At 55.9% G+C, this 69,256-nt stretch overlaps 1 protein-coding gene across 5 annotated transcripts; it reads right to left on the reverse strand.

The window, feature by feature from the left end:
- Positions 1-2,550: 2,550 nt before the first annotated feature.
- ELN (elastin) lies at positions 2,551-33,982 on the reverse strand. 5 transcript variants are annotated; one of them, XM_037054750.1, is made up of 34 exons: positions 33,796-33,982; positions 27,626-27,802; positions 26,118-26,150; positions 23,946-23,975; positions 22,595-22,630; positions 21,997-22,095; positions 21,683-21,763; positions 21,538-21,600; positions 20,794-20,841; positions 19,772-19,843; positions 19,407-19,436; positions 18,875-18,946; positions 18,257-18,298; positions 17,800-17,859; positions 17,471-17,524; positions 16,023-16,124; positions 15,887-15,934; positions 15,340-15,402; positions 14,124-14,177; positions 13,322-13,504; positions 13,059-13,097; positions 12,433-12,519; positions 11,404-11,469; positions 10,226-10,339; positions 10,082-10,141; positions 9,397-9,522; positions 8,668-8,706; positions 7,114-7,227; positions 6,970-7,029; positions 6,596-6,703; positions 5,913-5,951; positions 5,645-5,698; positions 5,248-5,286; positions 2,551-3,577 (listed from the first exon to the last, which is right to left on the reverse strand). In XM_037054750.1, the coding sequence occupies exons 1-34, from the start codon at positions 33,875-33,877 to the stop codon at positions 3,534-3,536; spliced, it is 2,418 nt and encodes an 805-aa protein (XP_036910645.1). In that variant the 5' UTR covers positions 33,878-33,982; the 3' UTR covers positions 2,551-3,533. The 5 variants fall into 5 exon arrangements, 4 of the variants coding, with proteins under 4 accessions (XP_036910645.1, XP_036910647.1, XP_036910644.1 ...); XM_037054752.1 differs by lacking the exon at positions 23,946-23,975 and having other exon boundaries at positions 15,175-15,402; positions 16,023-16,121; positions 33,796-33,981; XM_037054749.1 differs by lacking the exon at positions 23,946-23,975 and having other exon boundaries at positions 15,175-15,402; positions 33,796-33,981.
- Positions 33,983-69,256: the final 35,274 nt, after the last annotated feature.

The raw sequence follows: 69,256 nt of genomic DNA on the forward strand, positions 1-69,256 counted from the left end.
CTCTATCCGAGTGTCCAACTAATGAAAGTGGGGACTTTATCTATTTTGTTCTTAAAGCAGTGTCTATCCTCAGGGGTTTACATTTTGGTACGTAGAGTCAGATGATAAAAAAAAGAAGGAAGTCTACTTGGTCACACAGGTGCTCTGGAGGAAGAAAAGGCAGGGGCGTATGAGACACTGCTGCACGGGGAAGGGTACAGTTTGCTATTTTAGAAAGGCAAGAGGGAAGGACCTCCTGAGAGGGTGACGTTTGAGTCAAGATGCGAAGGAAATGAGGGAGCCAAGCACGTTGACAGCTGAGGAAAGCATCCCGGGCAGGAGAGACAGCTGTCGCCGTGGCCTGCAGTGGGCGGCCTGCAGCCTACAGAGTGAATGGTGGGGTCTGTGTAACCACACGGCCTGCTGGAGGGCTGAATGGCAGGAGGTGACGTCAGGGCAGCTGGTGCACCTCAGGTAGGGGCTTCTAGCCATTGAAAAACTGCTGGCTTTGTGCCTGAGCAAGACGAGAGCCACTGCAGGATTTTGAGCAGACACATGACCTGAACTGACTCAATTTTGGGAGGATTGCTTTGGCTACTCTGTGGAGAGAAGGCCTCTTGGAGAGCCAGGGCAGAATCAGGGAGCCCACTTAGGAAGCTGTGTCAGTAAGTCAGGTACTAGCTGCTGGCGGACCAGAGCACGACCCCTGGGGGGTGTGAGAAGTGGCCAGACTCCGGATATCTCCTGAAAGCAGATTTGTCGCAGGGTTTGCTGGTCAGTCTGCCACGGGGAGTGGACGAGAGGACTCAGACGGCTCCGAGCTGCCGGCCTATCCAGCTGCTCATTTACTGAGCTGGGGATGTCTGGGGCTGGGGCTGAGGGTAGAAGTGGGGACCGTGCTATGCAGGGATGAGACTTCCAGGTAGAGATATTAGGAACTGGCCCCTTGTGGGCAAGTCTGCAGCTCAGGGTAGAGGTTTATGCCTTGAGGTGTCAGTTTGGGAGTTGCCAGTTCATAGACAGTATTTGAAGCCATGAATCATAAGCAACCAAAGCAGGGATGCCCCCACCTGGAATTGGCCACATTTTGGAGGCCAGAGAACTTAAGAGGGATCAGAAAGGGATATTTTTGTTGAAGGAATAAACGAATGAATCTCCTTTGCTACTACTCGGGCAAGCTGTCCCTTCTCACGGATTATCACAGCAGCCCCCTGTGGGTCTTTATGAATCCATCCCCTACCAACTTCAGATCCTTCCTCCATCTTTCGGGTCCCACTAGGGCATTCTTGCCGTCCTGACCTCTAGGCCTTCACACAGCCTGCTCTCCCTGCCAGAAAGGCATGACCCTCCTCCCTACTTTATTCTTAGTGTGATAAATTGTTCCCTGTACTCTATTACTCTCTAGGAAGCTACCTCTGAGCATCATCCCGTCCCTTTTCTCTTTTTGGCCCAACTCCCTCTGGGACTCTGAGGGCCCTAAGAACAAATGCAAGATAGTTCGGTCTGCCGACTCCACCCGCACCCCCGACAAATAGCTCCTGAGCCACCCTTCTGGCTTAGGAGTGTGTCACTGGCCACGGGGTCCGCCCTCAGGAGGCCACATGTGGCAAGAGACCATGTGGTTCCTGCAAGTGAATTTGGTGGTTTGGGGAAGGAATTCCAGAACCTGGTATCCGGAATAATCTAGGAGGGAGTTGCAGGCACGTCCTCGGGCCCCACGGATCTCTGGCCCCAAAGGAAGGGGGATGTCCCTGGGGACCGGTACACCTGAGAGTGGTCCTGGGTCTCCCAGTGCCACCTGCAGAGTGCCATTTGTTCCGCTTTATAAAGCAGCGAAATGGTTCCTTACGTGACCGTGTGTGGGAGTGGATGTTTCAGAGGAAAACGAGTCTTCTGGTTTTCTTAGGTGGGACCATTTTCTCCTCCCCGTACCGCTGTTCACCAAGGCCAAGGGTCTGGTCTGGATAGGGGGGTCCGTTTTGATCACTCCACCCCTCCAGCCACACCCTTAGTGCTTGGAGGCCGCCCCACCGGGCCCTGGGGGGCGAGGGCTGGGGAAGGTGGGGCTGGGCAGGCAAGACCACCTCTGGAGGAGACCCACTGCGGGCGGGTGTGTGTGGGACCGGCGGCCCAGCCCCCCCTCTGGAGGGGCTTTAATTGTTCGAGGACAGTCTGAACTTGGAGGAGGACCATACACTGGAAGCCGCCGGCAGGGGATTCTGGTAAGCAGACCCGGCAAATACACCTTGAACAGTGGAGGTTCCCCAAGGCCAAGTCCTGTTTCCCTGACTGGGCCAGGAGTTGCCAGCAGATGAGGGGTTACAAAGGAGGCCAAGACACAGTTTCCTTTATAATGTTTTCATTTATTAGTCTTTTTTGAAGCAGTTAATTCTCTTTTCTTATTTAAAAAAAAATGTGTGTTTCATCCAGAGTTATACCAAAGTGATTAAAATGAATTTTCTTCTGGGGTTATAGCTCCCCAGATCAGAAAAAATATATAGATTTTTTTCAATTAACCACAAAAGTAAAACCAAGAGAAAAACATCAACAATCAAAAATAATCCCCAAATATCCAGGACAAAAAATAAAATATTTATTGATCTATCACAGCGAGACACAAAGAGATGGGCGGGGCAGGGTGGGAGGTGCTGTGAAATACAGTGGCTCGAGGGAGGGATGGGGGATACAGTACTGCGTGGGGGAAACCCAGGCTCGGGAGGGGGTTCCTGCGCCCCAGCCGGCACAAGCCCCCATGCCCCGGGCCCCTTCGTAGGGGTGTGTGGAGTGGGGCGAAGGCAGGGCACAGGCTGCCACGACAGGTTAACCAGGTGGATGGTGGGGTGCCCCGCCAGCTTGTGGTGCCCGGCGGTCAACTGGGGACAAGGAGGATGGATGGATGGATGGATGGATGGATGGACGGACAGATGGGCGGATGAATTCCACAAGAGAAAGAGGGCTATTTGCTTTGGGTTCTTCTGATCCGAAGGTGCCTGGGGTATGGGGAATAGCGATTGGCCGGGGAAAGGGGCATTAAAGGGGCCAAGAGATGGTGTGACCGAATGCAGCCTGAGGTTTTCGATGATTGGGTACCAAATGGACCGCAGCCAGGGGTGGGTCCTGGTGGGCAGGGGGAGGTAGGACTGCCCACAGAGTGTCTGCACCATTTTCAGGGGAGCCCCAGGGAGGAGGCTTCCTGGGGGGGGCTTCCCTTCCCTCCCCCCTCCCCCAGGAAGATGAAGCACCAGCACTTAGCACCAAGTTCCCCTGGAGATGGAGAGTTTGTAGAGGGAGCACCTTGGTGGGAAGGGGGTGGGGGCAGGGGGCCAAGCCCACCCACCCCTTGCCTCTGAAGTAGGGAGCTTCCCAGGGCCCACTTGGCCACTGTTCTCTTGTTTCCTTGTCCTGTGGATTTCCAAGTCCGCCCGGCCAGCCCTGTCCCCTCCAAAGGTGGGGACTTAGGAGGGGGTGTGGGGGGTGGGTCACAAGGGTTTACATTCTCCACCAAGCAGTAGCACCAACGTTGATGAGGTCGTGAGTCGGGGGTCCTGGGAAGCTCACTTTCTCTTCCGGCCACAGGATTTCCCAAGGCAGGCCCCACCTGGGTCGGGGAGGCATACGTGACACTTAGCCCAGGCCCTCCTCATCGCTGCTCAAGCCACTGCCTGCTGACCAGGATCATCGCAGTGGGGAACAGGGGCTCCAGGAAGCCCCCAGAAGCCTGGACTGCACCACACTCATTGTACAAACTCCCACTAGACAGGTGGGCGGGACCAGGGCTCAAGATGTGAGCCCCCGTTTCATCTCACCTTGATGAAACCAAGGTGCAGAGAAGGGAAAAGGCCAGGGGGCCTGCGGCCAGGTCCCGAAAGGAATGGGCCTGGACAAGCTCATTCCTCACAGCATGGAACTCCATGCTGTGAGTTCAACACATCTGGGAAGCCTTTAGCGAGTGACTCAGGGCCGCCCCCCCAAGGGAAACCGTGTGATAGAGAAACACGAGAGTGCCTCAGACAGGTGAACGGAGTCTCACTCATCCAGTCAGTGGCTGACCTGGGACAGGAACCCAGAACGCCTGCCCTCTCCTGGGGAGGGTCTGATTGGTAAACCTTGTTTCTAATCTAGGCAACATTCTCTGGTAGTAGGGCCCCGCCCCCCCCCGCCCCCCCGCCCCTCCCCAGTAGGTCCTATCCCTTTGGGAGATAGGCATGGCTTGTTACCGCCACCTGGTGGCAGTAAGAAACCAAGTGGGGCAGGGACGGGCATCTGGGTGAAGCTCATCCAGGGTGTTTGGGAAAGCAATGGGATAGGGCCACAGGCATCACTAGGCACCCGGGAAGGGTCAGGCTGCTCTTGCCTCTGCGCTCCCAGCCCCGGCCTTGCCTCGGCTGCCTCATCTGTGTAGCGGGAAGCAGGTGGGGGTGGCAGGGATGCATAGTCTGAGTGACCACAGGGGTGGAACTGGGGCTTTTCTGGGTCTCCTTCGGGTGTTGCTGGGCGGAACTCCGCAGTTGGTGATCAGGACCCAGCCCACACACTTCCAGAGGCACGTGTGCATTTTTGAGCAAGGGCGTGGCTCGGTGCCAGGTAGTGGCCTCTGCCTCCTCTGCCCAGCCTGGGCAGCCTGGGTCCCCCTACCACCCTTCAGACCCCCTAACTCTAGGGCTCCGGTTGTCTCATCCATTCTCTCTCTGTCTCTGCTCCTTTGAGCTCTTTCCTTCTCCTCCTCCTCCCTTCTCTTTCCCTTGGCTCCTTCCTGTAGGACATGAGTGGCAGCAGGGAGGCGGGGACTGCTCTGCCTGGCCCGCCTGGTGAGCATGAAGGGCCCTGGGCTACTCCCACATCTGATCATCTGTGCCGGAGGCAGAAGGAATGGGTGAGGTGTCTAGCTCCTCCAAGCTCCCCACTCCCTGCCAGGCCTAGCCCGCTGAGCCCTCCTGGCAGCATGGGCCCGAGGGGGGCCAAACTCTGTGCTTAGGTGCTCAGAGCCCTGGCTCTGCCTCAGTCACTGCGTGACCTTGGGTGAGCCCCTGGTGCTCGATGAACCTCAGTTTACCCCATCTAGAACATGGTGTTCTAGAAAAGCTGCTGCTCCCTAGCCTTGCAGGGGAGGAAGCAAAGAATCAGGGGGAGACCAGCCTGGTGTAACTGAGGTCATGGGGTTCGTCCTGGGGCTTGGCTCAGGCCTCCCGAGCAGGAGATGCAGCAGGGGAGGGGAAGGATGGAGCCAGAGCTGCAGCACAGGGCCTGCGGCGGGAAGCGAGGGCTTACCTGGGAAAATAGGAGATAATCCGAAGCCAGGTCTTGCTCCTGTAGGAGGGACTTGTGGTTAGCAGGCGTCAGGTCCCGCCTTTAACTAGTCCTCTCTTCTTCTCTGCCCAGCACCACCTCCCCATCCTCCATAGCCAGAGTGGCTTTCTCCACAAACCTTGTCCCTGCCTGGCATCCTGGTGCGGGGCCCCATAGCCTCAGCTTGTCAGCCTGGCACCTGAGGCCCATGGTGCACCCCTGACCGCCTTGCCCAGGATGTTTCCTCTCCTTGACTGCCCCCTCTACCCTCTTGCTCGTGTCCTTGCTAGCTGCAGCTCTAGGATTTCCCCTGCCAGCGTGACAGGCCTTCTCTGCACCCGGGCAGAGCTGACGATTTCACAGCAGAGATGGCCCCTACCTGCACCTGGGAATGCCCTGGCACCTCCTAGGACTCCTCCAAAGCCAGCAGCACCTGAGAAGAGGGCAGATGGGGTTTGGGACAAGGCACAGTTGAAGGGGCCCTGGGCACCCCCTTTGGGTTCTGGGGTTGAGAAAATCCTGGACAGGCTGTCATGGGGGCTTCAAGCAGGATTGAGGCCTGAGGTAGGTGAGACGGGGCAGTCAGGGTGGGGAGTATTAGTGGCCTTCAGGCCTGGGCAGGAGGAGGGCAGCAGGGAGCGACTCACCATATTTAGCTGCTTTAGCAGCTGCAGCTGGGGACACACCTGGGGAGATGGGGCACATGAGGGCTCAGGAACACCCCTTCCCTCCCAGTCATGTTCCTCTTCTGTTCTGCTCCCCATTTTACCACCAGCCCACCGAAAGTCTTTGTCCTTCCACCCCTCCTTCATCCATCTTTCCGAAAGTCTTTATAGAGTTCCCACTGTGTGTCCAGTCTCGTGGTGCACACAGGAAGAGACTTCAGGCAGGTTTGTGTAAGGAGATACAATAATGCCCCAAGAGAGAGTGAGATGTTGGCACGAGGCCTGCCAGGATGGCAGAGGCTTTGGAAAAGCGATTCTCTCCGTGCTCTGGTTTTCTTCTCTAGAAAACGGGCATAACCACCATTATCCTAACGAACTCCCACTGGAAGTGGTCATGTGAGCTGAAGGAAAGAGGAGAGGGAGAAGGCGGGATCCCAGCTGCAAGAAGCAGCCTGGCTTCTGCTTGCTCAAGGCCCCCTCTGCATGCCGTGGGAGCCCAGGCATGGGGCCTGCCCACCACACACTCGAGTGGTGGGTGAAGTGGGGTTGGGGTGGGGTCAGAGAAGACGGCTTGAGCAAAATGCGGTAAGGTAGGAAGGAAAGTCTCTGTCTCTCTCTCTCACACACACAGCATACATTCCACTGATTATTGTATAGCCCCTTACCTCCAAGGCCCCCAACCCCTGGGACAACTCCACCAGGCCCAAGCCCTCCAATTCCCAGTCCTCCGACTCCAAGCCCGCCAGGTCCGAGCCCACCGGCTCCCCCCAGGCCTGTGGAAAGAGCTGTGTGTTAAAACCCAACCAGTGGGACCCTGCTGCTCATCTGTGGAGTTTTCATCCCAGGACCAGGTGGAGCCTGAGCTTCCAGGGCCTTTGTGGGTGCTGTGGGGCCAGGAGATGGGCTGGACCTTGGGGAGACGATGCCCCTGAGGGCCTTAGGGGCAGGTCAGGGAATAGGGCTGCGCAGTGAACGGTCGGTCGGAGGCTCCTCAGACCCTGGGACCTGGTGACAGTGCCCACCTCCACATAGTGCTCACCAAATTGGGCAGCTTTGGCAGCAGCCTTGGTGGCAGCAGCCGCGGCAGCTGGTCCAACTCCTGGGGACACAGAGAGAGCTCAGAAGGCCATGCTTCATGGATCAGTCTCCCTCCCTGCCCAGCCGTCCTGGGGTTTCAACTCACCAGGGACACCTACTCCACCAAGGGCTCCAGGCACTCCCAGCCCCCCAGGCACTCCGAGGGCTCCGGGCACTCCCAGTGCCCCAGGCACCCCAAGCGCCCCAGGCACGCCTGCTCCTGAGGAGAGGGGGCAGAGGGTCAGTCTCCTCATTTCTGAAGGGTAGAGTCTTCCCAACCTAGGGACATTATTAGTCAAGCAGACAAGTGGTCAAGGTCATGTGACCAGTGGAAGGAGCACTAGGCAGAAGGCCATTCCCAGGTGCCTGGGCTGGTGTCCCTGACCAATCAGGCAAGAGGAGATCCCCTGGAGCCTTGGCTTGCACATGGTTTTCTCCATCCCCCTGGGCCAGCACTAGAGCCGCAGGTGGTCACAAGTGATAGCCACACACTGCCAAGGGGAGAAGGCTGCTCTCGGGCTCTGACAGCCCTGAGTTCAAATCCTGGTTTCTCCACGTATTAGAGCTTTCACCTCTCTGAGCTCCAGAGCCGCGCCTCCCTAGAGGAGGTGAGGATCCTCAGCCGGCTCACCCTGCAGGTGTTTGGAGAGGAAAAGAGTACGACATCTGTAAACCTACTCTGAGTTTTGAAGCACTGTCTGGGGCAGGGCTGCTGGGAATAGCAGCGGCAAGAATTCCACCATTCTCAGCGTTTCTCGCAGTTAGCACGCGTATCCTTCAGTGTAACAGGGGAGGTGGGTACTAATATCATCCCCATTTTGCAGGTGAGAAAACTGAAGCACAGCAGAGGTGAAGCAGTATGCTCAAGGTCCCACAGGCAGGAAATGGCTCTGGAGCCTGTGCCCTTAACTGCTTTGTTTCCCTGGCAATGTCTGCTAGACTCAGGCTGGCAGAGCAGCCAGCAAGGAACAGGAGAAGGGCCTGTGGGTCACCCGGCCCGCCAGGGGTGGGGGCTGAGGAAGCCAGGATTTTCCGAGGTGGAAACTGGCCCCAAGTGGACTGGCTGGGGACTGGTTGGTGTTTCCCTAGCAGAGGCTCTGGCCCGGCTCCCAGGAGGCCAGGAATTCGGGGGCCACAGACAGTGTGGGTCTGGCCAGCCAGGGCTGCTGCGCGCCAAGTGGAGGGGCAGGCATGTCTGCCACGTCCTCGTGGCTCGTGGCAGGCACAGTATGCTGACAGGGAGGTGGTGGGGGACTGGGGCCTTTGCTGGCTAGGAGGCAGAAGCCGCCTAGCTGGCAGCAACCCTGGCCCCTCTGTGACCCGGAGGCCCACAAAACTGTGATGACCAGAGGTGCCTTAGGGACCGTGGTCGTTACCAAGGTAGAACTGCCCCCAGGAAGGTTGAAATGTGGGGGGTCTGTCTGGTTGCCCCAGGGCTGGAGGCTCCACAGGCATGTGGTTGTCAGGAGCCAGGTCTGCTAAGCTGTCCTGAACGTGTCCTAGAAACTGTCTTTTTCCATCCTGACCATCCCAGCCCTGTGCTGCAGGCTCTAGGCATGGGGCCCTGGGCTGGGGGAGGGGAGATGGGTAACCAGGTGCTGCCAGGGATGATGGGGAACCAGTGGAACCAACCATGGTGGTCAGTGTGGGGAGTACTCACCATATTTGGCTGCTTTAGCAGCAGCCAGAGATCCAGGTACTATAGAAAAAGGAAAAAAGAAACATGGGGTGGTCAGTAGCTAAGCTCTGTGCTTAAGGGCTCTGCTTCCTCCTGAAAGCCCTCCTTGCCTTCCCTGGCCTTCTTTGCTTCTCTCAAAGCCCTGGAGCTGAGGCTCCCCAGCCAGGAGCTCGCCCTGCCGGGTAGATCTCCAGTGTCTAACCATGCCTCTGCCAGTCTGGTCCAGGGGCGCTTGAGGGCTGAACTGTGCCTCTTCCTCCCATCTGCCCCTCCCATCCCCATCAGGTCCGGTGTGGTTCGCCTGAGGCTGCACACAGAGCAGGGTCAGTAACCACCAGGCGAAGAAGTGGACTCTCCCAGTGGCCCTCGCCGTGGCGTACCACTGAAGGGGAGCCAGCCTGGCCCACCTATGGCCACGGAGTCCAGGGACCTCCAGCTTCCTTCCCTGGATGATGGGATCCTTTCCAGTTTGGAGGCCTGTGACCCCTTCCCTGGGGAGGTAGTGACTGTGACATGTCAGCCAGGACATCCTTGCCCAGCCTGTCCCGCATCTGCTACTCTAGGCATCTCTGACTGCTCCGGGAGAGCCTAGTGGGGAATTCACTATGAGCCCAGGGAATTTACTTGGTGCTGGGGGTTGTGCTGGGAAGGGAGAGGTCTCCCTCCTCTGAGCTCAGGGGTCACTTCCGCCCAGCCTAGAAGGCCCCTTACCTGCCCCAAAGCCAGGAACACCAGCACCAGGCCCAAATCCGGGAACGCCAGCACCAGGCCCAAATCCAGGAACGCCAGCACCAGGTCCAAATCCAGGAACACCAGCAGGAAGGCCAGCTGCAGCCCCTGGGAAAGATCAGTAGTGGGGTGGCCACAGCAGGCATGGAACATGCTCCCTTGGGGGTGTCCTGCCCAGGGAGCTGAGTCAGGCCCCAAGGGAAGGGGACCAGGCCCCCTTAATCCACTCTCTAGGCTGCCACCAGAATGGCCTTCCTAAAACTCCCACTGAACACCAAGTCCGGCCCCTCCCCCAGCCGGCATTCGGGGCTGTACGCTCACTACACCACTTTCTTTTCCAGGCTGACCTCCCACTCTTCCCTCTTGGATGAGCTCCTCTAATGCTCCCAACAGCCTTCTGCAGTGGATGCCATCGGCGCTCCCTTCCTGTGCACGAGGACAGGAAGCTCAGAGGCCAGGCACTCAGTGTGAGGCCTTGGATTTGAACCTGGGCCTCCCATACCCTAAATCTGCTTTTCCAACCCCTCCACTTGCTCCCTTGGGGGTCCCCCAGTCTGTAAAGTAGGCCTGAGAAGTTGCATATTGTAGGGCACAGCTCCTGCTTGGGTTGTGCTGGGCTGGCCTGGGCTCAGTGGGGTGAGGAGGGAAAGCCAGGCAGGGCACTCACGGAGCTGGGCTTTGGCGGCCACCTTAGCAGCCGATTTGGCTGCACCTGGCACCCCTGCTCCTGGAAAGAGAGGGAAGGGGCATCAGGGGTGTCACCCATGGAGGATTCCGAGGCTCCTCAGGCCCACTTTCTCACACAGCTCACCTGCAACACCACCGGGACCAATGCCAATGCCAGGAACTACACCAGCACCAGGAACCACGCCAGCGCCAGGAACCACGCCAGCACCAGGAACCACGCCAGCACCAGGGCCTAACCCTACAAGAGTGAGAAGAACTGATCCTTAACCCGGTCCCAACCAAGATGGACAGAAGCTAATGGAAGGAACAGCAAGCTAGGAGTCAGGAGCCTTGGGTTTCCATCCCATGCGGGGCACAGAACCGCTGTGTGATCTTGGAAAGATTATTTTCCCTTGATGTGTCTCAGCTTCCTCACCCCTAATGTGAGGCATGTGTAGGATCAGGAGTTCTTAACCTCTGGAGGGGCGAGGACCTGTTGGAGACTTCTGAGGGTAATGGAGGCAGAGTTATGTAGTAAAGGGTGCTCTGTAAGATAGACAGATGTGGGTTCACAGCTCAGCTCAGCCACCATTTAGCCGTGTGACAATGGGCAAGTTATTTAAGCTCTCAGAACCTCAGTTGCCATGTCTGCAAAATGGAGACAATGGTACCAAGTTCATAAACTTGCTGTAAAGATTGCCTCAGCAAATGGCAGCTTTACAAAAAAGGAGTCATTTGTCATATGTGAGTTTGGAGGTCAGTGGACCTAAAATTAAGATTTCTGTGGCCTAGACAGCCCTAGGTTTTCGGATCTGAATCTCGCTGCCCACAGGTCCCTAAAGCCAAGGTGTGCAGATGCCCTGGTGCAGGCCTGGCAGAAGGCTGGGCTCTCAGCTGGGGCTACTGCCGTTCTCTGTATTCAGGGAGGTGGAGGCGGCTGGGGCTGCCCGGGTGGCCCTCCGATGCACTGAGAGTTGGAGAACCTTGTCAGGGAACAAGAAATACTGCTACCAAGAGGGTAGGAACCAGAGGAGCCCAACTTGAGGCCTGGAAGTGGGGTGAGCCCCAGCTAGACTCAGGGGCAGTGGGGGCTTTGGGAAGAGTGCAGAGGTTGGTACTGGGGTGGGGGCTCCCCAGGGCCTGTTCTCACTTTGCTTTCCTAATCAGAGACTTTACCCATACCCTGAAAGTGGACAGATGGGTCAGAAGGCCCACAGTGAGGATGTGACAGCTTCAGGGGGCTCCCAGACCCCAGAACAGGGGACGTGAGAGAGCAGTGCTATAGGAAAAGCACTGGAAGCAGAACTGGGGTGGGACACTCACCATATTGTGCAGCTTTAGCGGCTGCTGCAGCGGCTGCGGCTGCTGCAGCTGCTGGGGTCCCAACACCTGGAAGGGTGAAGAGAGGGGATTGGGGAGGGGGTCTTTTGTACCCCTCCTCACTTTCCCCCATCCCCATTTTGGAAAGACCTCCCAGAGTCTGCCTCTAGGGAACTATCCCCTCTCCCAGAAGGCCCTGTCTGGGGCTGCCTCTCCACACCAGACACAGAGAGAGAAGCGGAGCCCAGCAGAGCCCAGCCTGAGTCGGGCTGCCAGGCTCCAGGCCTGCTCTGAGGGTGGCCCACCAGCTGCCCTGGGCACACCCCTTCCTTGAAAATAGCCCACGGACTGCAACAGTCTAGCTTGGACTGTGGTGGTGGCAGCCCAAGTCTGTGACTGGCGGAGGCCTAGGTCCTTTCCAAACCTTTGCCTCAAATATTTGTGAAGCGTTCTGCTAAAGATGATGTTAATTTAAAAAAAATCTTCATTGTGCCTGTATCCAAAACTATTAGAGGAAATATCTCATTTTGGAGGGAAACTCAAAAGGGGAATTTTGTCCCAGAAAGAAGAAGGAATCTAGAGAGAAATCTTCTGGTAGGAAAAAACCACCAAGGAAGGCTGTGACTTCATTTCAGTATATCTCCTAATTTCTTCCCTCTGGCCTGTGACTGGCAGAGGATAAAGAGTGCAGGGGAACCGAAGGGGGACACATGCCCTTCCAGCTGGTCAGTGACAGAAAGGACCTTAAAGTAAGTGGGGCCACCCCACTCGGACAGAGCAGAGCTCTGCTGCTCAGCTGGCTGACGTCTGGACGTCCTAGGCATCCCTGAGGGAGGGACTTGCCAGGTTCGTTCTACAGACTGGAATCGCATAAGGGGTCTTTCCCCCAAAGTAAGGGATATTGCTTCTCCTCCTCCCCATCTCTGGGCTCAGTCTTGCCATCTTTAAAATGGTGCACTTGACCTGGGTCACCTCCAGGGCCCCTTCCATGAGACAAACCAAGCCTGACTCTGGGTTGGGGACACAGCTCACCTGGCACCCCTCCAACGCCTGGCACACCTGGTACTAAACCTCCGACACCTGGCACCAGCCCTCCCACGGCTCCTGCTCCTCCAGCACCTAGAGGAGTAAAGAAAGAACGTCTAGCTGTGCCCCTTGAAGCTCCTCATCCTTGAGGGAGCAGAGGGGCAGGAGTGGGGAGGGGGCCAGAGTGGCTTCAGTGAGCACCTTTAACTCCCTGGTTTGGGGTGGGGTGATACGCTGGGCACCAATAATCCTAATGATGGGAAATTGAAAAGGGCAGAAAAGTTCAGTGCAGCTTTGGAAGATGGAGTCAGGGGCTTCCTTCCAATCTTAGCCCAAGCCATTTCAGCCCTGGAGGCCTCAGTGTGAGCTTGCTCTGTCCTGATGCTGGCAAATTGCTCTGAGCTCAGAGCCTGGGCCCCAGGGCAGAGCAGGGTTGGGGTGGAGAGGAGGGGAGGGCACGCTCCCCAGGAGAGAAGAATGTTGCTCTGGGCATGCCCTGGGCATGGAGGTGTGTTGGGGCGGGGGGGGGGCGGGGGGGGGGNCACGCTCCCCAGGAGAGAAGAATGTTGCTCTGGGCATGCCCTGGGCATGGAGGTGTGTTGGGGCGGGGGTGGGGGGTGGGGGGGACATACCAAACTTGGCTGCCTTAGCGGCTGCTGCCCGGGCCGCAGCTACAAGAAAATGAAAGACACCCTTAGAAACCTCACTGGACCCCAGTGGGGCTGTGTTGATTGCTCTCCTGCCCAGAGAGGCACTTCAGGCCCCCCTGCGCTCTCCCCAGCTTCCCCCTGAGCATGGTGAAGCCCAGTCCACACTTTCCCACTCCCCCTAGAACCCTACAGAAGAGAAGCCCCCATGCCTTCTCCTGGTTTCCCCAGATGGAACTAGGACTCACGGGAAATGCCAGGGACAACTCCAGGGACAGCTCCAGGGATGGCTCCAGGAATGGCTCCAGGGATGGCTCCAGGGATGGCTCCAGGGACAACTCCAGGGACGGCTCCAGGGATGGCTCCAGGAATGCCTCCAGGGATGGCTCCAGGGATGGCTCCAGGGACACCTCCAGGGACAGCTCCAAGACCTGAAAAGCCCCCAGCACCAACCCTGTGAGTGGGAATACCTCCAACTCCCACTCTGGTTCTGCCCCTTTGGGAGGAGGAGAATTGAATAGAAAAGGAGCTCAGTGAGAGAGACTGAAAGGGTCCCGGGGGATGCTGGTGGGCTGGGGAAGTGGGTGCAATCTTCACCCAAATCTGGTCCTTGAAGGACAGTAAACCACAGAATGCCTGGGCCCCCACCAGCCTTTTTCAGGAAGACTTTATTGACAACCAGCCCCTACCCTGCCCCCAGCATTTCCCCAACCCCTCTCTTCTCTGATTGGGACAGGGCCCCTTTGGTGGCTGTGGGGAAGCTGTGGGCAGGTCCCATTTCCCCAGCCAGACTCAGGCTCCATGGAGAGGGGCCCTGGCTGGGGCAGGGAAGGTCAGAGACATGGTCCCCAATGGGAATGTCATAGAGGACTCTCCCATCACTCAGCTCCATGGCCTCATGGTGGGAGTCCACTGGGGAGACATCATCCTGGAACCCAACAGGTCCAACTTCCCAGCTCTGACAGTGACTTGCTGGGTAACTCTGGCCAAGCCATGCCCTTTCTCTGGCTAGAACAGGGTAGGATGAAGCACAGCTATCAGCACACTCACCATATTTTGCTGCTTTGGAGGCCGCTTTAGCAGCTGCAGCTGGTGACACAGCCCCTGGAGAGACCCAAGTGGACCCAAGTGATTAGGAGAGCATGGATGCTCAATATGCATTAACTTTTCACTCATCTGTCCAGTCTGTTTCCATCAAGACAATCCAATGGATGTCTATCTATTCACCCACTCACATCTCCATCTATTCATCTGTGTACTTAGCCACCTATTCATCCACCCACTTACCTACCCATTGTGCCTGTCCATTTGTTTGTCTATCCTTAGACTTCAACCACTCAACCACTTATCTTTCTGTCCATTCATGCACCCATCTATCCAACCATTTATTCGTTCATCTGCCCATTCATCAAGCTGTCTATCCAACCATTTGTTTCACACTTTCCCCCTACCCACCTCCTCCTCCTCCAATCATGTGCTCACCTATCCATCCATCCATCCATCCATCCACCCATCCATCCACCCACCATCTATCTATCTACTCCTCCACCCATCATTCTAATGACTTATCTAGTCCCTAACCTGCTTTTCCACCTGTATTTCCATCTGTCTTTCCATCTATCCATTCATCTCCCCATCCACCATTTTCCTCATGTATCTGTTCATTCATGTACTTATCTATCCTTGTATCTGCCCAATTCATCCTCTTATCTATCAACTACTCTACTCATCCACATGGGCATTCACCCACATACCCAGCTGCCCATCTGCCCATCTATCCATCGGTCCACCTACCCACCCATTTACCCACCAGTTACTAGGCAACTATTTAGCTAAGGGCTGAGAACACAGAGATAACAAAGACATGCTTTCTTCCCCCAGGGTCACACAGACAGCCAGAGGTGAGTTGGAGAAGACAATGCTGGCAGTAACTAGTTAGGATCTTGTTATAACCCAAGGGAGAGAAGATGAGTTATGGCCAAGGGTATGGGAGAAGATGACAGATGAGTGAAGGGTTAGGGAGAATCTAAAAGTCTTGGCAATAGTTTTGATATTTCTCTTATATACACAGAGTCCAGTTCACCTGGTCTACCCACAATACCTGGGACTCCAACACCTGGGACTCCAACACCTGGGACCCCAACACCTGGAACCCCAACACCAGGAACTCCAACACCAGGGACTCCAACACCAGGGACTCCAACACCAGGAACTCCAACACCTGGGACCCCAACACCTGGGACCCCAACACCAGGAACTCCAACACCTGGGACTCCAACACCTGGGACTCCAACTCCTGGGACACCAGGCACTAAGCCTCCAGCAGCTCCTGTGGGAGGAAAGGATTGTTCTGGCCTGAACCCCATGGGAACCTCAGAAGGCCTCCAAGGGCTCTGGAGAGCTGCGGGAGTGGCAGGTCCTGAGTGCAAAATCCCAGGTGGGCTGGCATTGCCTACAGAGCTCTGAAGGTTTGGGTCTGTGGATGGGGAGAACATGGTCTATGTCTCAAACAAATTCAGAGCATACCACTAGCACAGGCAGTTGAAGCGGCAATTATGGGTTGGCCTTGGGAGTAGGGTGGAAGGAGCCAGGTGCTCCACAGTGGTCGCCCCACTGCTAGGCCAATCAGTGGAGAACAACAGAGAGGGCCTGGCAGAATGGCTAGAATGGGTAAAGCCATGCTTGGGGAGGTGGAAGTGAAGTTTCCACAGATGTATGAAAGCAAAGTCCATCCAGCCTTGGAGGACTGAACAGGCCCCAAGGGTCTGAGGGCAGGCTGCAGCCTCAGGCCTACCTCCCCTGGGGGCACTCACCATATTTAGCTGCCTTAGCAGCCGCAGCAGCAGCTGGAATCCCAGCCCCTGCAGAGACAAGACAGCCACAGAGGGTGAGGTCTTTCCCCAGGGGACCTTCTCAAGGACACCCCGCCCCTGCTGGAACAGACCCTACCTGCAATGCCTCCAATCCCAGGAATTGCGCCAGCCCCTCCAATCCCAGGAATTGCACCGACTCCTCCAATCCCAGGGAGAACTCCGGCTCCTCCAGCACCTGCTGGGATGGGGACAGAGCAGACATAGCTCCTGGGGCCCCTCCTGAGGCCAGGAAGAAAGGCCACGCAGATGCTGGCGTTTAAACTAGCGTGATCTCCTCTGGGAATGCGGCCCAGGCATCTCTGGCTCAGCCTGCTTGAGAAGGCCCCCACCCCACTGTTCATTGACTCACCCCCAAAGTGTCCGTTTCAACACGCTCATTAAGGGACTTGTATGTTTTCAGACAAATCCCATTCTAATCACTGCCACATACTGAGAAACCACAAGCGGCCGCTCCCCGGGCCAGAGAGGCCCCTGTAGGAATGTTCAAGGCTTCCTCTCCCTGTGTTCCGAAGACTCGGCCAAGTTGTAATCCAAGTGCCTGGCTGCCTGAGTCTGGCAGCCCCTTGCTGCCCTGCTCTCCTGCTCCCACATTCCAGCCTTAGGGGCCTGGAGGGAGGGTCCATGGGGCCTCCTTGGGGCAGGCCTCCAGCCTAGTCCTTCACTCCATATCCTCCTCCCCTTGGCTGATGGGCAGATGTTTTCTGTCCCTTCTGTAAGGGCTTCTCTGGCCCTGGAGGGGTTGGAGGGGAAGGTGAAGACCTTGGCCCCAGTGATCTGACTCTGAACTGGGACTACCTGGGGCAGGGGACAGATGCCCACTCTCCTCACCTCAGGGGTACAGGGAAGGACATGCCGTGTCTGCCAGCCAAGGCATCATGAGTTTGAGGAGCTAGTTAAAAATTTTATAGTACACACTAAATTGGTACTGAACTATTAAATTTTTAAAATGCTCATATAGGTCCCACTTAAAATAATCTCTATAACCACTGTAGTACCCATTCCCTCTGCAAGAGCTCCTTCTTCCTGTTTTAACCACATGACAAACTCCACCTATATTTTAGGGCCTCAATCAGTATCATTTCCTCTGAGAAGACTTCCTGATTTTCTTTTCCCGGTAGAAACAATATCCCCTCTCCTTGACTCCCACACCAGCGCCTACTGTCTCCAGCAAAGCTCTCACCTGCCCCTGGTCTGTAAAATGGAGGGAGGGAGGGAGGGATAAGTAGTTGGGTGAGTGGGTGGATGGATGGATGAAAGAACGGAGAGAGGGAGGAATAAAGGGATGGAGAGATGAAGGGTGAATAAAGGGATGGATAGAGGAATGGATGGATGGATGGATGGGTGGATGATGGAGAGAGGGATAAGGGAAGAGCGAATGAAAGGATGGAGGGAAAGAGGGAGGAATGGGGTAGGCTGGGGAGGAGCTGCCTTGTTTAGTTTTCTGTGAGGCAGGCTCTCAGTGGTGACAGGGATGGAGATGTGGGGGGCTGGGGGCTAGGGCTTAGGGACCCCAGAAGTACTCACCGTATTTTGCTGCTTTAGCTGCTGCTGCTGCTGCTGCAGCCTGGGGGCCAACCCCTGGGGGAGGGGAAAGACAGAGACTGAAAAATTGCCCCTGAATCTCCAGAGCCCTCCTGTTCCAGCCCTAAGAGAACCGGTGGGTGTAGGTGGGGCGGGGGGGCTTTGTAGGCAGCAGAGACTGAGGGAGCTGCCCCACCCGGGATCTTTCTCCCAGCAAAGACTGGGGTCTGAATGCATGGTGTGCTAGCCTGATTTCTGGAGAGACCCTGGCCAGCTCTGGAGCCTGGGTGATCACGACCCTTTGGCTGGCAGTGGGGTGAGGCTTTCCTTACCTGTCCCTGTTGGGTACCCGGCCTTGGCCGCTGCACCAGCAGCTCCTCCAGGCCCATAGCCTGTAAAACAGAGAGGTTCACTGGGCATTTATGCAGATCTCATCATAGCTGCCCCCTGCCACGCCCTTCAGGGCTGGGCTGCCAGAATCTCCACTCTGGCCCCCCAAGTCAGGGTTAAGACAAATTCAAATGTGTGTGAGGGATGGTTACTCCCACGGTATAGGCTAGGACACCAAGACTCAGAGGAGAAGCTGGGTCTCCCAAGGCCTGGTGATAAGCGTGAGGGCCAGGACTGAGAACCAAGCTGTCTGAGTCCAGGTTCCACATTCCTTCCGTAGGGGATTCCCTTCCCACCCCTGACCCTCAGCTGGTGCTCCTCTAGCTCAGGGCTGGGGCTGCAGCTTCCTTGCCAGGACCCTGCATCTGGAAAGAGCTGGTCCAGCAGGGCCTCACTCACCATAGGGCAGTTTCCCAGTGCTGTAGGGTAGTCCATAGCCACCTGAGGAGAGGGTAGGGCTCAGGCACTGCCACACAGCAGCCCCATGCCTTGCTGGGCTCCGCTGCCTTGGAGGACAGATCTAGTCCCACAGTTGCAGAGGCCTGAGACCCTCCTGAGGGTCATGAGCAGCTCACAGAGGCTCTCAAGAGAGAAGAGCCCCTGAGTGGGAGAGGGAGATGGGGTGCCCTGCCAGGCCCCTAGTTTCTGAGTAGCTTCCTTACTCTCCTCCCCAATAAGAAACATCTCATCGTGTGAGCTGATGGAGGGGTGTGGATGTCAGAGGGGTCTTTCCAATGAACAGTGTTTCTTTCCATCAACACAGGTCGTTTCCTGTCAAGGCTGTGGGTCTCTGTGCTGTGCGTGCATGTGTGCATGTGTGCACGAGAGTGAGACCAGCCCCTGCAGGATGGCTGCCCCAGGTTTTCCTCTTCTGGCAATCAGAAGTGAGGTTTGGTACCCAGGTTTCCTGATGGCCCCTGCAAGAGACACTGGTAGCCCTAACAGTGCCCCCACAAGCTGCTCTCTCAGCAGTAAGACCTGGTGAGTAGTGCCCCTTGAATCTTCCGTCTGACTTACCTGGCAGCTTGGGTGCCTTGATGGGGTACCCCAGTGGGACACCAGGCTGCTGGCCCCCAAATGGTCCAACTCCTGTGGGAACAAGGAGAGCAAAGTCAGGTCCTAGCAACCTGAGCCAGCAGCTCCTACTGAGCCCCCAGCCTCACTCTCCACTTTCCACTCAGACAGAACGAGCTTCCACTGCATCCAGAAACCATCCTGCTAGTGGGTATTTCTGCCTTCCTGTCACCCATCAGCTGAGCCCTGCCAATGGGAGGCCATTTCCCACAGAAAGCTGCAGAATCCACTCTGCTCCACAGCATTTAGCATAGACTGGCAGGTCTTCTGGGCCCGTGTGGGCTGCTACTCACGAGGGGCTGGGACTGCGGAAGCAGACCTGTGCTGCAGCCAGTCCAAGGCCTAGAGCAGTAGGCATGAGGGAAACTGGACAGGCCTGATGGGATTCTGAATGCTCAGCCCCTCCCAAGGCAAGAGCCCCTGCCTGGCTGGCCACCCTTCTGGCCTGTCCACTCATTGGGGATTCTTGCCTCACCTGGGATTCCAGCAAAAGCTCCGGCTCCACCTGCAATGATGAGGAGACGTCACTGTAGCCTTTCCACCATGGGCGCAGGGTAGAGGCACCAATGGCTGGTGCCAGGCAGCACAGAGAGGTGGGCTGGCCCAAGTAATGGCCAGTTCTGCCCAGATCTCCCGGCTTATGCTGCCCTCATGTATACTTGGGATTTCGGAGAGGTGTTCTGTCCCTCTCTGCCAGCTGTACCAGGGCTGGAGCACAAGGGGTGCCCACCCACAGGGCACTGAGCCCAGGGCCCCAGGCCCACTCCCGCTCTCCCTCCTATAGGGCCTGAGAGTGGGTGCAGATTTCCACCATGGGTCCCCAGCCCACTGTTCACGTACCTGGGGCCTTGGGCTTGACTCCTGTTCCAGTGGGAACCCCAGGGAGCACCCCAACACCTGGGAACCGACCTCCTGAGGGGGGAAAGTAGGGATCTGGCAGTGAGGGTGGGAAGGCAGGCCTCAAAGGCCCACCAGCCTGGCACCCTCACCACCCCTTGGGTCACACAATTGACCTCCTTCTGCACTGACATCAGTGACAAACACCGCTCATGTGGGATGGGAGCTGTTTAATGGTGACGTTTCTTCCGTTTCTGACAGAAGAACTGAATTTTAATCCCATTTCCTAGCTATGTGATTTTGGGCCTCAGTTGGCCTCGTCTCAGCCGGAATGAATTTCCAGCCCCCTGTCCACCCTTACCAGAAAAGACAGACAGGAAAAGCTGGCACAAGGTGGGAGCCTGTGCCCTTTCAGGGCCCTTGCTTGACATGCATTCACAACTGAACACACACAGCCATCTGCTGTAGCTGGAAACTGCGTTTGCCAGTGTCTGGCGCTCCCACCTCTCCTGCCTCCCTTGGGACTGGGCCCACCTCAGCCAGAGGGACAGAGGAAGGGACAGTGTCAGCAAATCTTGCAAAACAGCCTAAGTCTGGGCTTTTGGGGGAATTCAGGAGATCACATGTTGGGTGGGATGGCCAGACCCTAGCAGGGAGTGAAGGGTGAGAGGGCAACTCCAAGGGTCTCTTGTAGGGCGGATGCTCTGGGCTGGCTCCCTGGTGACTCATGGCTTTTGGGAATTAGCTGGCTACACTGGGGACTTGGTGTGTCCTCGGGGGCCCTCCTCAGGCTGCATCGATGATCTGGGTCTGGGCCTGGGGTCAGGGCTTGGGTGGGACAAGGAGAAGCTGACTGGCCTTCATGGGGAAAGATGACAGGGGCCCTGTGTCATAAAAAGCTCAGGCTTTGATGTTTAGGGACTGAAGGCTTCTGGTGGCCTCGGCTTGCAGAGGGGTGAGCAGCCTTCCAGGAGGCCACCAGATGGTCTCCTTGAAATAGGGTACTTTCTCCTCTTCAACTTTACCTGCGCCTGGGAGCACTCCACCTGGGAATACACCTGGTAGCCCCACACCTGTGGCCAAAAGAGGGCGGAGCCATGAGCAGCAACCCAGCCTCCAGGAATCCACCCTTCCCTGGCCCTTCCTTCTGTGGCTCCAGGGCTCACGAACCGGCCACCCCAGTTCCGGCAGGGGCAGCCAGGAACACATGTGTGGTGGCTGCAGCCTTCATCGCGGGAGTTTCAAAAGTCATCTGCTGACCCTTCTGTGCATTGATTTATCTTGTCTCCTGGAGTGTGTTTACCATGGCCAGCCCAGCCCACCTCTGGGCTAACAGCTTCCAGATGATCCCTCCTGCTGTGTGGACTCAGGCAGGCTTTTGTTTAACCTGAAGTCACTTTGTCAAGGGCTTGGTGCAGAGGAATGAGCACCATATGGGGAGTCAGGGTACCTTGGGCCACCCTGGCTTTGCTGTGACCACCAAGGTCCCTCTGCACTGACTCTCCATTCTGAGCCTGTGTCCCCATCTGTCACCTGAATGTTGGCCACAGAGCCTGTCTCTGAGGTTTCTTTCTGTTCTGAGATCCTGGCAGAAGGGCCCAGAATGTAGGCTGGGGCCCCTCTCCCTGATTTCGAACAAGGCACTGCACTTCGGGCCTCGTTCTCTTCCCTGCCCCACTGCAGCCAGGCCCCGCCTTTCCCGCCCAGTAAAGAGTAGGAGCCTCATTGCCTCCCTGACCTATGTCCAGCCCCAGGGACTCCACACTGACCCGGCACTTTCCCAGGCTTTATTCCAGCTCCGACTCCTGCTCCAGGCTGAGCCACCACTCCACCTGGCACGGAAGGAACCGCATCAGAGTGGGTGTCACCAGGTGTTCAGCCTTCACCTGGGCAACCCAGGGCTAGCCACCGTACCTGTAGACACTCCTAAGCCATTTAAGAGACCTCCAACGCCACCAACACCACCGAGTCCGCCGACACCGCCAAGCCCAGCACCTATGGAGCCAGGAGGGGGAGAGGCGAGGAGTCATGCAGGAGGGATGTGAGTGCATGTGGAGAGCCCAGTGTTGATATCCGAGCTCGCTACCACCTCACTTGGAGACTGGCGGCCTCCCTGAGCCCCAGCGGGTTAGAGATGAGGATTCCCACCTGCCTGCTTCCCAGGAAAGGTTTTTTGCAAAGTGCAGAGCCCACAGAGATGAGAGGGTCTTGCAGCACGTCACACTCACCAGCCTTGGCAGCAGCTTTATAGGCTGCAGCAGCAGCGCCAGCTGCTCCACCAGGCACGAGAGCCCCCGGGAAGGTGCCTGCGGGAAAGGCCCCGAGACCTGTGGAGGGGAGGAAGGGGTGAGGTCTGAGCCCACCCAGCTCTGCCCAGGAGGCACATTTGAGGTGGGTCTTCTGCTCTCTGCAGGACTTCCGCGCCAAGCAGCAGCCTTTGCTCTCAGGACCGGGTTTGGTGTTGGAGAGCAGTGTATGCCAGATGGCTGTGCTCAGTCTGACAAAACTGCAGGGATCTTCTGGGGTCAAACTTCCACAGGCCCTCCTCCCAAACTCCTTCCCGAAGCCCCGCTGAGTAGAGCTACTCCTCTGGGCTCCCTTGACCTCTGCAGCCGCTTCCATTCAGTTCTTAGCACTACATCACAATAGCACTCAGGACGCAGCGGGAGCGACTTCCTTGCGTTCAGGGCAGCTACTCTAGGCAGGTGGTCCCAGCATCGCCCCCACGCGCATGCCCAGGACTGGCCTGGCCCACACACTAAGCAGATGCCCTGGGCTTGGCTCTGGCCCCCCAAATGGGCATCTTGTTTGGGTGACAACACTAACCTGCCCCAGGGACAGCTCCTGCAACCCCTCCAACACCTGTAGAAAGAAGGAGAGAGAGCCAGGTGAGAAGAGAGACTGGTGAGTGGGCATCATGCCTGGATCCTGGGTAGGAAGGGTCTGGTGGAGGGCAGGCAGGAACCAAGCAGCACTATGGTCAGTGTACAGCCGCTCATGACCCTAAGCCGGACTGAAGCCTTTGGTTCTCAGGGGCTGATCCTGATAGAAAAGCAGCTGCCATTTAGCAACTAGCTGCTGTGTGCTATGTGGATGTAATTGCATAGACTTCCCACCCCACATGCCCCATAATGCACCTAGGCCAGGCCTTGCTTCTCCTAGAAGGACCACCAGCTAATGGGGGACTCAGCGGGGCTGTCTGTGGGGGCAGCAGCTGAGTAGAGTCTGCCAGCAAGCCCTCACCCAGGCCAGGCTCTGTCCTGCTCCCACACTAGCCCCTTCCCCAGACCTCACTTCTACTTCCTTTCAGGAGTCACCTGGCTTAGCCCACTCCTCCTTCTTTGTACCTGGAGACCCTTCTGTCCTCCACCATCTGTCTATCTGTCCATCCAGCATGCCTGCAGTCTAGGAGCCTCCTCTATTTCAGACAGATGCTAAAATGTTTATGAAAAGTCAAACGGGTCCCTCTGGCTCTCTCTTCCCACATCTGGGCCCAATCGCCGCTTCTCCCCCTCCAGGAGACATTCCATGACTTTGGCCAGGACTGATGGGCAATCAGGTTGGAGTTCACAAGCGTGCCGGGGTTGTTTCCAATTACGTGAGAATCTTTCCTGCAAGCACCAGTGGTGGCTGCCAGGGTCCTGAGCCCAGGGAAGTCCTCGCTGGAAACTGACTGCCAAGCCCTGGAGGGTCTACCTGGCTTTCACTGGGTGTGGTCTCCCTCCCCCCCACTCATTTCCTACTTGTGCGAGTTCGCCCCATCTGAAACTCAGCCAGTGCCTCTGAAAGATGGGCCTCTAACTCTGCCTAGTCTGCCTTCTAGGCATACAGGGTGTGAGGCAGGCCCTGCCTGGGGCTGGTGGAGTTCACTTCCCAGAACTATAGGCCCTGCCCCTCCCCAGCTCTCTCAGGGGCTTCCTTCCAGCCAGGCCTGTTTCCTGAGCTCCAACAGGGCAGGGGACAGTCCTGTTCCGGCCTTCCTGACCACAGAGGGGCTGGGAAGGGAAGATGGGAACTGAACCAGAGGTAAGAAAGGCTGGGGCAGCAGGGATGGGAACGGGCAACCTCTCTGCAGCCCCCTGTCCTGTTCCCACACTCCCTCTAGCAGTCTGGTCCCGACACTGCCCTCCAGCATGACCTGCTCCATTGCTGTTTGCCCTCCTTCCTTTGGGCTTACCTGGCCCAAATGCCCCAAGCAGCCCAGCCCCTGGAAAGGAGGGGAGGAGGGGTAAGATGCTGACCCCAGCTGGGAGCTGAGGGGCCTGGCCAGCTCAACCCTCTCTCTTTCTGGAATCCGAGAGCTCTAGATCCAAATACTGCTGCCCCCACTGACTCCGCCTGCAGGAGCAAGTCACTTCTCCTTTCTGAGGCTCAGTTTCCCTACCTACAAGATGGCCACTGTGTCCCTGACCTTCCTGGGACCTGTGAGATCATGAGCAGAAAGCGCCTAGTGTGGGGAATATGCCAGGGTGCCCAGGAGATGTACCCTGCTCCTTCTGGTCCTCTCACATGGGTGGCTGGCCTCCAGCTAGTGCCGAGGGTGTGGGTGTTGCTGGCTCCCAGCTGCCTGGTCCCCCACAGAGAGCCCAGGCCGGCCAGCCATGGGGCCCACATGGAACAGCTGCCAGGCCACCCACCCGCTACTCGCCAAGGGATTAATTGTTCTGAAGCACGACACACACGACCTATGCCCTGTTCCATCTTGCCTGGGCAGGCCCAGACGTCCCCATGGCCCGGATGTGGGGAGCTGCCTGGGGGAGGGAGGGGGACTGTGGCTTTGTCCAGGCCTTTGTAGTCCAGAGCCCTGAGGCTAAAAGATGACCACAGGGAGTTTGTGAGCTCCAGCCCTCTTTCATCAGAAAGAGAAAGAGATGCCCTGACTTTCATTTATTTATTTATTTATTTGTGTCTGCTCCTTCACCCTGAGCTGAAAATTCTTTTGGAAGTCTAAACTAAATTGTTACTAAAGGCTTCATTTTAGCGACCAGCTGTTATGGGACTCCATGCAGTTCTTTCAGTCCCCCCTCCTGTGTTTAATCACAGCATGACGTGTGTCCCCTGCTGCCAGTGGGATCAGCCAATCTCCCCTCTAGCTTTGCAGTCACAACCTCCACATTTTGGGTCTTCTTGGCTAAGCACAGACCTACTTCCACACCCTGGATTACCTAATCCTCCCCTCCATTCTTTCTACCATCAAAGACCCTGGGAAGGGCCCTCCAAAGAGGCAGAATACAGGTTCTGGCGGGAACAGCAGTGAATCCCGAGGGCTCTGGCCTTGCAGAACCCCAGACTCCTGGAAGCCCGTAGCCCTAGCTTCCTGCCCTTCGGCTCCTCTCTAGCATGGCCCTAGCCCTGGAGTTTCAAAACCCAGATGGGCTTGCAGGGAAGGGGAATCTGGGTCTTGCAGATTCATCTGCAATTGGATCATCGAACAGTGGGATTTCGTAAGAGCTGTTGGACATGCAAATTGTCCTGGAGCCTTGGCCTCCAGAGCCGGGGAGACACAGCTTGGTGGGGAGTGCCAAGGCCACATGTGGAGCATCTCACACCAATGGGGTCATCAGTCTGCACAGAGACACCATTTCCTCCACCTGCTCCATATCCACCAGTGCTTCCTGGGAGGGGCATGCCCTCTGTCTTCTCTGGGTGTGTGTTCTTTGGAACTGGAGGTGGACCCTTGTGGCCCATTGGGCAAAGCCAGGAAAACCCAGTCACATCTCCTGCCTGGAAACTCCATGGTCTAAACACAGCTAGAAAGGACTAGGGATCAGGAAGGATGCCTATCTGGGGCCAGGGCCAGGGTCCAACCTGGGGTTAAGTTCAGGGCTTGGTCTGGAGTCAGGGTCTGGCATGGGATCAGGCTAAGGGCTGGAATTGTCAGCAAGGTCAGAGATATTGAGGGTCTTGGCACAGGGTTAGAGGGGGCTTGGTCTAGAGTCAGGGGAGCATCAGTGGAGTCTGGAGCCTACCATCTGTGTCCAAGCCTCAGAGTGGCGTTCATAGGCTTGGGGCCCTGGAACCTCAACCATTACCTTTGTCCTGAGCACCAGGCTGTTTCTGAGACTGTGTGCAGAAGGGACAGGGCGGCCGGGCACATAGACACTTAGAGAATAAATGCTGGATACTCCTCACAAAAGCTGCCGCCAGCTTCCTGTCCCCAGAGCCCTTCGGCCCCGCCTGAGACTGCTCGTACCGGGGGGACAGGAACTGCCCTCCACTTCCTTCTTGCCTTTTGCCCAGAGGCTCCATTGATAGGTCTGCAGCTCTGTGGACCCTCCCCTCCCCTCTCCTCCCCTCCCCTCCCCTGGCCCTTGGCCTGCTCTCAGTGCCCTAAGACCTCAGGTCTTACCTGGCTTGGGTGGTTTGCCTCCAGGCCCCAGCCCTGCAGAGGAAAGAGATGGCAGTGAATGGTCCACCTGTCTTACAATTTATCCCCCCTGGGCAAAGCAAGGGCATTGTGGGGTCTTACTCTCCAAGTCCTAAAAGGGCTGTCAGGGACAGCCCTCCCTTAGGACAAGGAGCTTCTGGGAGCCCAGTGTTTAGACGCCTGGTGGGAAGCCCAGCTCCCACCCTGATCTGTGGTTTTGACTCTCAGGTTCAGTTTCTCAGCCTCTGAGAAAGGGGACCTTAGTACCCACTCAGCCAGCACTTCAGGAATGTTGTGGAGGATCAAAGGAAATGTGAACAAAGGCAGGGACCACCAGGTCCCTGGGAAGGGGAAGGTGCTCAAAAGGCCGGTGGGTTCCAGAGCTCAGACAAGTCTCTCTCCAGTAGACACTCAGCCTATAAAACGAGGGCGCCCTTGATGCCAGGGCCTTCTGGGGTCCTGAGGTTTGAGGACCTGTGTGAGCCAGGGTGACACCGAGTCCCCCTCACTGAGGAACCACATTTGGCTTCTGAGCTCACCTCCTCCTCCCAGGCCTCCGAGGCCAGTGTCAGGGACACACACACACACACACACACACACACACACAGTATATATACATTGAGAGAGAGAGAGAAGAGAAACAACGGTGCCCCTGCCAGAAAGCCACCCATCAACCCATGGTCAAGTCCATCGCTGCCCAGCCACATGACCTTGGGCAAGCCTTAACTGTGAGCCTCAGTCTCCTCATCTATCTCATTGGGCCAATCGTCCTGTGCCAGTTTGTGCCTGAGAGTGTGCTGGTAGCTGCCCTCACTTCCGTGTCGGCTCCGGATTGAAAATATTACCTTGATTCTTCAGTCTACATTAAAGCCTTATGCTTTCCCCCCTGAATTAAAGGAAAATATGGGCCTCTGATGGCATCACTCCAACATTCTGCCTGTTTCCTTCTGGTGAGGGTCGGGGGTTGCCAGCCTCCACCTGCACATGGCTGTTGCTTTTATGTTGTTTCTACTTGAAAAGCACTTCACCGTATTGCACAACAACCTACTCATACTTTTTAGTAACGGGGTAATATTTCAGTTTTTCTCCATCACACCCTCCAGTCAGGTGGGTTCTTGTTTCATGTTTTGCAAACACCACTCCGTGAACCTTGCTGCAGGTCCTTCCTTTTCTCTCCTTGTCAATCATTTCCTTTCAATGGATTTCCAAGAGTGAGATCAATGGTTTGAAGACTGTGAATGGCAGGAATGCCTGAAGACACCTCCTTTCCTGTAGCCTCAAAAGCACTGTTTCATCTTTCAGAAGATTTATGCCCTTAACAGGTGTGAAACAGTGTCATGTAAACTGCTTTTCTAAGTAGGAGTGACTTGTGGGTCCTCTGTGGTAGGCATGACAACATTGTCCCCTTCAGCAGTGTCAAAACCTGCACCTCTCAGGAAGCGACTCGCAGTCTGCCTCACCTGGGTGTGTGGAAGTTTCGTGTACATTACCTGGGTAATAGACTCCTCCAGGAACTGCTCCGGGAATGGCTCCAGGAACTCCGGGAATGGCTCCAGGAACTCCGGGAATGCCTCCGGGGACTAGTCCGGGGACGACTCCAGGGATGGCTCCAGGGATGGCTCCAGGAATGGCTCCAGGGATGGCTCCAGGAACAGCCCCTGGGACCCCTGAAAGGAAGTAGGTAGAGTTCCCTGTTAGCCAGAACTAATACAAACACAGTAACAATAATGCCGACCATTATGATAATAATATTACACATCCACAAAGCAATTTTTGTTTTCAAGCTTTTTTTTCAATTCATGCTCTGCTAAGTGACCCTGTGAATTGGGAAGGACTGGGATTACTATCTTCATCTCAACAGATGTGAAATCAGGCTCAGAGAAGTTAAAGGACATGCTTGGGGCCACACAGCTGGAAAGAGATGGAACCTGGATTCAAACCCAGACAATTCTCTCCCTGGAGAGGGCCTGGCGTGAAGCTGGGTTTGAGTGCCTTTCCCTGGGCAGCCAACTCTCTCCAGCCCTGAGCAGCAGGGGCCAGGGCTGTGGGAGAGCAGGCCGGGCAGTAAATGAGCGGTAAGGAAGTGCGGCCGCTGCCAGTAAAAGTGCAGCCATTCCCACACTGATAGGACGGCGTGAGGTCAGCGTCCTCAGCCACTGGGCAACAGTGGATGGGTGGGGTTCTGGCTGCCTGACATAGGGCTGTCTTAGGAGGCGCCGGGCCCCAGAGGGGGACACCATGAATGAGCAAAGTGAATAGTTTCCTAAGGAAAAGCTAATTCACTGGCCAGGCCAGGGACTGTCTGCGCAGCCAAGATCACGAGTTCAGTCCCCACAGAGCAGTGAAGCTCTCACTGGGGAATGCTGTGAGGCCGGGCCCCAGCCCCAGGCCTGGTCATGGCAACAGACGATCCTGCTGCAGACCTGGCCCTAACTCCGAGGCCTCGGAATGGCCCCGACCTTGACAAGCTGCCTTGCCGATGCCCCAGCCCATGCCCCAGCACTACCCTGCTGAAAAGGGCACGGGCAGGTCTGGGGAACAGTGTTGGTCCCTCTGGTGTATCCGGAGGCCTCAGGGACAGACATCTGGCCTCTGTGCCCTGGCAATGCTGCACAGATGGCCTGTTGGCCCCCAGGGCCCTGACAGCCCCAGACACAGGCCAGCAGGACAGGGGATGCCAAGCTGTCACAGTGACCCTGTGCCAATGTCCTGGCGCCACCACCCGCCCCCAGGGCCTGCGGTCCCCCAGGAACTACACACTCCAGGCCTGGAGTGTGCAAGAAATCTGGTCAAAGCCTCGGGGCTCGAAGCGGTGGCCCCGGGAGGGCGGGCCCGCTGGGAGTGAGCGCTGCAGCCCTGTCATCCGCTGCCAAGCACACACATGGGCCGCATGGAGCCTTTGATGCCTTCGCCTTCCCCGGCTCTGGCCTCCAGCTCCCAGCGCTGTCTCTTCTGTCCTTTCCCGGGTGCACTCCGGGCCTTTCTCTGCCTCAGCCTGACTCCCTCCTCCCTAGGTCCAGAGCCGACTGCGACTGCGAGAGCAGTGTTGGGGGTTGGAGGGAGCACGAGGCTCAGGACAGACCCATCTGCATCTATTCCTGGCTGTGACATCAGTGCCATCTACTTCTTACCATCAGTGTGACCTTGGGCCAGTCACTTAATCCCTTTGAGCCTCAGTTTCCTTTTCAGCAATGTGGGGCCTATAGTCACTGCTGTGCAAAGTTGCTGCGAGTTGTCAAATGGTTCAATTAAGAGACACCTGTGCTGCCTTGGACCTGGTAGACAGTTAATTTCTCAAAAAAAAAAAAAAGGTGACTCTTTGTGTCCATGGCCCTGCACAGCCTGGGGCTGGGTGTACAGTGGGTGCTCAATAAACAATGGGCACATTAGGTAGAGGAGAAGCAAAGACGCTGCCTGTGGGTTTGGATCTGACCTGTTCCATCCCCAAGCAGCCTAGGAATCTCTCCCCCGCCCCCCCCTTGGCCTGGTCTAGCAGCACGCGGGCCTGGCTGAACCCCTACTTCCTCTCTTGGGGTTCTGCTGTCCCACACCTGCTTGTGACCCGGCCCCTCCCAGGCCTGCCAGCTCCTCCTCTGTTTCCTTTCTTCCCAGCGCCTACCCATCTGCTCTCCCCACTCTCCACCCCCATGATTCAAATCCCAACAGCCTGTGCCAAACCCCGTGCCTGAACTATGACAGCCTAGGGAACTACAGGTTTTGATCCCCATTTGGCACTGAGGAAATAGAGAAGACTTAGTGGGTGTGAAGGGTTCCTGCCTGGCCTTCTCTCTTCAGGTGCAGGAGAGGTGAGAATATATTAAGACAGTAGCCAGCAAGGGCCTACGAAAAGGCAGCAGTCACTTCTCATGCTCCAGCAGGTCATCTTCACTCCCTGGCCTGAGCAGGTCCTCCTGCCAGGAATGCCTTCTCCTCTCTCCAAGTCCTACCCTCCCATCAAGACTGAGCTCAGATTCTCCCTGCTGCCTTTTCCGAGCCTGTGATTCTCACTGTTTAGCTGGCCCAGAACGGCTGGCCTGCTGCGCGCTTGTCTTGTTTTATGTGGGTTTGGCTTATTTCACCAGCTAGTCCAGGGTGAACTTGTCTCTTGCATCTTGGAATCATGATCCTAGACTCTCAGAGATCATAACAGTCTTCTGGCCTGGGCTGAAACCTCCTTCTGCAAACATCCCCCAGTGTTCCTGCTTGCACGCCTCCAGTGATGAGAAAATCACCACTTCCTGATGCTGTCCACTCTACTTGCAGAGAGGCCTTCCTCCTATCAGGAGAGAATCTGCCCCTCTATCTTTCTAATCCTGCCTCCCAGAGCCCCATAGACTGAAGTTCACCTGTCATTCAATAATAGCCCTTCAAACATTGACCTTTCTTTAAAGGTCTAGCTCCGATGTCCCTTCTGCTTCCTTGTGAAGCCTTCCTAGGGTTTCTGGAATGCCTCCAGGCACTCCCTGCCTCAGTGCTGTCTGCTTCCTCCATCACTGCACTCTGCTCCCCACTAGACGAAACATGGGAAAAGGGAAATGAAAGCTGATAAATGTGCACGAATTACAAAGACTGATCAGCCCAAGTTAGCAAATTCCAAATAAGAAGATACATCATTTTAAAAGTCCACATTCCCACAGTTCTCTTATTTGATACAGTTTTGACAGACGTTGCATCGCTGGAGCCCCCCACCAGCCCTAAGAGACAGTAGGGCAGGGATGTTCCTCCCCATTTTCCAGCCAGGGAAACCAAGAGCTGGTGAAATTAAGTGCCTGACCTAGGACTCAGGGCTGAACCCAGTCGCATGCAGGGCTTTCTGCCTGGATGGAGCCTGGGCTCCAAGTTCAAAGATCTGGGAGAAGGCTGTCTGAGAGCAAGCAGTGGGCAAGCGGTCCTTTGGTAGGGGTTTTTGCCAAGCCTGAGTCCAAAGGGCCCGCCTGGGGAGCAGATAAGACCACACGAAGCTGTTTGCTGCTTGTTTGGAGAAAGGCTGCCAAGGGCTTTTCAAAAACAATCTGTCCTCCCAGTGAAGGGCTCTAGTCCCTGTTGCCCACAAGGCACGTCTGCCCTCCTGCATCGGCCTCGTGGACACAGAGAGCAGATCAACGCCTAAGCCAGAGGTCCTCGGCCCTGGAGGCTCATCAGTGTCACTTGGGCAGCTTAGACGAAACCTCCATGTCAGGGTCCCACCATAGACCAGGTGAAACAGGAATTCTTGAGTGGGACCCCCCACATCAGAATCGTTTAAAAGCCCCTGGTAAACCCCAATATGCAGCCAGGGTTCAAAACCCATCTTCCAAATCACCCTCAGTTCCAGAATAAATTTTAAAACCCTGATAGTATTTCTGGGGGATGGGGATGCCTAATGTAGTTTCTGTCTCTCTGTCCCTCTGTCTCTGTCTCTGTCTCTGTCTCTCTCTCTGTCAATGGCATGGGAGTCTAGGACACCTGGTCCTTGAAGCTACTTTTGACTCATTTGAACTCAGTCTAGACAGCCTTTTCCATTACACAGTCATCCTGGGGAGCCCCTTTCCTGCACCCACTGGTAACGTGGCTCTTTGGACTTGGGAAACATATGAGGCTGACACTCTCTTTGGGTGGGGGGGCCGCTGGGCTCCCCCAGGACAGCCAGTCAGGTGGCTCTGTGTGTGTGTACCTCAGCCCCTCCTACTCCTTGACCTCTCTAGACTTTGGTAGGCTCTGGGCACAAACCCCCAAGGACCTCACCAATCATGCACCCCTTATTTAGACCCAGGATTCACTCTACCACCTGGAACAGAGCTGTGATTTACATTTGCAAGTCAAGACCAAGGCCAGCTGAACATTTCCCAGTGTCACTGAGGGGACAAGGACAGGGTGCCTTCTGCCTTAGGGCTTGCCCACCCTGGAGGACTCAGCCCTAGGCCTCAACCTGCCCCGATGTTGCCTAGCACCTGACCTCCACCTCTCATCCTCTGGCCCAAGGCAGAGAGCTGGCTGGTACTGAAGCTCCTGGGGCTGCCGTAGCCAGGCTGTGCCTCAGTTTCCCCATTGTGAAGTGCAGCTGGTGATTTTTAACTGCCAGGGCTCCTGTGGGGCTTAACTGCCATGCCCTAGGTGGGAGCTCTGAGAAGGCAGGCAGGTGTTCAGGGCCACGCCTTGGAAGGGGAGGTTCAGGCAGGTCCAGAGCTGCTGCTCTCAGACAGTGGGGTGCTGGTCCTCTGGGCTGTCTTACTCCCCACCCCTGGGCCCCATCTGACGGTGCACACACCCCATAGTGCCGGTCACGCCGGGAGCTGATGACCTCTGTGCAGGAAGCCCCTGTTCCCAGCAGCCCCGTCCAGACAGCCAATCTCACGGAAACAGCTGCTGCTCTTGCCCGGCCCCCCGCTGCTGCCCTCCTGCCTGACCCTGCTTCCCCACCCCATGTGCCCCCCATGGTGGTCCCCACTAAGGTCGAGTTCTCATGGCAAGGAGGACTCTCACAGGGACCAGACCCCGCCCTGCCCCCCCCCCCCCATGGCTCCTGAGCTTTCACTCCCCTCTGCCCATGGCCAGGAGCACCTACAGGGGTCCGTGGTGTGTCTCTCCCAGGGGCCCCCAAAGTGTGTAGCATCCCCATGGGGAGACCCTTGAGGCCTGGGGCAGGACACACCCTAGATGGTCCAGGACTGCCCCAAAGTCTACTCTAGCCTCTGCCAGGAGGTAGACACCTCACCCAGCCTCCCTGTTCTCCCTTATATTCCACACGATGACTGCTATACATGCACTCTCACGTGCACCATCACGTGCGCGGAGACAACCCACACCTAAGGACACACCTGGACACCAGATCTCCCGTGTGTACACGTCTATTAGATGGCAGACTTCTGTGAATGCCAACAAGCATTTTCAATGATCCTACAACCTCCTCCCCCAAACACACCAGTACACACACATGTGCACACATATATACACACCTGTCCAGGGATGAACCTATGAACAGCGATGTATCCCAGAAACCTCCACTATTTGGTGATATCCCTGGGCATATACACCCATGCACACCTGTGCAATAGCATGCAACACACTCATTTCTGTTTGCATCTGTATGCATGTGCACACACACCTCACACACTCAGACGTCCCAGCCCTTTTTCACCAGGGACAGACCACAGAAGGAGCTTTCTAACTGGGGACCCCATAATCAACTAACCCTGACCTTCCTCAGAGGGGTTCCTGACTTCCCAGGGGACAAGGAACCTGCTGAAGTCACATAGCTCACTTTGGCTGGCCGCTAGCTCAGGTCCCCTGCCTGCAGGGCACACGTGCTCACTGGGCTGGGTCCACAGGTATGCAAACTGCCGGTGCCTGGTCCCTCCACAGCAGGCTCCCAACACCCTCACTGGGAGAGTGCCCTGACAGAGCAGAGACAGAGCAGGAGCCCCTCGGTCCCCTCAGGGCAGCAGAACCTGGTCACTGTTGGGACCATCCCGCATCGAGGGGTATCTATGTGACAGGTTCCACCTCAGAATGGGGGAGGTCCGGGGAGGGGAGGCTATAAGGATCTAGTGACTGCCCAGCTCCTGCCTTGGAACCCCTGGAGGATGCCGGGGTGAAGGGTACCCTCTCATCCATTAGCCCAGACACCTGGCTGGGAGGATGGAGGATCTGCGGGCAGCTCCGGGGACAGGGTGAGGCCTACCTCCAGGCTGCGAGGGGTGGATGACGGACAGCAGGAGCAGGAGGACTCCGGGCCGCAGGACTGCAGCTGTCGGACCCGCCATCTCAGGGAGAAATGCCCCAGCCTGCTCTCCGCGCCTCGTTTTATCCCCAAAGCGTAATTGCTGCCTCCTCGGCTGCGAGGGAAGAAGGGAGGGAGAGAGGGCGGGCAGGAGGGCCTGAGAAGGGGGAGGCCTGGGGGAGGGGGCCGTGGGGAGGGGGGCAATTACGAAAGGCTGGTTCACAAGCCTCCCAGGCTGGGTCTGAGTGGACTGGACTGTGGGCTCTTTTCCTTAAAACACACACTCGCTCACGCGTGCGCGTACACACACACACACACACACACACACACACACAGAGTTTCCCCTCATCTCTCTCTCTCTCTCTCTCTCTCTCTTGCTTTCCCTCTGTGGCTGTTCTCTCACTGCTGGCCCTGTTCCCGCCAGAAAGTGTGAGGGGGGCCTCTGCCAGGACAGCCCTCGGGAGAGGAAGCAGGAGGGAGGGCCCTGCAGCCCGGCCAAAAATCCAGCCCCAGCCAAGGCCCAAGTGGCCAGGCCCCCGCCCCTCCAGCTGGGCCCCGGGCCCAGTGTGGGGACACAGGCCAGCTGTCCCGCGCCTCTGCCCCCACCCTGGCCCTCCAGACTTCCCCAACACCCCCAGTCCTGGCCCAAGACAGGCCCTGCTTAAAGCTGGGGGAGTGGGGTGTCGGGCAGGTCTGGGGGCTCCAGCCCAGGGCCAGTGCCTACAGAGGCTGAGGTTTACCTACAGGCATAATGGCCTGGAAGGTAAAATCACATTGCTGCTATCCCCTGAGGCATCTGGGAGCAGGAAGGGGGACTCTGATACAATACATGGTCCGGTTCTACAGGAGCTAAGGTCACAGCCTCCCACCTGAAGCCTGGGTGGGGTGGGGGCTTCTGTCAGGTCTGTGGTCCCTGGCTGCAGAGGGTGAGGGGCTGCACAGGGGAATGGCCTGGGAGTTGAGACCATGTTGGTGTTGTTTCCTGGGGCATCTGGGGGACATTCGGGAGACCCTGGCACACCACAGGGATTCTCCTTACGTGGATCAAAGTCACAGTCCCATATGCAGGCCTGTGCAGGCCACAATGTCTGGCAAAGATCAGGCTGGATCCCCAAGGCGCCTGTGGGAGGGAGAACAGGGGCTTGGGAAGCCCGCCAAGACTCACAGGTGACCCAGCCTCCCTTTACCACTTGGCCCCCACCTGTCCCAAAACTGAGCACTGCTAGTGCCTGACCGACATGGGAACTCCCAGACTGCTGGTTCTCTCCTGGCCCGACTGCTCAGGGCCGACATTCCGCGGGTGGCCAGAAGGGGGCAGCCCTGTGCTGAAACAGCTGGGACCAGCGTTTCCAGAAGGACCGGGTTTATACCCACCTAACTGGGCAGGATGAGGACCCTGGGGATTTTGGGGTTGGGGGAGGGAAGAAATTAGGGAGCTACAGGGTAAGAGGGGGGAAAGTGGTACTTGCCCTCATCACAGTTGGGGAGGGGGTAAGTCGAGGTCACAAGATCTGAGAGCTTCTCCCCACCTTCCTCACCCAGAAGGAGAATAAGGGGAGGACACAGCCACAACATCAAGGGAAGGAATTAAATGATCCCTCCTCTGGCTGGGAGCATCGTGGCAGTCTGGAGGACCACCAAGGGTGGCCGAGAGTGGAGATGCCAACGGGCCTGGGGACCGGGGACTAGGCCTCAATTCTAGCTCTAGCACTTTCTATTGGGGTCACCTCTTTGTAGAGATTCGGTTTCCTCATCAGTCAGATGATGATCACTATCCTTCCCTCAGAGGGTTATTGCAAACATAAACAACATGTGGTAGTATGTTTCTGTACTGTGCCTGCTAGATCCAAAATGCTCCGTACTCATTGGGTGCTGGTACGGCTGTAATGCCACCATCGCTACCAGGAGCTCTGCAAGCTCCACTCTTGTTTGTATAGTAGCTTTTGGGCTGGGCTCCCTACCAGGCCACCTCGGCACCCTGCGCTACTCCTTCCTCTTCCTGCTCTCAGGTGGTGGGTGCTCTAGGGGTCTGGAAGGGGTGGGCATGCCGGAGGAATCGCCTTACAGCTGTCTGCACAGCAAGTGTGTGACTCTTACATCCCGGGGTGTTTTGGGGGGTAGCTGATGGAGATCGAGAGCCTGAGTTGGGGAGGTAGAGGCTGCTCTGGGTCAGGGTCTGAGGCCCAGTGCCTGGATGTGCCTGCTGGTGGAGGGGGGAGACCCAGGGGTACATCTGCATGCCTGTCTCCTCCCAGGAAGAGGGAAGGATGGGGTGCTGGGGAGGAGCTGGGCCCCACTCGTCTCAGGGCAATGACGTGGGCAGGAACCGGCTTTCAGACTTGCAAACCGCAGTCTGCTCAGTCTTTATTAATTCCAGGACCGGGAGAGAGGCTGTAGCCAGCTGGAGAGGGTTTGCTGTGGGGGGATTCGGGAGAGGTGTGGAGGGGCGCTTGCAGGGATGGACTTGAGGCTGCTGGGCCAGGCCTCTTTCTGCAAAACCAGGGCCCTGCATCTTGCCCCTACCTGAGTTCCCCTCTTCTTAGCATTCCGTGCTCATCGCAGGAGCTCCATCAACTCGCACCCAACAGGGTGTGTGCACCTCCAAAGGGGGCCTCAGTTCAGACACCAGCCCACTGAACTGATTATCCAATGCAATTCAGCCCAATGCACTCAACACCTAGTGTAAGGATGGGGGGGGGCGGGTAGAGTTGTCAACCAACTTGCGCTCGTTCACTCACTCATACATTTAGGAAATCTAACAGTCCTCAGCTGTTCTGTGCCACCTCCCTGCATAGCTGTACACAAGGTATAAACGTCGAACTTCCCACACAGGGCTCATCAAATGCTGAGTGAGCCCGGCTTCACCACTATCATTGACAAGCCTCGCCTGCTGGGCACCCAGGTGGGTCCCTGACAGGCCATCTCCATCCTCAGCCCCTCCAGGTGCACCCGTCTGGGGAGAACAGAGCCTCCAGCCTCCGTACAGCTCTGAGCATATCATTGCTTTGCTCAGAAACCCTTATTGGCTTCTGGATAAAGTCCAGACTTTTGAGAATGGCCTTCAAGGCTTTGCACGACCCAGCTCAACTTCTCTGTCACTTTTTTTCCTTCTGGCCAGCCGGCCTGGCCTCCCTTCTGGCTGGTGCAGCTGCTCCTCAGCCCCGAGGATTGTCCTAGCGGGTCGGATGCTGGACCACTGTTGCCAGGGTTCCCTCGTCTCAGCTTCCCTCCCTGCAGACTCCCTCCCTCTGTGCCCTCGGCATCCTTGCCCCCAGGATCTCCCTGAGGATGCTCAGTGCCGGTCCCCATAGGTGGAACTTGCAGTTTTATCTTATCCCCTACTGGCCTGGCCATCACTGAAGCCAGCTAAAGGAGGGACCACTTCTGTTTGTTTCCCCCCTCATCCAAGAGTGTCAGGTAGTAAGCAAATGTGTGCTCTCCAGAAGATGGGAACAGGCCTCCAGGAACGTGGGGGCACAAGTTTTGTTTTCTCCCTTGTCTGCACATGGTTCTTTCACCTACTGAGTGCGGGATGCCCTGTCTGCATGGCATCTTGGACCAGAGAGAGACCAGCATGCACTGCCTGGGGAGAGCTTAGNTTTTATCTTATCCCCTACTGGCCTGGCCATCACTGAAGCCAGCTAAAGGAGGGACCACTTCTGTTTGTTTCCCCCCTCATCCAAGAGTGTCAGGTAGTAAGCAAATGTGTGCTCTCCAGAAGATGGGAACAGGCCTCCAGGAACGTGGGGGCACAAGTTTTGTTTTCTCCCTTGTCTGCACATGGTTCTTTCACCTACTGAGTGTGGGATGCCCTGTCTGCATGGCATCTTGGACCAGAGAGAGACCAGCATGCACTGCCTGGGAAGAGCTTAGTGTCAGCCGGACCCAGGGCCCTGCTGCGCTCCCTCCAAGTGCAGAGGTCTCTGCCTTCAGTCATTTGTGCCTGTGTGTGAGCGAGGGAGGACCATGACTTTCTCATGTGGACCCAAGTGAGGTTTGGGACTGAAATGCATGCTGATTGGGTAGCATGGGTTCAAGCGCAGATATTCCAGGAGAGAACCAGCCGAGAGGCAAAGAACCCCTTCACACGGTCCCGCAGCCCACCTGCCCTCACCCATTAGAACAGCTGCAGGCATTGGGGAGGGGGCCAGGACCTCCTTCTCCTCTGATTTAAAGTTTTCTAGAAGCCAAATAACATAAAAGAAAGAGTAAGTAAAATTAATTTTAGTAATATGTTATATTTAACCCAATACATCTAAAATATAATCACTCAAACCTGTAATTGAAGTTAAAATCATTAATGACCAAGCTCAATCAGTTCTGTGAGCATTTTGTTACCAGGGCTTTAAATTCTCCGTCAGGTAGGTCGGCTGTCTCCTCATTGCTTAGCTCTCTTTCTGAAGTTTTGCTCTGTTCTTTCATTTGGGCCCTATTTCTTTGTCTTGGACCACCTGTTCAATTGTAAGGGAGTGAAAACTAAGCAAACAACTAGAACAGGAGGAGAAACAGAGAAATGGAGATCACATGGAGGGTTTTCAGTGGGGAGGGGGTAGGGAGGAATGGGGGGGGAGATACAGGGAATAAGAAGCATAATCGGTAGGTGTAAAATAGACGGGGAGAGGTTCGGAATAAGGAGGAAATGGAGGACTCAGAGAACTTACATGAACAACCCATGGACATGAACTAAGGAGGGTGAGAATGCTGGAGGGTCAGGGGTCAGGGCGGAGGGGGAATATAGGGGGGAAATTGGGAAAACTGTAATAGTATAATCAGTAAAATATACTTAAAAATTATTGATGAGATATTTTGCATTTTTTTGGTACTAAGTCTTAAAACTCGTATGTAAGTTATACTTAGAACACATCTCAATTTGGACTAATTGGATTTCAAGTGCTCAGAAGTCACGTGTGGCCAGGGGCCACCGGTGGGGACAGCGCAGGTTGAGACCATGAGGGGACTGGTGAAGACGAATCTGACTTAGGACAGGTGAGGAGGGGAGCCAAATGGTGGCTCCTGCTGCTCAAAGTTTTCAGGCGAGATGGCCCATGAGGGTAAGGGAGAGGACCAGGGAAGGAGGGGCGCCCTGGAGGGCTGGCGGGGAAAGGCCTGGGCGCGCCCACCACAGGCAGCCCCCAGAAAGGGGCCCTGCCCTCACCCTGGGGACCAAGCCCAAGAGGGCGCTGCCTCCCGAAGGGCACGGGGAAGCAACGGCCCCGAGCCAGCACTTCCGTGAGGACACGAGAAAGGTCCTCTGCAGCTCATCTTGCCCCAGACGTGGCCAGGGACCCTCTGAGAGCAAGAAGGCAGGGAAGGAAGGGACCTGCCACCGGACAGGCAGCAGGTTTCACTGGAGGTAAGGGGTCTGCAGGGATGCCACTTGTTGGGTCTCACTTCCTCATGCAGGATTGGCTTGAGGGAAGAAGAGGTTGTGCTTGGAGAGGGGTTTAGAAGTTGGGGTGGAGGGTTGGAGTTCCAGTACCGACTGCTTCTGCAACCCCCAGGCCGGGTGCTGGGAGCAGAGGAGGGGTGCAGGGGGGGTGTGGGGGGGATGCAGAGGGGGCCAGTGGTGATGATTGGGATTAGCATCGATTAGCATAATTAGCAGATCACTTAGTCATACCTGATAATGGTGGCATAAACAGTAATGAATGCAGGGAAGCCCCTGTTTCCTCTTATAGAGAGGGGGGGGGCGGTTTCACAAGCTTTCAAGATAGAAGGCTCATGTCTTAACAAGCCTGGTACACAGCATGTGCTCAAAAGTGGGATGAGGTCCATGACATCATTGCAGGCATCTGGAGCAAACAATTGAGGCTGGGGGCCGGTAGAGGGAGAGGAAGCTCCTCCCACAAGTACCAGCACCACTACTGCCTGGCACCCCAGCTCTTGAGCTGCATCTCTGATGCGGCCTCTGCTCAGGCCGGGTGTTTGCATGTCTGAGTCATTTGTCAGTCTGGGTCCTTGGCGGGTGCAGGCCTGGGTGGGGGGTGGGTGTCCTGGACCGGTCGTTCTGCCCTGTGCTGTTCCCACATCGCCTGTCTGCTGCGGTCTGGGGGGAACATTGCGAGCCGGGGACTCGAGCGCCCCTCCCCAGGGGACTTGGGATGAGGAGTCCAGAACACGCCTCTCCTTTGACACTTGACAGTTTACAAAGCACATCGCTCTTTGCGATCACAGATATTATTATCCCAGTTTATAAACACAGGGTTAGGAGCCCTGTCTACAAACTCTGGCCGCCAGAAAGAGCGCTCTTCGTATCTCCTTTAGATCTATTTAATCTTCACTTGGAGCCCCCAGCACATGGACAGCAGTAAATTCCACCCCCATTACTGGGTCTCTGCCGCCACCCCTGACCGAAATCCAGGCGTCAAGAGTGTGGGGCCTGGAGGTGGGGGCCCTCGCTTTGATGATCCCCTTATTGGAGCCTCTGTGCCTTTGGGCACCCCGACAATGTGCCGAGGCCAGGAAGCCCAGCCCTGGGCTGGCTCTGGGGATGCTTGCAAGGAGTGACTGGCTCATGGGACCCACTCTGCTGGTGGCATGTCTTCCCCCTGAGTCTCCTGCCCCTTTAGGATAGTTTCTCAAATTAAAAAAGGCTTCAGACTGCTTTGGCTTGCAGCCTGGTGCACAGCGGGAGGGGCAGGATACACTCCGGGACTCATGACTTTATAAACCACCCTGATCCCCAGGTGAGAAAACAGAATCTTGTGAGAACACGCAACTGGCCCAGGGTCACCCCAAGGCACTGTGGTCTGGAGCTGGGGCTTCTAGGGTGTTTCACACTGCCGACCACACACCTCTCCGATGGGGCAGCAGCCCCAGCTTTGGGCATGCTCAACACCTGGGGAGCAGGGCTTTTTCTTCAGTGCTGGGGGCCCCAGGGGTTTCTGTGCTGGCTCAGGGGCCTGATGGGCAGAGCCGTCCAAGCTCCCCACGCCGCCCACCCCGCCTGCTCTGGCCCGTGCTCTCTCTGCCCTGCTCACGGCAGTGCTCTCTCCTGCCCTCCCGTATCACCTCCCTTCCCCCAGCCCGCCGTGCCCAGGAGCCCTTCCAAGAGCCTGAACTGGGAACACTGCTGGGCAGGGAGTTCTCTTCCTTCAGGATTCTGCCGGTCTTCATCCCTACCACACGTTTGGTCACTCCCTGCCCTGGACAGACCCCTCCACCCATACCCGGAACCCTCAGCTGGCCTGATTCCTGTGGCGCCGGGCGGGTCTCACAGGGCGGGCCGGGCAGCTGCCAGGATGTGGGGTGGGAGGCAGGCGAGACTGGGCCAGGGGCTCCCACTGGGCCTGGGTTATCTACTCCCTCATTTATTCTGCTCTCCACATTTCTGAGCTGCCTGGTCTGGCTGGGCTTCGGGCTTTAGGAGGGGGTACGGACAGGACATCAGCACCTGCAGTCCTGGAAAAGGGGGGAGGCAATCAGGAAGACTTCCTGGAGGAGATGATGCCAGAGCTAAATCCTGTTCCTTTCTCTCAAAGGAAGATGTGTCTGGGTGGTGTTGGCAGGAGGAGGAAGGCTGAGGGCAGCTCTGACTGAGGCTGGCCTTTGCTCATCAGGCCACCCACAGGCTGCCTGCTCCTTTCCAAGCTCCTGAAAGCACAGATCCCAGCTGTCCCCACCCAGCACTGAGCCCACCAGTCACTGACTCTGGGAAGATGTTGGCCCTTCCTGCTCAGCCTTTCCCATGCCTCCACTAGTTTTCAAATTATAGGACGTGACCTATTGGTGGGGTGTGACATTGCTTTAGTGGGTAAGGAACAGCATTGGAAAATGAGGGAATAGAATAAAGTAAATGCAAATGTAATACAGGTGACCAAATAAGCCTATGCCTTGAACCTTTTGTCTGAGTTACACGTGTTTGCACATGGCACTGGATTATGATGGGTAATTTTGTCTGCACGTTGTGGCCAGTAAGTCCGAGAGACATTGTTGCAGTTACTGTTTCCGGATTGTTTTCGCCCTTTCCACCGGGACTGGTGTCTTGCTCGGGGGGGGAAAGAGGCTTGCTCAGCAGTGAGCACCACAGCGTGGCTCGGTCAGTGTACGGGTGAACAAATGAATTAGGGGGAGGGAGACTCCTTTGCTATGTGCTGCAAACTGCCCTGACCCCTGTCTTGGGTCGGCTACAGGTCATGCTCCTGCCAAGTGGGTAAGAACTGGGTGCTGGGCCCAAGCTCCGGTCATTATTGTTCTGGGGGGAGGTGTGTGCTTGCTCCTAGCCCCAAAGTACTTTGGACTCTCGGGGACCCCCTGAGAGGACATCCTGGGAGAGATGAGGGATTTCAGGGCATGTTCCTCAGGATAGAGGTGGGGCTGCTGGGTGGGCAGGGCTCCCAGGTTTTGTGTGGTTTATACCAGATACTAGGGTTCTGAGTGACATTTCAATCTGAAGACAGGCTCTTGGGGCTTGAAAAAAATCACAAAAACTGCCACTCTGCTGGGAAGCCAGGGTCCTCAGGAGGCTGGCGTCCTACTCCCTGACCTGCCCCAATCGCTGCATGACTCTGGGTAGCTTCTCCCATCCTCTGGGCCTGGAGCTGCCTCTGAACAGTGGGGTGCTGACTGGAGCTGTGGATCTGGCCCCTGGCCACGCATTAGAACCCCTGGGGCTCTACTGCATCATTCCACTGCCCAGGCCGTGGCCCCGACTAAAACCTCAGGGGCAGGGCCCTGGTGTTAGTGTTTGTGCAACTCCCCATGCACAGCAGAGTTTGAAAAACACTGGGCTAGGTGGCCCATCTCTACAAGGGACCATCCCACAGGGGGCTCAGGCTGTCCTCGAAGTTTAACGAGCATCCGAATCAGTGTTAGAAATGCACATTCTCAGGCCTGCCGCAGATCTTCTGGCTCAGAAACTCGGGTGGGACCACTGACCTGTGCTCTAACAAGCCCGCCATGTGATGCTGGTGCACACTCAAGCTTGAGAACACTGACCCAACCTTGGCCGTCAGACTTGTCTGCATGAAGGTCACCTGTGCCCTGCAAACAGTGCTTCTGCTTAGGGAGAAAGGATGGAGCCACCAGTGGTTTCCAGTGAGTGCGCCACTTTTTCCTGGCCGCTAGGACGAGGTTCCACAGCAGGGGGCGCCATTATTAGCAGGAACTTACTGTCTTTCGGTCTGGAGGCTGGAAGTCTGGATCAGGGTGTCGGCAGGGTTGGTTGCTCCGGAGGCCTCTCTCCTTAGCTTGCAGGTGGCCCCTTCTCCCTGTGTCCTCATGTGGTCTCTCTTCTGTGTCACTGTCCTAATCTCTTCTTATTAGGACACTGGCCATACTGGTTAGGGCCCACCTAAGAACCTTACTATAACTTAATCACCTCTTTAAAGACCCTATTTCCAAATATAGCCACATTCTGAGGTATGGGGGTTAGAGCCTCATCATATGAATTTGGGGGAGGGACACAAACCCGCTAGTAACAGGGGCCTGTGGGGTCCTGAGGGAGGGACCTCTGGCACTAAGCCCTCTAGATTCTTGGGCTCCTTTCCTGACCGTCAACGTGTCACTGTCCTCCTGAGAACAGACCCTCTAGCTCTGGTTCTTGAGGGGCACACGTGGGGAGGTGTGTGCACTTCTTGAAACAAGATGCAAAGAAGACCCCGCCCCTGCACTGACTTCTCTGAGGGGGTCTTTCCTGGTCACATTGTATTCCCAGGTGGTCTGAGTATCCAAGCAGGTGTATGACCATTCTCATCTATTTCCTTCAGAATATTCTTTCACACTGAGCTGCCCACTCTTTCCCCATCAGTCCAAACTGGTGAGATCCCTGGTCCCCCAGAAACATATGTGTGAGAGTTCACTGGTGTAGCAGAAAAACCCTGACGATGCTAATCAGAAACCAGGGGTGGCAAGCAGCAGAGATGCCAGGTGGGGCCCGTCTGGGAAGGCTGCTCAGAGCGGGTGAGATGGGGCTTTGGACTCCAGCCTGTGTGGTGTCCTCGCCACCCACTCACCGTGTTGGGGGCTTCCATGAAAATAGCTGGTTTAGTTCCCAAACAAATGCAAAGGTGCTGTTATTCCCCTGTATTAATCATATCCTTTTATTCTGTATTTTTGGTGACTTGACATCTTGGAGTCTTGCTGACTCTGGAGGGACAGCCCCTCCCAGGGCCAACAGACTCCTAGAGAAAGCAAACAGCTTGCCCGGAGCATGATAAGGTCCACACCCAAACCACCACCTTTATGGCTCTCACACTCTGGCCCTCCTCTCCGCCCCCACTTGCCCTACTCACCCATGGCCAGGTGTCAGGCAGCCAGGGACAGCCCCTGTGCCTAAGAGCATGTTGGGTTTGAAATTATTCAAACTAGCCAACCCCAAATCTGCTTACCCTGCCTTGCCGGTTCCTTGCCACAGAAGGAACAACAAAGACTCTTGCCCACATTTTCCTTCCTGCTGAGTCTATGGTCCAGACGCTCTGGGACAGCCCCTCACTTCTGTTCTCTGTGCTCTGTCCTATGTCCGGATTCTTGAGGGGGCTTGGAGGGAGGTGAAGGAGACACAAACTCCTCTGAAAGGGCAGGAGGCAGACCTGTCCTACACCTGGCCCTCTCCCTGCTTCCAATTTGCAGGCGCTCCTTGGGGGCTGGTGCTGTGTCTCAGGCCCTCTGTGTCCCCAGCACCCCTGTGGCCTGGCCCAGAACACATGCCTGGTTGGTAGGAAAAAAGTGAATGGATGGACGTCCCCTGCTCTGCCCCTTCTCTCCACCTCTCTTGCTCTGAGTCTCTGCCTGCCTCTCTATCTGTGTGAAGCTTCTTCTCTAAGCAGCCTCTCTGTGTTCTTGTTGGCATCTCTCTCTGTCTCTCGGGGGTCTGCTCCTGCAGGGCCTCAACTCTCCGACCCCTGGGTTTGCACGAAGTCGTTTATCCTAAGCAGACCCCGCTGCCTGAACTCTCATTCCAGGACCCAGAGGAGGAAGTGCGACCAGTGGGGTCGTCCCCGTCTCCGTGTTTCCCCGGCATGGCTTTCAGCTCCAGCGGAGGCTCATCCTTCCTCCGTCTTGTGCTCCAAGGCAGCTTGGACGGGCCTGCTGCCACCCCTGCTGATGGAGGAGGAGGGGACCTCGGCCCGCATGGGAGGCGTCAGGGAGGGCGGGTGGGTCTGTGTGTGTGTCAGTCTGTTTGTGGGTGTGTGCCCTGTGTGTGTTTTCATATTGACTTGCACAATGATACCTGCTCACCCAGCAGCTAACTCAACTCCACAAGAGTGTTTTAAAGTCAGAATAACACACACGGAGTAAAGTGCACAAAGCTTAGATGTGTACTTTTACGGGTCTGTGTACCCACATGACTATACCCACAGCAACACAGGACATCCCCAGGCTGGCAGGCCCCTCTGTGCCCCCTTCCCAGTCAGTACTTGTGAGAGCACATCACTCAGTGCTATCTCTCACCACAGATTAGTTCTGCTTATTCTTCAACTCTGCGGTGGGTCACACTGTGTCTTCTAAAATATGTGTTTAGGCCCTAATCCTTAGTACCTATGAATGTGGCCTCATTTGGAAATAGAGTCTTTGAAGATATAATCCAATTAAGATGAGGTCGTATTGGATTGCGGTGGGTCCTAAATCCTATGCAATGCATCATGAGGAGACCACGTGAAGACCCGGGACACAGAGACACACAGGGAGAAGGTGGCCGTGTGAAGATCGAGGCAGAGATTGGAGCGAATCATCTATAAGCCAAGGGAGACCAGCAATGGCCATTAGCCACCAAAAGCTAGACAGAAGCCAGGAAGGGTTCTTCTGCAGAGCCTTCAGAAGGAGCACAGCCTTCCCAATGCCTTGGTTTTGGACTCTGGCTTCCAGAACTGTGAGAGAATAAAGTTCTTTTGTGTGTGATAATTTGTTATGATAACACCAGGTAACTAATACAAACTCTAGATAAATGGAATCCCAGTGTGTGTACTCTTCTGTGTCTGGTTTCTTTTGCTCATATTGTGCCTACAAAATTTATTCAGGTAGTAGGCCATTCTTTTTCATTGCTGTGTAATATTCCATCTTAGTCATGTACCACACTTTATTTATCTGCTCTAATGTTAATGTACATTTAAGTTGTTTCCTTTTTTGTTATTATGAATAATGTTGCTAGGAATATTTCCTTCTTTTTATGGACATATGTTCTCATTTCTCATGGGTACAGAGCCAGGAGTGGAATTGCCTGGTTTTCTGCCAAGTGTGTGTTTAGCCTTTTGAGGAACTCTCAGACCGCTTTCAGAGTGGTTGCGCCCTTACGTTCCCACCGGCAACAGATGAGCGTTCCAGTTGCTCCACATGCTGTTGACAGAATTGTCAGCCTTGAACTTTCAGCCATTCTGGTGGGTGTATAGGGGTTTCTCATTTGGTTTTGACTTTCCTTTCTCCGATGGCTAATGACGGTGAGCACGGTTCCGGTGAGCACGGTTCCCCGTGCCTCTGGGGCATTTGGACATCTCTGTGGAGTGTCTGTTCAAGCCTTGTGTCCATTGTTGAAAAATTGGTTGTTTGGTATTTTCCTATGGTTTTGTAGCAGTTCTTTGTCTACGCTGATACAATTCTGTGCTTAGTTAATGTATTAGAAAGACCTCTTGCTCCATGGTTTGCCTTTTTGAAAAATGTTATCTTTTGGTGAATGGAAGTCCTTGATTTTAAAGAAGTAGTAAAGTCAAATTTATCCATCTTTTCTCTACTGGTTGGTGTCTCTTCTGTGCTGTTGAAGACATCTTTGCCTACTAACAGGTCACACAGATATTCTTCTAGAAGCGCTGTAACTTTCCCTTTAAAGTTTCTGATCTACTTTGATACAGGTGCATTTCAAATCCAGCAGAGCCAGGCCTCCGCCCACCAGCCCAGCCCCTCTCCACCTGCACCTCTTACCCCCTTTCGCTGGATGTCTCAGCCACGCACACAGTGCTGAGAGTCCTCAGCCTGGGGCAAGAAACCTCCAAGGAACCTCACCTGATCCTTCCCACCCCTTGCTTCTCTCCCCAGGGGCACGGATTTATTGACCGGAGGGTCTTGTCCCCTCCCAGGATAGAAAACAGGTTCCGTCCCCAACTATGACCAGCAACGACCACCTGGAGTGGCGTCAGAAAGGGCTCTGCACCAGGTACAGCAGGTGCTCAGTGATGCTGGCCTGGGAGCAAGAGGTAGCGTTGCTGCCCCGTATGTTGTGCCCTTGATGTCTCTGATCTAGTCTAAGCCCCTCATTACAATGAATCCAAAGTAGATTTTAAAAAATCATTTATGCTATTATTACAGTTGTTCTAATTTCCCCCCTTTGATACCTTCCCACCAACCAACCCCCTCACCACAGCCAGTTCCCTCAGCGTTGTCCATGTCCATGGGTGATGCCTACGTGTATGTCCTTTGACTAATTCCTTCACCTTCTCTCAGCCAGTCCCCTCTTCCTCCTCTTTCACTGCTGTCAGTCTATTCTGTGATTCCACGCCTCTGATTCTATTTTGCTTGTTAGTTCCTTTTGTTCCTTAGTTTCCAGTCATCAGTGAAATCATATGGTATTTGTCTAAAACTGCGTGGTTTATTTCACTTAGCATAGTGGTCTCCAGTTCCATCCTTGCTATCACAAAAAGCAAGGACTCCTTTTTCACTGCTGTGTGGTATTCCATTGTGTAAATGTACCACAGCTTGTTTATCCACTCATCTACTGATGGGCACTTGGACTGTTTCCAAATCTTGGCTATGGTAAATAGCACTCAGCTCTTAATTGAGATGGCTTAGAGGCTCAGTATTATCTATTCAGCAGAGGCCTTGTTCATTTATTCAACAAATATTGACTAAGCACCTACTGTGTTTCGGTCATAGCGTATTTCAGTTCAGGGCACAGAGGCGCAATGGCGAATGAGACCTAGTCCAGTCCATGCCCAGGTCCACATGACTTCCTTTGTGCCGATATTCAATGTATATTGAATGATGAATGAATCACGGATCCCATGTCACGGTCACTTGCCATCTGCTGAGCTGGCTATTGCTCATTCCTCCACCTCCACCCCCAGTCGCCAGAGTGAGATTATTACACAATTTTTTTAAAAACTAGAAATTGGTGGGTCACTGGGGTTCCATAGTTGAAATGTTTCTCTCCAAGTAACTTTTCAGAAAGGAGGTCACAAATGAGGCCTGCAAAGAAAACTCCATGGACCGCAGGCTCTGGGACTTCTTAAGCGGGACTGCTCAGGGGCTGCTCGGGCATCGTCCTGGCTTTTCTCCCTCCGAGCTGGCCTCAGGGCTCTCTGCCCCTCCCAGGTGTGCACACACACAGAGACATGTACGTGGACACGCAGACACACACTCACACAAGGACACACACATGCAGACACATGCAAACGTGGACACGGACAATATATTCAGACACGAGCACATATGGAATCTTTTTTCTCCTGCTCCTCCCACCGCCAGCATGGTATTGGATAAGAGCCAGCGTTCTGAGCTCACGTAACTCAGGTTCAAGTTCCTACTATCTCACTTTGAGCTATTTGACCTTCGGCACGCTACCCTCCCTGAGCCTTAGCTTCCCCTTTATTAGAGAGAGGTGTGGAGAGAGGCCGAGTGCACTGCACATGTCAGGCGCGGGGGAGCTGCCCAGCAAATGTCAGCTCCAGCCCTCCCTGTTGTCCCACTAAGGGCTACACCAAGAAACTGGGGCGATGAGGAGGTGTGCGGCCTGACCTCAGGGCTCCTTGGAAAACTCACCTCTGTGGCCCTATGCAGAGCTTGGCACTGAGCTGGGGACATGGTAAAGACACAATCAAGGCTCATTATGGGGGAGGGGGGAAGGGAGGACCAGGGTTTTACTCTCAATCTCCTGGTTTTTCCCCTCTGGGAAAGCCCGGATTTGTTTCAGGGGCATGAAGGAGCAGGGTCTGAATGCTTTCTGGACCAGGCAAGCTGGGAGTAGGCCACTGGGTCTCCTCGGGACGAGAGGGACCCAGTAGGTGAGCCCCAACGCTTCTGCAGAGCCATTGACCTGGGCCGAGCTGGGGCCCTGCTGCCCGCTTGGGCCCCACACTCTGTGCTTTCGCCGTGTCCACCGCCCTGGCTGGGCCCCCGCCAAGTCCTCACTTCACTGGTGAGGGCCAAGACGGGCCGTGCCAGGCTCAGTGGAGGCCGATGGCCAAGAACAGCAGAGCCTTTCTCAGGAAAGCCGGGGATTTAGCCTCAGGCCTGCGGGGACTCAGGTATCTGCCTCCTGTCCCGATTGGAGATGAGGGACAGGATGACCTCACAGCAGCCCAGGGCTGTGAAACAAAAGGCCTGACATAGCCTCCCACCCAGGGATGTGGGAACACAGCACCCGGGGCCAGGCTGATTCAGGGACCACCACCGCTAGGGAGGGGTTGAGGCCGTATGCCTCGAGCCCCCTCCCCCAGATAGGCCTAGGTCTCACAGCCTGGAGCACCCACTCCCTGGCACAGGCCCAGCTCTGGCCCCACCCCTGGGATGACAGTGGCCTAGCTCTGGTCCCTGTTCCTAGCCCGAGCCCCGAGTTGTGGTGTGAGGGGTGGATAGCCGTCAGGGGGCTGGGGCGGAAACTCTGCCCTCTGTGTCTGTCCACAGAGGGGTGGAGGCACCCAGCGTCCCTGGCCCTGCTCCTTTCCCTCCCCTGTCTGGAGTGTGTCTCCCCTGTCCCTGTCCTGTGCAGTTCCAACACGTCATTCCAGACTTCCCTGCCTTCAGGGGTGTTCTCTGACCTGAGGCTGGGATTCAGGCTTCCTCCTGCTCCCCTGGCCCCTGCTTCCCCCTCTGCTAGGACACTGACCACACAGCACCGCCAGCATCTGCAGACACCTGTCTCCCTCAGAACGCCCAGGGCAGGCCCCCGTTTCCCACTGCCCCGGCCTCCCCCTCTCGAACCCTACTTGTCCTACTGCCCTCCGGGCTGGGCCCATCGTTGGCGGGGCCTTGCTGGAGCAGGTGGCCATCTGACCTGGCCCTGTCCCCTGTCTGGGCTGACTCTAGGCCTCTCCCTGTGGGCCCGGGCGGGGGTGTCTGTAGGGATGCTGACTCAGATGTTATTTTGGGCTCCCCTAGGGCCAAGAAAGCTTTAGGGCCTAAGGCCTGTTTAGACGGCTGGGCTGGATGTGACCAAATCCAGGAGCTTGGGTCTGCACAGGGCTGGGTGAGAGTCAGGCCAAGGCAAACCCTGACTGGGCAGGGGGTGGGCAGAGGATGGGCCTGGAAGGCCAAGGGATCTGAGGACTGGCTGAGGCCATGCCTGGTTTGGCCCGGTTCTTAGCACCCCGGGTCCCAGCTGAGACCCTGAGCCTGGGAGCTGGCACGCTAGGCCCTGAGAGGCCATTCTCTGGTGGATTTGCAGTCCCAGTGTCTCTCAAATTAGAATATCAGGTGGAGGGTGTAGCCTCAACATGCCTCACACAGATACACACCTGTGTCCCCGTGGCAGGGACCTTCGGCCCAGAGGAGGGGCGGCCCAGTTTATATGGAGAGGCCCCTTTCAACGAGGGTCTCTGACCCCCGGGGGACAGGCCACCGTAGAGCTGCCACCTCAGAAGCTGCTCAGTCAAAGGCCGAGGGCAGGTGCCACAGGGTCCCACCTGTGCCCTGGTGGCCCTGGGAAAGCTCCTCCCCTCCGTGGGCCTCAGTTTCCTCGTCTGCGAAAGAAGCTACTTGGGCGCTGCCACCCCGTGGGCCTGGGTGCCCTGTGAGCCTGTGAGCAGGACACACCCAGCTCTGCTGTTCGACGTGGCCTCCCAGACAGGGGGCAAGTGGTGCCTGACTCCTCACCCTGAAGCCCCTGCCCAGGCTCCAGCCCAGCAATGTTGAAGGAAACTCGTAAATCCTTAAGCTCTGTCCACCACGTTCAAACCAAAAACAAGGCGCTGCAGTGCTGCAGTGCACGCCCGCCGAGGGAGCAGCAGGCCTAGGGCCGGGGCGGGGGACTGCCCCTCAGCGGGCTCCATCGCCGGCACGGTCAGGACTGGCCGGCACGCGGGTGCTTGGTGTCAGCCAACCTCATGCCTGGGCCCAGCGACACTCAGACCTGCTGTCTCAGTGGGAGGTCTTTCTGAGGGGAGGTGGGGGGCAAAGGAGGGAAAGGCTGGCTGCCACAGAATTGCTGGGCCACTGACACTCTCTCCTGCCCGCCTGGGGCCCCAGGGAAGCGCACCCATCCCAGCAACGTTTCAGAGCTCCCTGAGGGCTGGGGGGTCCCCTCTAGAGAGGGAGAAACACAGGCAGCAGCCCCCCACCGCTCCCACCTTGCTTGGTCACCCATAGCACAGGGGTTGGGACAGGTGAGACCTGAAGGTCCTAGAGGAAGGAGAAGCTGGGTGAGCAATCAGGGAGGGCTCTCTGGGCAGGGCCCTGTGGCCGGCCCCCAGCCCCCAGCCCCCGTGCTCAAAGCAGTGGAAGGAGAGACGCTTTGGGTGACAAGGCATCAGCAGGAACCAAGGCCGATGGGTCCCTGCCGTTGTGGGGAGTGTGAGTGGGGGTTCTAGTGGGTCCGCTTCTATCCTGTTGGTGTGAGCTGCCCAGGTCAAGACACAAGGTTTCTAACTGCAGGTCCCTCCGAGTTGAGAAGGCCTTGGGGTAGCCCATTGTACGGAGCGTGAAACAGAGGCTCAGGGAGACGTGCGGTTTGCCCCATGTCACATGAGCGTGGCCTGTGTGGCAACTGGCATCCACGCCTCTGTCTCCCAGACTCAAAGGGAGTGTTTGATCTACAGGGCTCGGGCCTGGATGGGGGGTGGTTGAGCTCTGTTCTCTGAAAACTAACACCCCCCCCCCGCCACCAGCCCCCTAGATCCCAGCCCTAGAACATTCCCATCTGATTCTCCAGGCAGGTGGGGGTGGGAGGTGGAGGCTTCCCAGGGGCTAGACCCCTCTAGACTGAGGACATAGCTGGCCTGGGCAGTCCAGCTTTTCGGCAGCTGCCCAAGTATGTGGACGGCAGTGTGGACAGCCGTTCTCGCCACGTTCCCAGAGCATGCACCAAGGAAAACACGGAATGTTTCTTGGATGACACATTCTCCATCCCAAGTCATGCATTCCTGCGGGAGGGCAGTGAGGAGGGGTCGAGGCTGTCTGCAGTGGCGGGGGCTCTGCGGCGGCACGCACGGTCTTGTGTGCAGATGTGGGTCCCTGGCTGTACCCACAGCCTAGGGGGTCCATGCTGGATGCACCCGCTGGGGTGGCTGTGCCACGGGCACACAGCTGTGTCCCTGCCTTCGCAGGCACTCAGCGACACCAGCCTCATGCATACGGCCGATGCCCTGGTTCTTCTGTTTCCTGCCCTGGGAACTCAGCTGGTACCTATCCTTGTTCCCCGTGGACGAGTGGCATGTCCTTAGCCCTGAGCAGGCAGCCAGGGCAGCACCTGCCCCTGCACACACAAACATTTCCCCTGTCCCCGTGTCCTGTGCAGACAGCAGCTTACATGTGCCCTGCGCTGCACTTACAGTGGGCACGTCTTCAACTTGCTTTAGACGCAGGGTCATTTAAGTCAACCAGCTTGAGTCTGACGTGGACAGAGATGTCCTCCCAGGCCCTAGCCTCAGCTTTCTCCTCTTTAAGTGGGCCTAGTTGTGCCCTTCACGTGACCACTGCAATAGTGATAAAGGGCAAGGGCCAGAACATTTTTTTGTCCCTGGGCCCAGGACTGAGTTTGGTGGGAATTATGCTAAAGGCCTGATCTTTTGGCATCTTCACAAAAGAAGGAAGCCTCTAATCTTGACCTGGAAGATTCTGAGTCCTCAAGAGTCCTAGGTGGAAGTCAGGGGTCCAGAGAGGGCATTATGAGGCCTCCGCCCTAGAGAGTCCCCATCAAAGTCTGGCAAGAGTGCTGAGCACTATGACTGAGGAGGCTGGGGTGGGTGGGGGTCGTGGGAGCTGAGGGCATCCAACAGAGAGGCAGGAATGACTCTGGGGGAAGGGACCTATGAGATGGGCTTTGAAGGCTGAGTAGGAGTTTGCGAGTAGATCAGAATGGAGGATTTCAGAGTTAAGGCATCATGTGTGCAAAAGCCCCAAGGTGATAGGAAGTGTGGTACACACTCAGGGAAGTGCAGGAGGTCTGGAAGGCTGAGCTTGAGGATAGCCATGAGAAGTCACGAAGGAGGAGAGCCTGACCCTTCAGCGGTGATGAAGGAGAGACTAGGGAAGTCAGGGAAAATCCTAGGGCAGGTTTACCTTGAAAGGGAAGGCTAAGTTGGGCAGGGTTCAGTGACAAAGTAGGATCTCCCTGGAAGGGATGGTGTGAGCAGTGGTGAGGAGGTGGCAATGCGGGGAAGAGAGAGGGGCCCAGGTCTGCTGGAGGGCAGAGCCAGGACCAGCCAGGGGAGGCCCTGATGCTTCCTTCTGCCCAAAATGTCTGCCCTGGTCGAGATGTCTCTCGCTGGTACTGGGGAGCTAGGCTGTCTGCTGCCTGACGCCCTCCCCCACTGTTTACATTGCTCACATACTTCTGGGCTCTTATCTGCAAGGGTCTGTCGTGCGTGCCCACCTTGCCAAGTGGTCCCATCATTGCTTGCCTCATAAATCAGGCCTGCCTCTTCCCTCGCCTCCCGGCTCCTGCCACACCCTCCCCTGGCTGCCTGCCCCACCGAGTCCCACCCTGCCTGGCAGGCAGAGAGGGACCCAGAGGCAAGCCTAGGCCCTGTCCAGGAGCTCTGGGTTTGGCAGAGCAGCTGTCCTGAGTGATCTGGTCCTCGGGAAGCATCTCCAAAGGCCTCCAAAGACTTCTCCAGTGGCCGCCCGTCTTCCCGGCTCCTGGGGGTGAGGTCGAGCCTGCTGTTCCCTTCAGGGGACCGGCTCNGACGCCCTCCCCCACTGTTTACATTGCTCACATACTTCTGGGCTCTTATCTGCAAGGGTCTGTCGTGCGTGCCCACCTTGCCAAGTGGTCCCATCATTGCTTGCCTCATAAATCAGGCCTGCCTCTTCCCTCGCCTCCCGGCTCCTGCCACACCCTCCCCTGGCTGCCTGCCCCACCGAGTCCCACCCTGCCTGGCAGGCAGAGAGGGGCCCAGAGGCAAGCCTAGGCCCTGTCCAGGAGCTCTGGGTTTGGCAGAGCAGCTGTCCTGAGTGACCTGGTCCTCGGGAAGCATCTCCAAAGGCCTCCAAAGACTTCTCCAGTGGCCGCCCGTCTTCCCAGCTCCTGGGGGCGAGGTCGAGCCTGCTGTTCCCTTCAGGGGACTGGCTCAGGGTAGGGTGGGGAACGGGCAGATCCCAGAGGCTGGAAACCAGGCTACACCCTTTGTTTTTATTTTTTAGATTTTATTTATTTATTCTGACAGAGAAGAAAAGGGAGGAAGACAAAGAATGAGAGGAACATTGGTTGGTTGCCTCTCGCGTGTGCCCTGACTGGGGACTGGCACGCCACTGAGGCACGTGTCCTTACTGGGAATTGAAGTGGCAACCCTTTGGTGTGCGGGACGACATCCAAGCAACTGAACCACACCAGCTGGGACTCGCCTACACCCTTTTAGAAACTCAAAGGGCTGTGTCTGCCCTCCACAGTGGGTCCAAGCCTTCATCACTGCTCTTCCGAGCCTCACATCCCTTGTGTGTAAAATGGGTGTATTCACTCATTCACTCAACAGACATTTGCAATAGTCCCTCCTTTGTCTTGGTTTTGCTTTCTGTAGTTCAGTTAGTCGGTCGTGGTCTGCATATGTTAAATGAAAAATTCCAGAATAATAAGTCATGAATGTTAAACCGAGCACAGTTCTGAGCATGTGCTGGAATCTCACACTGTCGTTCTCCATCCCTCCCAGGACACGAATTACCTTTTTGTTTAGTGTTTCCGCACTAATACGCTCCCCATTCATTAGTCACTTAGCAGCGGTCTCGTTTATCTGACTGGTTACCAGAGACAGAGAGAGAGAGACCATATTCACATAGCTTCTATTACAGCATATTGTTATAACTGTTCTATCTTATAATTAGTTATTCTTGTCAATTGCTTACTGTGCCTAATTTGTAAGTTAAATTTTATCATAGGAAAAACATTGTATATATTGTTTGGTACTATTTGTGGTTTCAGGCATCCGCTGGGGTCTTGGAATGTGTCCCTGTGGATAAGGGGGGACGACGACACTGTGTGCAGAGCCCCAGGCATGGAGATGCACCAGGCAGAGCCTTGGCCGAGTGCACAGCCTAGTGGGGATGATAGACAAGGACGGAGGAGTGCCCCAGCGTGTCTCGTGGTCCAGGACAGATGGCGACGGGCGCGGCAGGGGGACTCAGATGAACAGTCAGTCCTCTCTTGGGCAAACAGGACTGTTCAGAGAAGTGTCCGGGGCCGGGTGAGCACGTGGAGGGAGCACCCCCAGACAGAGGCAAAGGCTCAGGGGGACCATATGAGGACCTGCCCATGGCATGCTCTGCGGGAGTGAGGTACTGGGGATGAGGTGCCGGTGCTGAGATGTGAAGCTGGAGAGGTTAGCAGACCTTGGGAATCAAGCCAAAAGACTGCCCTGAGGCACTGAGGAGCCATGGCGTGTTTAAGGCAGGGAGCAACACAGTCGGATCTGCATGTGAACAAGACCCCTCGGACTGCCATGTGGAGAATGGGCTAGGGAAGGTGGAGAGCCTTGGTAGGGGGCTGTAGAATCCTGAGGGGCAGTGTGAGGAGTCAGAGGAAGGTCAAAGCAGAGGCGCTGCTCAAGACTGGCTTCTGATCCAAAGGATCACACTGCTTTCCCGGCTGCCTGGTCGGCTTGGAGGGGAGGCGGGCTCATCCCCGAGAAAATGTCCTCACCAGGGTTCTACCGTCCTCCCACGACTGGCCCCTTCCGGGGCCCTGTGCCAGCCAAGGCAATGGGGACCAATGCTAGTAACAGTCCCAAATCTGTCTGGTGTGGCACACTCACCAGGCCACAGTCCTGATCCCACTGGCCTTCCCACAGAGTGGGGGGTGTCTTTTGCAAGACCCAGACCCACATGGCCAGCTGCCTGCTGGTTGCCTCCACCTGGATGCCCTCAGGCAGCCACGTGCCACAGGTCCACACAGTGCCCCTCCTCAATACCAGCCTTTCCCCCCAGAGGCCCAAAATCCAGTGAGGACGCTATTATAATGGAGGGATGGGGTGCCCCGAGGGGAACATAAGGCTGTAGGAGCCCAGAGGAGGTACTGACCTTGCCTTAGTGGTCAGAGAAGTCTTCTTGGGTAGATGGGGGGAGGGACTTTTCAGCAGAGTCTTAGAGGACAAGGAGAGCTTTCTAGTTGAAAGAGACTCAGTAGGCATTGCAAACGGGGTAACCACAATTCAGAAAGCACAAAGCCAGACATAGCAGGCTAGACTTTGGGTGGAGTGCCTGAGAGAGGACAGTGGAGAGAAACAAGGTGGGGAGGCCAGTGGGGCCAGATCCTGCCAGGCGTGAAATGCCAGACGGGAGAGTTTGAACAGTCAGTGAAGGAAAGTGGGAGCCATGAAAGGTTCAACACAAGAGGCTACATGACTAGGCTTGCATCCTAGAATGACCCCTGAGGCACTGCCTCCTGTGGGCAGAACATACCCTGAGGGTACTGAGGAAGGGGATGTAGGGTTCAGGGGGGGTCCAGGCAGAGGGTCCAGGTAGCTTCACAGAGGAGGCAGTGCTCAGTCTGGGCCTAAGAAGAGGAGCGAGAGGATGTCTAGACAGTGGTGTCTGGCCCCATTTGTCCCTGTGCCTGGCACAGACACAGGGCTTGGGGAGCGGCCTGTGTTGGTTGAGTGGCCCACAAAGGCATTCTCTCTTGGAGACAGGCAGTGGAATGTTCCAGTCTCCCGCTGTGCCTAGGAGGTGCTCCATCCACGCCTGCCCAGCTCCCCTTGCCCAAGGCCTCAGAGCCACGTCCACCAGGGCCCTGCCTGAGGAGGGTCCCCATCCCACCCTGGAGGTGGCTGTTTGCCTCCAGCACCTGCGCCAGGCTTGCTTTCCCTCTGAATGTTTCTGGAAAGGCCCAGGGAAGGCTTGAGAGCCAACCCTCTGGCCTCTCGTTCCCTGCTGCCCAGCGTCAGCGTCAGTATGGACTAGGGAGGTGTGGTCTGGAAGCTCAGCAGAAGCCACTGACAGCCCTGACCAATATGGCTCAGTTGGCTGGAGCGTTGTTGAAGGGGAGCTGGTCCGATTCCTGGTCAGGGCACATACTATGCTTGTGGGCTCCATCCCTGGTCAGGGTGTGGGCACGTTTGACCTCGGGTCTGGGTGCATATGGGAGGCAACTGATAGATGCTTCTCTTTCCCATCAATGTTTCTCCCCTCCCCTTCCTCTCTAAAAAAGCACCGAAAAAAATATTCTCAGGTGAGGATAAAAAAAGAAGCCGAAGAAGCCACTGAGGTCACCCCACTCTCTGGAAGGGCAGCAGGCCCAAAGTGTTAGTTCTCTCAAAAAGGCTGCCTCTAGAATCTCCCCCAGGTGCGCTCCCAAGAACTCTGGCGAGGGTGGGGGAGGAGTGGAGGAGGTGCGAGTGTCATCCACCTCACACACACACACACACACACTGTCAGCGGCAGGTGGCAGCTTTGAATTGAAGAGTCTCAGACAGAAAGGACAGGCATTCTCCAGGATTTCATGTGCACCAAACTCAGAAACAGGCAAAACCCGTCCACGGTGAAGGAGTCAGAGGGTGGTTATTGTGGGTGGGACAGCAGGGACAGGGGCTGGGGTGCGAAGGGGTTTGGGGGGGCCTGGCAGGGTTCTGCGTGTTGGTCTGGGTGCGGTCAGGACAAATGTTCAGTTTGTGAAAATTCACATTGAGTCTGATGAATGTTCACATATGATCTGTGCACTTCTCTATATAAATAATGTGATACTACAACTAAAAAGTTCAAAATTTAGGGCAGTATTTTAATACATGTATGTGTGTGTGGGTGTGTATGCAAACTTATGCCCGTCTATATCTATCTATCTATTATCTGTCTGTCTGCAACCTACCTACCTACCTACTTATCATTTATCTCTGTATATCTGTAATTCAGGAGAATTTGGCTGTTTTTTCTTGAAACACAGATGGCTTCTCTGCTGGGGGAAGGGTAGCGGGAGGTATGGACTAGGGAGTAAGTCCCCCCTCCCCACAGACGCACCCTGGGGAAGGGGAAGGGCTCTGGGGCCCCTCCAGCTGCAGAGACAAACAGTGGCACTTGTCAGCGGGGACAACTACATCCTCTTCTCAGTCCCTACAAGGTGGCACATGGAGGCAGACAAGGCAGTAAGTCCCCAGGGCTGACCTACACCCCCCCCCCCAAAGAACTGTTTGTTGATTGACTGCCTACACAACTCACAGACCATTGTCCGCCACTGGTCAGGATGCCCAGAGACAGGCTGAAGAACACGCCGCCTCTGCGGACCTTCTGGAAAAAGAGCAGTTGGCATAGCCAGCATTGATTCGGGGCCAAAGCAAGAGGGACAGACGGTTGGACATTTGCACACACATGGTCACAGACATGTGTGGACCTCATGTGCCAGGCTTGGGTCTGAGGGTCAGGCAACCAGAGGAACGGCTGAGCCACAGGACCCAGGAAAAAAGACACCACTTATCCTGCTGTTGGGAGAGACTCATTCTGCCCTGGACTCAGAGCCTCGGGAGCAGGGCTGGTGCCGCCGCTGGGTGACCCTTCATCAGATGACCCAAGGGAGGAGACCCAGATGCCCGAAGTTCTCTAGGAAGACGTCCAGGTGGAGCACAGACACACGCTGGGAGAGGCAGACACACCCTCGATTGTTCTCTCCACAGCGTCTGGGTCTGGTGTGTCTTGGCTGGAAGGGGCTGGCTCCGAAGAGCTGTTAGAGAAACCGGAGAGGATTCTGGGAGGGGTAGGGTATGTGGATAGAGTCCCAGACATGAGATCTTAATCTAGAGCCCTCCGCTCCACTAGGCTGCCTCATAAGTCCCTATTCCCCTGACCCCAGCCACCCCCTGATGACATGAACCTTTCACCACCCCCAGCCCTGGAGGTTGGCTGGGGTCCCTCAATGGCCTGCTTTGCCTCCCACCTCCGCCTAGAAAGGGCAGCTGCAACTCTGCCAACGACCCTTGACCTCTCCCTGACCCCTCCACTGTCTCCCTCCTACTTCCCAACCTCATCACATCACCAGCCCTGACCTCACGTCTGCAGGGCCTGGGCGAGGGCGAGATAAGGCGGGCATTGCACTCGGCTCCCTCTTGGGTACGGACGGGAAGGGCGGGCCAGGCCGACAGGCTCAGAGAGCACCCATGACTCACCAGGTGGGCAGGGCCCAGGCTGGTGTCCGGGAGGAAAAGCCACTTCCTGTGGATAAGGCCAGAGGCCCACAGTTTTTGCATTATGGTTTATGCATTTTGGGTTTTGTTTTAAGAAGTCCTTCCTCGATCCTATGTTACAAAGATATTCTCCAACAGTTTATTCAAGCAAACTCAGTCTTTTTTTTTTTTTTTCATGTTTAGGGTCTCAAGTGAATCCATCTGGAGTCACCTTTTTAAGAGATATTAGGTAGGATCCAGGTGCAAATTTTCCTCCACAAAGTGAGCCCGCTTCCGCAGACTGCTAACGGCGGACCTGTGGTGTGTGAAGCTCTGTCTTCGTGCTTGGTCCTCTGCCCCGTCACCCATCGGTCTGTTCTTGCCCCCATTTTTCCCTTCCAGAGGCTTTGTGGGACCTGCTGACATCGGGCAGAGCAAGCCCTCCTTCTTGATGCTTTTTTCACATTCACTTGCCATTCACAGGTGGGTGTTCTTCTATATATTGTAGAGGAAGTTAATCAACTTCCTCCAAATTAACTGGTTGACATTAGGGATTTCGGCCCAGAGAGGGGCTATGGACAAAGTGACAAACGAGAGGATGATGCTATTTTGTGATTTTAAAGCAACGAGGAACTGAGATCTGGAGTATCCTGGGGATGCCTGAAGAGCAAGGAGAAAAAGACCGCAAAACCAGCAGAAAAATGGGCTAAGAGTATGAATTGGCAGTTTGCAGAGGAAAAAATTAAACAATTAGACAGCGTAGAAAGAGCGACCCAAACTCACTTATAATCGGAGGAGTGCAAATTAAAACCATAATGAGATATTGGCGAATGCCCCTCAGATTTCTGGGCATTAGAGAGCTGGGCAATGCCAAATGTTGGCCGGCACGCGGGCAGGAGCAGCCCACTGGAGTCCCAACTCAAAGTGCTTCGTGACCTTAAAACCCCGCTCGCCTGGCTTTCTCCTCAAGGCTCTCCCACCTAGGCCCACCCGAAGGCCTCCGTGGCAGCACTGTTTGTGGTGGCGGGGAGAGGCGCCCCCTTCGTGGCCAGCACTGGGGGGGTGGCTGCAAAACCTGGTCGTGCTCATCCGGGGACCTGTATGCAGCAGTGCAAAGCAACAAGTCTGGGAGAGATGAGACTGTGTTGTTAGATCTTAAAAACGGAACACTGGGTGGAAAACATAAAAAAGAATACGGACCATGGCGCACTTGCACTTTTATAAATAAAAATCCTCCTGCCCTGGCTGGTGTGGCTCAGTGGATTGAGCACTGGCCTGGGAACCAAAAGTTTGCCAGTTCGATTCCCAGTCAGGGCACATGCCTGGGTTGCGGGCCAGGTCCCCAGTAGGGGGCACACGAGAGGCAGCCACACACTGATGTTTCTCTCTCCCTCTCTTTCTTCCTCCCTTCCCCTCTTTCTAAAAATATATAAATAAATAATCTTAACAATAAAAATAAATAAAAATCCCACCAAAACAGTGGTACACATTTTAAAACTTTGCGTAACAGTCACACAGTATTAACCATTAACCATTTTAAAGCCCACGATCCAGCCGCGTTGAGCACATTCACCCTGTGGTGCAGCCTCCTCCTCCGTCCAGTTCTGAGCCTCGTCTCCCTCCGAAAGGACACCCAGGCCCGTTAAGCGGTCGTCTGTTGCCAATGCTGTATAGGAACACACACACACAGGAAAGGACATGCATTGGAACATGTTGCGGGGGATGGGACCAACATGGACCACGTAAGAACCAAAAAGGGGTTCTATTTTATAGTAAAGTATAAAAGAGAGGCTCGGATTCCCTCGACTCCAGGCACCCAGGGAGCAGAAGCCCTGGAAGAGAAAGACCTGGGGTGGGGGCCACCATCCCCTCCTTCCCTGGCACTGGAAGGGAGAACAGAATGAAAGTGGAAACTGGGACTGGGGGGACCTGGTGGGGAGGAAGCTGGACTGTGAGGCGGGAGCTGAGGGCCTGGACGGCAGCTGGGTGGGCCCCGTGGGGGTACATGGTGTGGGGCACTGCTGATGGGGGGCCGGAGGGAAGGGTGGGGGCCTGGGGGCTGTGTCGGGCCATGCTCTCCACTGGCCCCCTGCCCTGGGGCAGGGCAGGGCCCCATTTTCTGAGCAAGAAACCCAGACATAGGATTTGCCAAAGGCCTTTTTTTTTGATTTGAGCATTTATTTACATGAAAAGTCTTACCAAGGTATAAACATTCTGGGCCTTTGCACATGCGGCAGACTTAGCTGGAATGTTCCCTCCAAGCCCCACTCCTGCTCTGCATCTGCCTGGTGACCTCCAGCCATCCTTCTAGGCCTCTTGTTCAGGAAGCTTTCCCTGGCCAATGTCCGTGCCCCTCACCCAGGGTTGGAGGGACCCACACCCCTCACTTGAAGATCACTCTCATTTCCATGTCGGTCTTCCCTCCACCCGACTTGGGGTGTCTCCAGGGCATGAGTCTGCAATGTTCTTCCTTCCCAGGTGCCTGGTACCCTTCAGGGCTTAGCAATATCAGGTGCACAGGTGACTCATGAGCGTTTAGTCATACCTGTGGGGGCTCAGGTCAGGGCAGGGGTGTCTTCCCAGCACCGAGTCATTGGGGTTTGAATTGAGATGGTCTTCAGGCCCCTCCTCACCTCTTCTCAGCTAAGCCAGGAGGCTGGAATAAGCTATTCTCCACTGCCAGAGACCCACGGGCCTGGGCCTGAGGCAGGGAGCCCTGGCCCTGGGCATTGGATGTTCACTGTGCGTGGGCAGCCAAGATCCCAGACCCCAGAAGGCAGAGGGGAGACTGGGGTGGATCAGGCTGCCACCTCATGGGGCTTTGTGACAGGGCCCAGGGTGCCTCCTGTCATAGCAGCTGTCCTCGGGTGGCCAAAAGGATGAGGGCGCCATGGGCAGCCTGCCCGTGACCCCCCGAGGCCAGACAGGGGCTGCTACACTAGAGTCTCAGCAATGGGGCCACTTTCTGACCTTCCACGGGGCCAAGGAACTCTCTTGGCGGCTTCACAGACCCTGTCTCTGAGTGGAGCATGCTTTCCAGACAAGGGGCCCGTCTGGGTCAGTCTGGGGGACCTGTGTGAGCCCCCAGTTGGGGAATGTGAGGGAGAGAAAGGATTTTTTTAATGCGTGTACTTTGATTTTCTGTGATATCAGCTCCCAAAGTCACCGCTCCCCTCCTGGCTTGGCAGCACTGCCCGCCTTATGCTGTTGACCTTGGCTGTGGGTTTGCGGGGGCTGGAGCTCTCACACCATAAATTCCTGTCTTCTAGGAATCCAGCCTGGGAAAGAAAGGAAACACGGAGGAGAATATTTGATTAACATTTTTCCAACGTGACCACATCACAGAGACGTGTGGCCGGAATTCTCACCCTGGACTGGGCAGGGCAGGACTCCGGCTCGTGCCCAGCTGTGGGGAGGGTTGGCTGGGCTAGAGGCCCTTCTGGCCTGAAGGCAGAGTGGGGTCTGGGCGAGCATTGCCCCTCAGGGTGGAGGGTTCTTGAATGGGAGCCCGGCCAGTTCAAGTACCTGGAGCTGGAACGCCTGGCCCAGCTCACCCTTGACCTCAGTGGCTACAGGGACTGTACCCTGGGCTCAGGATGGACCCCAGGGGTGTCTGGCCTGTTTTCACCATCTGCTTCCCACTCTGGACAGAGTCCTCTCTGATCCCAGATTGAATGTGGACCCAAACTCCAGACTCAGACCTGACCCAAGGTCTGCAATGACCTCTGACCCCAGCCCCAGACAGGGGGTTCCCCTGTCATTGAGCTTTCACACAGGAGTCCTGCATACCTCCTTCACTGTCCCCAAGCTCTGAGCCTTCATCCTCAGCCTGAGGCCAGTTCTGTGGCACTGTCCTCAACTTCACATCACCAAGCCTGGGGCCTTCTGCCTGCTCGCCTCCTCCCTCCCTGTTCGGATGACACAGGCCCCTTTGACCCGTACCTGGCCCCGTGCTGCTTCACCGGCTTGACACCTCAGCCCATCCTTTATTTCCAGCACTTCTCATTTTTTTGGCTCCTTCTCATTGGTATTTAAACATTCCATTGACAAAAGAGAAAGAGAACCCTCCTTGAAACTCGCTTCCACCTCTGGCTGCCCCCTAGCTCTCACCTCCCTGTCGCAGTCAAACTGTCCAAAAAGCTGTCTGCACAGCTGTTTCCGCCCCCCACCTCCTTCTCAGTGCTCTGCTCACTCCTGTCAGCGCCCCCCCACCATGCTGCCCAAGGTCAGCGGTGACCCCACGGAGCCCAGCCCAAAGGGCACTGCTGCAGTCTTTAACTTACCGCCGTCTCAGCAGCCTTCGACACTGTACGACCCACTCCCCAAAACCCGCTCTTTCCTGGGCCCTAGGACCTCACTCTGTCCTCCTCAGTTCAGACCCACAGTGCCCTCTCTGCCTGGCTGGCCCTCGGGCACCTTGATCTCAGCAGTTCAAACCCAGGCTCCTCCTCTCCCCTCAAACTGCTCGCCCTGCAGTGCTCACGGCCCAGGGGATCGCACCATCCCTGCTGCTCAAACCCGGGTCATTCTCCACACTCCCCTCTTCCTCCCTGCCCCAGGCCCCACCCATCACCGTGCCCTGGAAATCTTACCAGGTGAGTATCTCTCATCTTTGCCCACTTCTCCAATTCTACCTTGTTGCCACCCCCCACCACCCCGCACTCTCTTGTGACCCCCACCCACCCTCATCTGTAGCCCCTTGACACCTCACCGAGTCTCATCACTCCCCAAACCACCATCTCCCCCCACCCTGCCCATAACCCTATCCCATCTGCCACTTCCACCCTCCTTCCCCCGACTCCCTGCGGCCTCCCACCGCAGTGCAAGCTGCTATCAGTCTTCACGCGATGTCCTGGGCCAGCTTTCCAACCCGTCTACCCTCAACCATCCGTGTCCCTTCCAATCCAGCTTGATCTTTAAAAAAATGCCAATCTTATCATGCCACTTGCCTAAAACCTACAATAACTTCCCACTACCTGTAGGAGAACACACTCGCTCCTTTCCATGCCCACAGGGCCCTGTGTTTTCCAGCCTCCTGCACTGATTTTGCAGGGGTCTCTCATTCCCACTCCACCCAGGCAGCCTGTACCGTGTTCCCCTCTCAGCCAGGATTAGACCACCCTCTCCCCAGAGCCCTCTCTACCTCTCTCCTTCCAACCATATGGTCTGTTCATCCACCTGCTTAGCACAGACATCACCTCCTCTGAGAAGCCTTCCCTCATTCCCAGGGCTGGTCTAAGGTTCCCTAGTGGGCTGCCATGGGACCAGGGGGGCACAAATCACATGAGTCATGATTTCTTGGCTCTCTGATCTCAAGGTTGGAAGCCCTAAGAGCAGAGATTGGGAGCCCATCACTGTTTTTCCTGTTCCAAGCACATGGCAGCCACTTAAAACCATTTTGAGAATGAATGAGCATAAAGAGAGGGCCAGACTGTGCTCAGGTTCCCACCAGACTATGCACAGGTCCCCACCAGACTGTGAGCTCCAGGTGGGCAGGTCCCTGGCTTATTTCTCTTTGTGTTCCCAGGGACCAGGAGAGGACCAGGTACAGAGCAGGGGTGTGAGGGCCGGCTGACCCAACGCACTAAGGAGCAGCTAGCAGCAGCGGAGGCAGCAACGGGGCCAAAGGAGAAAAGGAGTAGCTCTCCCGGGGGAGGGGCCTGGTGGGCAGGGAGTGGTGGGCAGCGGGGAGGGGGTCCAGGTACCTGAGTGTTTCTCTTTTGCAGAGACCAGCGGATGAAATGGGAAACAGAAGCAGGCCTGGGGCTGTCTGGGGAGAGGTAGAGTGGGCTGGGGTGGCTGGGAACACTCCGGTTGGGGAAGACTCATAAGCGCCGTGGCACGGAGAAGGCCCTCATTTGACAAAGGGGCTCTGAGGCCAGAGAGAGTTGGCAGCTTTGCCAGGGCCACACAATGGCAGGTTGCAGAGCTAAACCCTAGAAAGGAGGGCCCTGACTGACAGTCATAGGCTCGGCCCCCAGAAGGTCACACCTCCCTTGACTTTGGCCTTCACTCTCTGTGCTCATAGCATCACCACCTGGCTCTCTTAGAACCTTTTTTATCCTCCACAACCTGCTCGCCAGCTCCCCAACCCCCTCAGCCATTCATCGCTGGCTCTACCTTGGACTCACACTCTCCTGAACCTGATAACCATTCCACCCACCCCGGCCAGGCCCTGCTCTTGACCCCTCCGTAGCTGGTGTCTCACCGGCCCTCCTTCCTGTCCCTACCATCACCCATGTCCTGTACCAGAATTAACTACCAACTACCCCCCCACCCATCATTTATAAGTTGAGGTAGCACCTATTGAAATGTGAGCAGGAAGTGTAGGAGTTTTAGGATTTTTTTCTTAGAACACCACCAAATAGTCCTGTATTTCTTCTGGACCAATACATGTGATGATTTTTTTATTGTTTAGAAATTCAGGACAAGAGGGGAAATGAAACAGAACAAGACCCTTCACATGTTGGTACGAGGAGCAGCACTGACTGTGCACCCACTGCGTATCAGGCCTGTGCTGAGGGCCTCATGGGCACTAGCTCACAGCGCACTCACTGTGGCCCTGTGTGAGGTTGTCGCTGGGGAAGTCTCCACCACCACCTCCACCTCATATTTCTACGTGAAGGGACTTCAGCAAGAGGACATTCCTGTCTTCTCTTCACTCCTGTTTCTCCCCACCCCCAGGACACCGATATTTTATGTTGTAGTCTATGGTAATTCTGTGAAGAAGGCTCTGCCTGGCAGGGGTGCAAGGAAGGCCTGGGGTGTCTGGCACTTCCTGTGACTGGGTCCAAGTGTATCTAAGTCAGGGATGAGGGGCCAGATGTCCACTTTGGCTTTGTTTCTTGATTGGTTGGGCAAGTCATCATACCTTTTATTTCTTTTTCTTGCCTTAGTGCAATGGCTAGGCCCTCCAGTACACTGTTGAATACTAATGGAGGCAGTGGACAGAAATGCACTGTAGTAAGGCTATTTATCTCTGTCTGATTGATTCCTAGTCTCTCTCAGCTTATTCTGAAATTGTGAGGAAAATGTGTTTTATAGGCTCCCTAATATTGTATTTTACAGATGAGAAACTGTGAGGTAATTTGTCCAAAGTCTTATATTTATTAAATGGTGAAGTTCCAATATAAATCCCATTCAGCTTGACTTCAAAGGTCGTAATATTAACTACTATACTATAAAGACTTCAATAAAACATGTTCTAAAAGAACAATAATTTAACAGTGTGGTACTAGAGTAGGATCAGAAATACAAACCACTGGAATAGATACAAGGAGCAATTATATATAAAAAATGCAATGCATGGTAAAACAGGTCTTGTAAAATGAGTTGAAGAGTCAGCGATTTAGAGTGGGAGAAAATTAGCTAATACTATATTTAATACTAAAATTACCTCTAGGCAGATGAAAGAGTTAAAACTTATATAAGCAAGTAATAAAGTTCTACAGTAGCCAGTAGGAAATAGTGAGTCTTTTTTAGCCTCTGGAAAAGCATTTATAAGTTTTCCTTACTTTTCTTAAACTTCCTGAGGGGTTTATAAGTTTCCAAATAATAGAAGAAAATCACATGGAAGAGATGAATGGTCTCGGCTTTAAGGTGGGGATGGGGGGAAGGGGCAGGACCCTAGCAGTGACCGTGGGGATGGAGCCGCAGTGATCAGCTGTGGAAATGATCTGCGGGTCCCGAGAAACAGACAGCAGCACACTGCTGCCACGTTGCGGGCGCCTGGAATCCACTGGCAGCCCTTGGATGCTCGCACAGGCCACACCCCCAAGGCACGCTTACGTCCTTAGTTGTACACTAGATCTGTGGTTTGCACTCACACACTCTTGCATTCTCAGGCACATCTTCCCTTGGCTTCGCACACCCCATCGTTCTCCCGAAAAAGTGCTCCCTTGGGGGTTGCTGAGATGCCTGTGCACATGTGCTCACGCGCCAGCCTGCTAGGAAGATACAGCCAGTGGCTTGGCACCAGCCAGGGCACCATGTGTCTACGCAGCCTGGCCTCTTTGGGTGGCCAACTCACTCCAGAGTGTGGCACCTGAGGGTCCTGAGGCCCACCCAGAAGGGCCGAGGAAGAGCACAGGGCTCAACTCACCCTCTGATCTTCTTCAGCTCCTGCTGCCCTCCAGAACTCCACCTGGGATCCCTCTCCAGCCCAAGCCACACTGTGCATCTGCACCTGCTCTGAGTCCTGCCTGGAGGCCTGAGCGATCAGTAGTGTGTTCCAGGCAAGGGCGCAGGTCTTGCTTGTCACCACTTCATCTGCAGGTTCAACTATGCTCCCCAAGCCCACCAGTGCAGGCTGGGAGGAGACTCCGCCACCTTCTCAGCGGTCTTTAGGGAGCAGGGCTGACCTCCACCTCTGCTCCCTGGGTCTGCTGTTGCCCACCAAGCCCCTCACTGCCCTTTACCCCCCTGCACTTGGACCAGCCCCACCACCCCCAACATCTGCCTGAGTTTATCCCCCACTCCAAGACTCAGAACTTCCCCCTAGAACTTGAGTTCTGTCCCAAACTTCATCTGGAGCTTGGCTGAGCCCTCATGCCATCTATAGGCCAGACCCCCTTCTCCACGTCCAGAGGATTTCAGCCAGAGCTGAGCATAGCCCCTGGAACAGAGCAGGCTGGCGATCAATATCTGCCAAATGGATCGGTTCCTCCACAGTCTCCTCAAATAGTCCAGCAAGCTCTGCGACCCATCCCCTCTGCCTTGCTCCGGGAGTGGGCTGCTGTGGGCCAGGAGGCGAGAACCTGCCTCATGCAACTCTGTTCCTGCCTCCCATCCCGAGTTGCTCGTGCTTCCCGGGTGCCTCTCCCTTCCCCGGGGAAGGTGTGTCCTTTCCAATCCCAAGTGCCTCCTCCTGGACACACAGAGCAGGGTCCTAACACCACAGGGTACCTTGGATGGCCCCCTTTCTGTTGTCATGAGGTTTTCTGCAGGCCTGGCTCATCCTGGGTTGTAGCCACTTCATTCCATTAACTGGCCTGAAACTTCCCACCTGGTCCCTTCCATGTCGGGCATCCTCGTGTCCCCTCCGAGTGTGTGTACTTCCCTCTCAGGGCTTGACTGAGGGCTGCGGGGCTGCTCCAAGCGCCCTGCACAGGCCCCTCTGAGCAGGCAGAGAGGCACCAACACTGCTGGGCACACTGCCGGCACTCCTCCCTCTCACCTTCTCTGCCCATCACCCTGAGACCTCGTGGTTCCAAATAAATGCGGCGATGAGGCGGAGGGTTAATCTGGTGGGGTCAATATTGCTCAGAAATTTACAAAGGATGTTATGGAAAACAGGACCCATGTCTCCAGAGGTACTTCTGAGGGCCTCCCAGCTTTACCGTTCGATGACCCCCCAAAAAGCCAGGTCTTCCTGACTCTGGCCTTTGAGAGGCTGAGTCCTCCATCCTGTCACGTGACACCCTGCTGGGCCGCACCCACAATGGGACAGGGAGGTCAGGGAAGCAGCCCGGTGTCAAGAAGACACATCTACTCGCCACTGGCAAACCCGACACCTGGCTGGGCTGTGTGTCCCCAAACTGGATGGTCAGTGCACACCCTCACCCAGGTGCCCCCCTGACCAGGGACAAACTTACAAGTGAGGTTCAGGCTCTTACTGGGCATCAAGTGCACTGACTTTTCCAGAGATTTGCCCTAAAACTTCAATTTCACGAGCCTTTGCTCCTACCCTGGGCTGAACAAGTAGTCAGTCCCCTTGTCCCCCTGTTGCTCAATTTGAAGTCTTTGTGGCGGGAAGAACATGTTTTTAAAACACGAAAAAAACCATCCTGTCTGAACTGAACATTTTCTCCTGCTTGTTCAACACCACCATTTACATTCCTGGGCCGGTCAGCAGCCAAGATATTTATAGCACGGCACTGGCACTCCATCTTGCCTAATTGGCGCAGCCTGACGGGGCCCCCATCCGTCACGGTAAGTGGGCCTTTCACCAGCCTCCAGCAGGCTCTCAGCCGACCCGGACATTCCCAGGCCTGGGGGGAGGATGCCCCCCGCCCAGCCTCCGCCCGGTGCCCCTCACTCCTCCGCCCGGTGCCGCCCAAGGTGACTGGGGATCCCCAACATCTCCCCAAATGTTCCCAGGCCTCCACGCTGCCTTCAGGCTCTCTGTCATCTTTCACTCCATCCTTCTAACTCACAAAGGTAGCCTTGTCACTCTGCTGCTTCGTGGCTTCATGGGTTCGCTTCCTTGCCAGATGAAGCCTCAACCCCTTCATCAGCCTCAGAAAGACCACTGCCATCCACCCCAT

Source organism: Sturnira hondurensis, unplaced genomic scaffold, assembly GCF_014824575.4.
Source record: "Sturnira hondurensis isolate 20B ecotype Veracruz unplaced genomic scaffold, ASM1482457v3 Scaffold0008380, whole genome shotgun sequence".
NCBI classification, from domain to species: Eukaryota; Metazoa; Chordata; class Mammalia; order Chiroptera; family Phyllostomidae; genus Sturnira; species Sturnira hondurensis.

What these genes read in the sequence shown, in the direction of transcription:
- ELN (XM_037054749.1), bottom strand. Translation starts at nt 33,877, where the DNA reads ATGGCGGGTCCGACAGCTGCAGTCCTGCGGCCCGGAGTCCTCCTGCTC. An exon ending in TGCTAAGGCAGCTAAATATG is followed by an intron (nt 15,403 to 15,886) that starts GTGAGTGCCCCC and finishes TTCCTCCCACAG; the next exon opens with GAGCTGCTGGAGGCTTAGTG. An exon ending in GGCCGCCAAAGCCCAGCTCC is followed by an intron (nt 9,523 to 10,081) that starts GTGAGTGCCCTG and finishes GATCTTTCCCAG; the next exon opens with GGGCTGCAGCTGGCCTTCCT.